Raw genomic sequence first — 72,089 nt, 5'->3', positions numbered from 1 at the left:
GCAGCTGCTGCCTGGCATTGCTTGCTACAGCCAAGTTTATTATCTACAAGGACTCCAAGGTCCTTCTCCATTATGGATTTGCCTAGTGCAGTCCCATTAAGGGTATACGGGGCTTGCATATTTTTACATCCCAGGTGCATGACCTTACATTTATCCACATTAAATCTCATCTGCCACTTACCTGCCCAGATTGCCAGTTGGTCAAGATCCTGCTGCAGGGATGTCCCATCCTGGATAGAATTGACTGGTCGGCAGAGTTTTGTGTCATCTGCAAACACTGATACATTACTCATAATACCCTCCCCCAAGTCATTTATGAACAAGTTAAACAAAAGTGGACCCAGTACAGAACCCTGAGGGACCCCACTGAGAACCTTATTCCAAGTAGAGAATGTACCATTAACAACCACCCTCTGTACCCGATCCTGTAGCCAGTTTTCAATCCATGTGCAAACGACTTCACTAAGACCAATAGACCTTAGTTTAGAAAGCAGTCCTTTGTGGGGAACGGTATCAAATGCTTTGGCAAAATCCAAATAGATTATATCTACTGCATCCCCACTGTCCAGCTTCTTACTTACCTCATCATAAAAAGCAATTAAATTGGTCTGACATGACCTGTCCTTCATAAAGCCATGCTGATTACTGCTCATAATGGCATTCTCCAGTACATAATTTTGTATGTGATCCCTTAACAAGCCTTCAAATAACTTGCCCACCACGGATGTCAAACTTACAGGCCTATAATTGCCAGGCTGAGATCTTACTCCCTTTTTAAATATAGGAATGACATTTGCCTTCTTCCAATCCCTAGGTACCATACCTGATGAAAGAGAGCCTGAGAATATCAGAAACAAGGGCCACTGTAATTCTGCCCCTAGCTCTCTCAGTACCCGAGGGTGTATTCCATCTGGCCCAGGTGCCTTGTTTACATTTATCGTGTGTAACCCTTTAAGCACCATATCCTGTGCCAACCACTGTGTAGTTGGAGCTGAGGCAACAGTGCAGCTCTTAGGTGGGACTTGGCCCACTGGCTCCTCTACTGTATACACAGAAGAAAAGAACTGGTTAAGCACATCTGCCTTTTCTGTATCCGCTGTAACCATATTGTTACTATAACTCAATGGGGCCACACCCTCAACCTGCATCTTTTTACTATTAATATACTGAAAAAACTTTTTGGGGTTAGTCTTGGCCTCGGCCGCGATGCGCTCCTCATTTTCTATCTTTGCCTTCCGGATTGCTGTTTTACAACACTTGTTACAGTGTTTATATTCACTAAACACAGCTACTGTCCCCTCTGACTTATATTTCTTAAAAGCTTTCCTTTTTCTCCCTATTAACTTCTTTACCTCAGAGTTAAGACACATAGGGTGATTCTTAACACTTCTACTTTTTAACACTTGTATGTCTCAATGTGCACATGTTAGGGGATGGGGTTCCCTTCCCAGCCTCCTGCCTCCTGAATACAATGAGTGCAAAAGTGCAAAAGAATTTGTTGTTTTTACCTGTTTTTTGCACTTTGAACCGTGCCCTGCATGAGGCCCTGGGTGTTCAATAACCTTTGATTTTGAGTCAATTTACAATACTAGAGTGCTAGAACTGCTAGCTGGCCCTACACTGAAAGATAGTCGCCAAATGTATAGGTCTTTACCTGATGTGCCCATCTCAGGTGGGCCAAACAATGGAATCACAGCAATGGGCGGGGTCACCCCAAAAAGACTTTTATAACTGTCCGATTGATATGTGGCCAATTTTCAGCCAGATGTCCATCAGACAGGCCTGTAGGCCTTATACACAAACAGATTAGCTGCCGACTTGGTATAAGGGGGTTAAACTGACTGCTTAAATCTGCCCCATGTATGGCCACAATTAGCTGATGGCATGAGACTTTAAACAGATAATTGTCGAGGTCACAGTAAATTAGCAGTTAATTGCTATAAGAACCCCTCATAACTGAGTGTAAAAGAGATTCAAATCCAACCAGGAAAGAGTTAATTAGGATGCTAGCTAAAGATCATTCTCCTGCCTAAACTCTGAATTAACCTCTTGCCCCCTGACAAAGGGCTTTGATTGCCAAAACATTTGGCTGACTTTCTCTACTCTGACTATAATGTTAATCCCATATCTTTTATTCAAGTATTTTTGCAGACTGCAGACTATATTGTATACCCGTGTTATTATTATTATTAATATTAGATATTTCAAAATATAAGCTTTGTGAATATATATATGCTCTTACAATTTTTTAAACTATTTTTTACATTGTAATAAAATATATTGTTTTTATTTCTATGAATATTTAATTACAGGTTAATAGAGATTAAGCATTAAAGAAGAAATTCAGCAATCAGCAACTTAACATAAACTTAATTTACATTCATTTTAAATTACAGGTATGGGATCCCTTATCCGTAAGCCCGTTATCCAGAAAGTTCCGAATTATGGAAATGCCATCTCCCATAGACTCCATTATAAGCAAATAATTCTAATTTAAAAAAAATGATTTCCTTTTTCTTTGTAATTATAAAAAAAGTACCTTGTACTTGATCCCAACTAGGATCTAATTAATCCTTAGTTGAGGCAAAACAAGCCTATTAGGTTTGTTCAATATTTAAATGATTTTTTGGAGTTATGGAGATCCAAATTACGGAAAGATCCCTTATCCGGAAAACCTGAGGTCTCAAGCATACCTGTATAAATGTATTTTTAATTGGTTTCTGAGATATTCTAGGCAGGCTATCAGCTCAACAGTTTTTGACCCAGAGTGTCAGCAATTAAAGCTAAAACTACATTGAGGTTTTGTATAATGGTGTCAGATTGACTGACTGCATCCTACAAGTCAAATGTAGTTGAGTGGATCCAAGTATAATGGGACTGCTAGAAAAATCTGATGTGTAAATTACATAGACTTTTTTCTCTCACTGAAATACACTGGGGCAGAAAACTTCAGCCACTTTCTATTCATTCCTATGAGATTTCAGAAGTGTATTTATCAATGGGTAAGAGCTAGAACTCCCCATTTGATAAAAATGCTTCTAAAAATTCCATGGGAATGAATACAACGTGGGTGAATTGTGGGTGAATTTGTATTTATTAAGCTCTAAACTAACATTTTGAAAAATCTGTCTCATTGTAGATGTGGTAACAAAACCATCTGACTTGCATTACACTGTTGCATTACAACATCAAAATCTCCCATGTAGTTTAGCTAAGGGCTAAACAAGTTAGGGCTACAAAGTGGTAGCTCTAGGGTTCCCTTCGTGTTCCACCCTAAAAAACTGGGCACAGATCACTCTCACCTTAAACACCAGAAATGCCACAAGTCAAATTGCAACCAATTTGTGATTAAATTGTTGGCAAATTGGCATAATGACAGTGGAATTCTGGGAAAAAACAATGCATTGTGGAAAAAAACATGGCACTTGTGTTCCAAATTGCACTTTGCTCACTGCACTTGTGGATGTAAATAAACCATAATGTATTTCAATTAAAGAAAAGTCTTTCAGACATCATCAGATTTTATCTTGTCAGATGCAGGCTCAGCATGCTGTGTTCCTTTCTGACAGATGTGCTGCATCAGATAGCAAAAGCTGCTATTAGGCCTGGATTTGTGGGCAGGCCACAAAGGCCCAGGCCCACTAGCCGCATCTGCACTAGAGATTTGAATTTCCCACCCGTCCTGTCCTCAGTGCAGTGGAGCTGATCAGTGTAAGAGGGGCTTCCGACTAGGTAAGGGATGAGGCGCAAGCACGCGGGGGGCAGGTTGCGAGCGTGTGGGGGTGAGAGGGTGGGGGAGCAGAGGTTTTGAGCGGCATTAGGCCCTGCCCGCTATTAGCAGTTTAAAAATGCAAAGATCCCAGAAACCGATCAAAACAGAAAATGAATATAAATTGCAAAAATGCTTAGAGAAGTACCATGAGTAAGTTTAAATTCAGTCATTTTTGGGGGTTTAGATCCCCTTTAAGGGAGAACTAAACCTAAAAATGAATATGGCTAAAAATGTCTTATTTTTGTATACCGAACTTATTGCACCAGACTAAAGTTTCAGTATCTCAATAGCAGCAATGATTCAGATAGTTATAACAGGAGTTCTATGTCTTGTCTGCGACGCTCACAAGCTCAGTGGGCTCTGAGTGGCTGTTAAGAAGCTAAGCATAAGGGTCTTTGCAAATTATCAAGCAGAAAATGAGGCTGGACTGCATAGAAACTGATGCTTCAGGTCTGATTATTAAATTCCGATGCCGACATAATTGCACTGGTTTCAGAGCTGACATGTTATGTGAATTCGAATGAATTACTAATCAGCCTTATACTGTTACATTTATATTCTGTATTTACTGTATATTGTCTCTCCTCAGGTAACCTCAGGTACCTCAGGTAACCGACAGCAGCACAAAACATGGGGGCATCTTTGGAGGCACAGATCTACACTGCTAAAGGGCTGTGGTTGCCTTGGGCAGGTACAGAAGTCCAAAACATAATGTACAACATTTCTAGCCTACTTCTTTAATTAAGCTTTAGTCCTCCTTTAAGCTCTAGAAACCAGATAGCAGTATAAATTCCAGGCCTGAGACAAAATGCAGATTGTCAAAAACCAGGTACTTACCATAACTATTATTGGCAACTAATATTTAAGGGTTTCAAAATGGACCACACAGGCAAGATATGTATTGATAATAAACAGGGCAAGCAAGATATGTACTAGTAGGAGACCAGATGTGCAGAAAGGGGTCCAAGTGGACTGGTGCAGGTGCATTGATGTCACTGTGATGATGTTATCAGTGCACCTGAACTGAAGGCACGCAAATTACAAAACATAAAAACAAAGTGGTAACATATATTACAATAACATCACTATCAGGTATCCTGTATCCTTTGCCAGCAATAGAAAATGACTTAGGAATCTAGTTTGCTTCACATTTATCTTACCTTCTCTCTAAATAAATAAACAAATATCTCTTCTGCAACACAATTCTTGTTTGATATACCCCATCCCTATAGAATTCAAACCTGAAAGCCAGGCTCCTTTGTTATCCTCTTACATTCACCATCTTGTATGTAGTATTATAATTTATACAGTGTACAGAGCCACACCACAAGGTCTTTACCCCAGCACACACAACATACAGACAAACAAAACTGGATCCTAGAATAAAATCATTCAATACACATTATCCATCTTCCCTTCTTTTAAACCTCTGTACCAGGCCATGAAGGCAAACAGCAGAAAAAACAGACTGAGTGTCAGTGACCTATTATTTAAGCAGTGCGTGACTTAAAGTACTGTATCATTTCATGTACAATAACCTCCTTTATTCCACAGATAGAAGCATTGTGGGGGCAAAGCTGTAATTAAATATTCGGAATATTTTAAAGATCTTTTAACACAGCAATCAAAGGGGAAAATAAGTATTCAGTGATATGACACGTTCCGAATTGTGATTCTGTACTGACTTTTTTGTCCTTTAGCATTTACCACATTAATGTTAAAAAAATGAGTTGAGTAAAATGTCTGAAAAAGAGGTGAATGAAAGTCATTATATGGCTAGTTTGCATACTGTAAGCTCTTATAGTTTCAGTGAGGATTCTGATTTGTATTGGCATGAAAATGCACTGATGTGTGTGGGTATCGTTATATTCTCCCACATTTTAGAGTTTTGTGGTGTGTAATTAAATTCAGGAAGGAGGATCCCATAAGCCTTTATACAGGTCAAGGGACTTTGAATTTACTCCTAATTTCAATTATAACTGATAGAAGGGCATATACTTATGTATATTGTGCTACTTCTGTACACAGCACTGTACATGTGGCTACCTTCTTTAAAAAAAAAAAAAATGAGGGAAGGATGAATATTTTTTGACTGTAGAGCCCCCTGTCACAGACTGCATGAGGCTAAGGACAAATACAAATTAATGCGAGAGGCACAGCCATGAACTATTATGGTATAACAGACTGGAACCAGGTGCATTGTGTTTTACATGACATTCATGACTTTAGCCCAGGGCCAAGAAAATAACTTAAAAGTCATATTGCAGATAACTCTTCATATTTCTGCAAAAGAAGGCACTACTGTTCTGTACTCCTGAGTGTTAGTGAGAGGCAAGGGTTCTCAGAGCCAAAATATAAAAAGGATGCACCCAAGATTCTCCTCACTTGCTAATGCAATTTACAAGAATAGGGAGCTGCAGGCTAAGTTCCCTAGAAAAGTATAGTCCTGTCATTATTCACCTTGCCTGTAAAGGTGTTGGAACTTAATGAGTAGGTAGATACTGTATACAGTATGATAAAATAATTAAATAAAATTAAATATGTAAATAACAGCTAAATAAAGAATGCACTCTCACTTACCTGTAAGAAAAGTAAGAAATCTACAGGTTCTCTCAGATATGAGAGCCCTAATATTCCATGCTGTGTAAAGGGTCTAATTGTAATGGAAAGACACATTACTGCTTTTGATAAAGCCATAGTGTCAGCCTTTTTTCTGTAGAGTGGAATATGCATAAGTCCTTGGTTTCTTCATTGCAGCCTAATCTTGGCCTCGGACTCCACTTTGCTTGCTCTGTAGCTTTCTAGAGAGCCATCTTTCTACAAAAGTCCTGCATTTCTACAGCTGCTATTGCTCCTATGGAAACAGTTTTGCTCTCATACATACCATATCACAGGTCAACTCTGTTGCTAATTTGATGGTGTTAAGTGTAAAAGTGGACATACTTAACACACTGGGTTCCACCTATACTTGGTATGCCTTACATATTGTTACTAAAAGGGGTTTATAGAATTAGTATTTTGTACAAACATACTTAAAGATGGTGCTCACACTGCAGCCAGTAAATAATTATTAAACTTGGAGGTGACTTGTAACAGTCTAAGCTTTACTTGGGGGTACATTATCCTATAAACTCTGCAGTGCACCAATGTTAATGACATCACAGCATACTTAATGTTACTAACACATAATGATGATTATAGTAATAATTGACTAAGAATTGTTTTAGAAGGAATATACTAAGCTGATAATAAAAATGCTCATATCTTCTCTCCGAGTCTGCTTTCTCATTTTTACAAGTGACAGCTGTGTTTAACAAATAAAGCATGTTAAATGAAAAAAACAGTCACATTTAATTATAATATTTCAAATTAAATGAAGTTTGCCATATGTGCATGGCACACTTGAAGTAACTTATTTATGAGTTTTCCCCCCAATGCTCATATATTCTTGCATACTTAGTTTCTAGTATTAACTATTTACAGTAAAGGAAAATGATGCTCTTCTCATATATGGAGTTGCTACAATGAGTTTGGTCCAGGTATATTTTCATCAGATAAAATGTGCTCAAATAGAATTTGTTTAAAAAAATATATCCCTTATCCCTAAATTGTACCAGTGTATGGGCAAATAAAGGCTTTTTGTGTTTTTAAGGCCATGGAATTTCCTGTGCCATCTTGAATAGAAGCCCATGTTATATTTCTTTTCCCATGCACTCAGATCTCCCCTGTACAATCTGTACACAATACTGGTGCAAGCTTTATAACAGTAAGCTTTATGTTTACTAAATATTTTTACAATTAAATTCTGCAGTAAATGTTTGTTTTGGTTCTAATCTTTAAATATAATGCATTTAGATCCCCTTTCCCTGCCTTTCTCTGATTTTCATAATGAACAGTTGGGGCTTTGGGACATTTTGATGAAATATTTTAATTGTGGGAAGAAAGAAACAATGCAGAACAACAGAAAATTACAATATGTGTTATTGGTCTTAAGCTGACCATTTATGGGCTGATATTAGGATGCTGAATGGGGCCCTTCATGCCCAGGTAAACTGCCAGACCATGATCTCACTGATTGAGGACTTCATCACTTTATTGATCCATTTTCCATAGGCCCCTGTTACAGGAACCTCATCCAATGAGTGGATTTGCTGGTGTATGGCTAGTTTAAGTGTTTTAACAGGGAATAAACCATAAATGGCTCTAAAGGCTAACTTTTCCTCCTCAAAAAAGAAAAGGAAACAAATGTTGTCTATAAATGTATATTATTTTTACTTTTTGTTCTTCTTTTCAGTTCTTTCTTTCTGTCACCTGTGGCATTTCTATGCTCAGGCAGGTCAACTTGAATAAAATAGGGCAGCAACTCAGAGATCTCCTCTTATGTTCAGTGCTGGAAAAAAAGCAGAAGGTAAAAAAACACATTTTAACTATGAAGATTCACTAGGGTCTTGTTGCAAAGCTTTATTAAAATAAGTGGGATACTTCATACAAAAGTTATAGCAGATGAAAGGTCTGATAGTGGGCCCCATAACTTGTTAGGCCCTGGCAAAAAAAACACTACTGGAATCTAGGGCTTTTTTTCTCTGACTTTAAAATCAGCTCACTCACCTCGTAGGTTTTAGGACAAACGTTTCTCTTAATCCCCCAGGATTTCTGTGTTGACGAGAGGTTAAGTGACTACCCTTATTGTAACCTGAGACTTATTCAGTGTTTTTTAGAGGAAATACATCAGTAATGTGTATAGCACCTTGCTTGCTAGACTATGGCTTTTAAAGCATAAAAATTTATTAAATAAGATATATCCTTATCACGTATTATTATTTTAATTTTTATTGTGAAAAAAATATTTCATAGGGGTTATGAACTTTCACTGTTATGTGGACTGTCAGGTTATATTGTCATATTTGACTGTCGTCATGGATGGTTAAACATCCATTTGCAAAGAAACCAGGAATGCCACACCTACAGCTTCAGAGAAAAGGCTTTTCTGAAACAGATTTTAAATCTGACAAACTATGATCTAACGGGCAAGCAATATGCCCAACCTGCTGCCTCTGGTGACTATACAGATAACTAAGCTGAGGTTACTGTAGCCCTAGACATTATGCTTGCCAATAAGACATCACAGTCACTCCAATCCCTATTATTAGAATCACTCCAATCCCTATTAATAGAATCTGTTATCACAACATCACCCAACAGGGCATTCCACAACTTTAATTCCCCTCACTGTGATGAGCCAACCCCCTTAGCTGCTTTAAAGGAAATGTAACACCAAGGGGCCCATTTACTTACTCACGAACCGGCCGAATGCGTCCGATTGCGTTTTTTTCGTAATGATCGGTATTTGGCGATTTTTTCGGAAAATTATTGCGACTTTTTCGTTCCAAATGTTGCGCAAAATCTGGCGATTTTTTCGTAGCGTTAAAACTTGCGCGAAAAGTCGCGCCTTTTTCGTAGCCATTCCGAAAGTTGCGCAAAAGCTGCATTCAAGCTTCAGTATGGTGACTTTTCTTGGGCCAGGTTGGAGTTGCAGGGTGCCATTGAGTCCTATGGGAGGCTTCCAAAATCATGCTAAGTCTGAAAGTTTCGCCCGCCGCTTACGAGCGCTCAATACGAAAAAGTCGCGACAAGATACGAGCGAATCGTAATGGCTATGAAAAACTCGCGTTTTTTCGCGAAAATCGTATTGGTAACGAAAAAGTCGCGACAATTTCCGAAAAGTCGTAAAGGCGCCGAAAAAAACGCAAAAAATAAGAAAAAGTCGCAAAATGTTTGTTTTCCAATCGGAATTTCGGAAAAAAGCTATTCTACCCTGCACCAATAACTGCCCTATCCTGCAACCCACTAAGTATTTTAAATGCTTTAATAGAAAATATCTCCTAAAACTTGGCTTCCTGTCAATTGAACTGCAGCGATATGGCAAAGGAAGGAGCTGCATCCACTATGCAAGGATCGATTGACTGAACCTAGCCTGACTCCTTCCTATACAGAAAGAAGGCTAGGCTCAATCAATCAATCATCGCATAGTGGATGCAGCTCCTTCCTTCGCCGTATTAATAATTGTTATTAAGAGAAGCAATATGTATGCTTTTGACAACGAGGTTGAGATTTTGGATGGTTTTCTCTTGAATGTGCCATAAACAGAGAAACTGCCTCAGGCTTTTGTCCAGGAAAGTAAAAAAAAAAACTAACTCCAAAAAAGTCCAGTGTGCCAGTAGGCTGAGAAAGAAAGGTGAGTCAGTAACATCTTTATAGATGCAAAGAAGAAATGGAAAGGAAAAATAAAATTTTTTCCCGATATTTTCATGAGATAGATACAAGGATAAATCTTAAATTGAAGTGATCCTTTAAATCCATGCTGTCCAACTGGTGGCCCACCTGTATTGCCCCCCCTACCTGTCTGGCTGCTGTGACTGTCCCATTGTCTTATATATATTGATAATGGGTGTGCAGAGGAATTTTTGTTGTTATCTATATGTATTTTGTGTTCACAACCTCATTGCACCACCGCCTAATGGTTTAAAAATTTAGTGGTTGAGCACAACTTTCCCTTTTTTACTATTATTATTAACATTTATTTATAAAGCGCCAACATTTTCTGCAGCGCTGTACAATGAGTACTATAGTTTATAAAGGGGCAGTGGCCAGCTCCATGTTGTAGCTCCCACCCTTCACAGCTACAGTCAGGTGAACCCAGTGGAGCAAATAAAAGGGCAACCACTTGGGGATTTTACTTGAAAGACAGCAAGTTGCAGGTAAAATGTAGTCCCTTTGTTAAATGTATATTGAAGCAGTAGGATTCTTAATGAATCGTATAAGTAAATGTAGGAGTGGCAGATGCAGATTTAGTAGCAGATTACTAAATCTTCTCTCAAAAAGGCATGGAAGTAAGTTTTATGGTAATGTCCCATTGGGAGATTAGTCGCCTGTGATAGATCATTGCTAATGCTGATGACTAAACTCTCTCTCCCTTTCTTCCTGCAATAAAAGGAATCACTGGTGGAAAAGCCTATGCATCGTTTTGGTTTTCCGAAGCTGTGCAAAGTTGCTGCAGGAGGAAATAGGCATAGTCCTTTCCACCAGTGATTCCCTTTGTGGCTGGTGGAAAGGCATTTCGGAGAGATTAATTGCCTGCAGTAGCAGAGATCTTTCGTGGCCAAATGATCTTTCCCTTAGCAGTTGCAAGAGTGGAAAAGGGATGCTGCTGTACAAATAAACCCCTTCATCCCCATCTACAGCCTATTATCTATTTAGACAAAGAGCAGCTCATCATTATACAAGCGGTACACATAAGGCTATTAGTTGCCCGTGACAAATCTCCTCTATCGCGGGCAACTAATCTCATCCAAATGCCTTACCACTGGAAAGGAAACTTCGAGGGACTATGGAAAGCCAAGCAATGTATATGTTTACTCACCTGCAATTTACATTATCGCCAGTTGGAAGGCTTTTGGAGTAGATTAGTCGCCCACAACAAAGGGGAGGATGAATAATCTTTTCGTGTGTCAGGGCCCCTACACTAATGTCTCACAAGGAGTATTAGTGGGCGACTTAGCGATGCATATGCCTTCCCACATTGTCAGTGGGAAGGTATTTTGGGAAGATTAGTTCCCGGCAGTAGAAGGGATTTAACACAGGCAACTCCATGCGGCATTAACAATGGCATAAACTGCACACACAGAGTTCGGCCTAAAAATTCCAATTTTATTCATTATAATAGCATACGCCGGTCAGTATTAACAGGCTGTAGATTTCAGCCCAAAAATGCTCTAGTGTGCTTTGGGTATATAATTCAACATCTGATATGTTAAAAAAAGCCACACCCAATGTCCCCAGAGATTTTGGTTTTGAGTAGATTTGGCTTTTATCAGATTCAAATTAAGAAAATTAATGATGATAAAAAATGATTATAAAAAGTTTGCATGCCGTTTCATTTTTGTAATCTTTTTATCTGCCTACTTCATTTTATTTTCTTTAGTTTGCCCTCCACCACAAGGTGTCACTGTGAATATGCCTCTAGGTTTACTGTCCCGGGTTTTACACCCATCATTAGAAGCCTCGGTGTGTTTAAAAAAAAAAAAAATTAAATAAAATCCCAATCTAATATATTTTATTCATTTCATTTAACCAAAAAAGCACAAATAAATGGGTTAGCAATTATGCAGTTACTGAAGAGAAATACCTATGTAGTTGTCTTATAACAGTGTTATTTGTGAAAAAAGTAGTGAGGAAGTCCCTTTTTTAGAACTTCTTCTAGAAATAGATGCGGTTGAATTGTACAAAGTTGATAAAACACACTATACTGCATATTCTGCAAATTGTCAGCACAAAAACAAAATAAAGGAAAATATTAAAGATGCCACATGGCTTTAGATATATGTCTCCATATCCCAAACAGAATTTTAATTTTATCTCATTCTCTGAATATTTCATTTAAACTCAATGTATTATTAAAACAGAAAAACACATTAGCTCTGTTTTATGACAGTCAATTTTAAAAGGAAGAAAGGACTCTTTGAATTGATAGTAAGTGATGATGCCAAATAAGTTTTAACTCATAACACAAGCAGCACAATTTGTTTAAACATTAAAATTTACACACATCATCCACTTCTGAGAAGTCTCATCTTACCCCAGTGCTCTGTGTAGACTATAAAATAATCTTTAATCTCATGGTTTTTCCAGATCTCTCTTTTTAACAATACTTTGTGACATAAAGAGTGTATTTTATACAAATTGTTTTACTTCATTATCTCTTATATTGGAATTGGAAAATTAGCATGGCAAAGATCCAGGGTGTTTAAATCAGTCAAATGTTATCTTTTTCTCTATATGGTTTAGCATCAGCTTTGGGAGCTGGAACATATTCTTATTTCTTTTCGTTTTAGATATTCACCTGAGTGCTGTGAAACCACAGCAATTATATATATATATATATATATTATTTTTTATTTTCCTACAATTATTAAGCAACTTCCCTTAACATCAAGGAAAGAATTACAGATTTTGAAGATGGCAAAGTAAAGAATAAGCATAAAGAAAGCATCTCTAGATCAGGAAGCAGATCCCCCCCCAACTCAAATAAAAGTATCTTCTATTCAGGGAACAGATGTGAGTGTCAATAGCACAAAAGGGTCATCAGCGAAGAATCATTTAGTCCACAGATCTTGCAAATATTGCAGACTTTAGCCAGCTATAAAACCTTAACATAAAGAGACTGCTCAAATTAACAGATCTTTTAATGCAGGAAGTGCAGTAATGTGGAACATTTAACACAGCCTTTGAAAAGATCTAGCATCATTGCATTCTTTTCTTTACCCCCAAACCTCCAAGGTTCCCACTATTCCGCTATTAAAATAAAAAACAAAATGTTTTCCTTAACCCCTTGGCCCTCAGAATAGATACAAGCTTGTATTCTACTGATCAGCTGTATTGTATCTTCAGGTAAAAAGAAAGTGATTGTTTGTAATTGCTCAGAAGCTTTTGTGTTAAGACAGTGAAAAAAAGGGAAATTTGAAATGTGCTATAGATTTTTACAGTCATTAAGAAAACACTCTCCATTTAGCTAATGCTAATCAATTATAATCAAGATAGAGGACACCCAGCAAAATTAAACACAGGGGCAGATAATTTAGATTGGAGGGAGAAGAAAATATCAGCAGACAGTACTCATATACAAAAATGTAACGAATTCAGAAAAGAACAAAAATCGGAATGTATATTTAATACAATTCATTTATTTTAGCTGTTCAAAGATAATTCTTTTAACTTCTATACATTGTCAGTTGCAAAAAAAAAAGACAGATTATTGGCCATAGTGTGTATGTGAATATGATAGGGACCTTAGATTGCAAGCTCCACTGGGGCAGTGCTGCATAAATGCATAGGCACCATATAAATAAAGGATAATGTGCTTGCAAGACAAGGAGTGATTTATATTCTATGTAAAGAATGATAATAAATACACCATACACACAGATACAAGTAAACACACACACATAATCTCATTACCTTCATTTTTTGCCTGTATTTGATAAATGGATAGATTAGGAGGTAAATGTATAATTATCCTCCTGTATTGCTTTCCTTTTTAGGGTGTTACTGAGCTCACTGTTATATATGCAAATATGTACTTGTTCTCATACTTTCCAGCCACAACTTCCTGTAGGCCTCCTGTAGTGTCAGATGGCTGCTTTGCCCCCAAATATTGATGCTTATTTATGCTTAGTTCACAGGACAAAATTGGAACTGTTTTTGATGTTTTGACTTAGCATATAATTGCTAGTGCTATGCCACTAAGCGTATTTTTTAGTGTGATTATAACACAATAGAAGAGCTATAGGATTGATAAGAAAGGCTGAGGAGTTTAGTTATAGTGAATACAAACAGGACTATGCATGCCTGAATTAATCCAGAAAATAGTTTTTCCTTTTCCTAAGATGTGTTCTTTTTATAAAAAAAAAATAGAGGCAGAGTTTTTTTTGTAATATTGGGACAGATTTAATTCCCTTAAGATTTTAAATAAGTCGTGTAATGAAATTAAGCATGAGGCAAATGCTTCTTATAAAACTGCATCAGACCTGTTATGTTAACTGTTGCGAATAAATACTGGTTTCATTTTAGCTTAACTCATAAACTCCTAGTCAGTGTGGGGAAGATACTTAATCAGACAACCCTGCCATTGCGTATTACTTCTCCTGCACACTGAGCTCCTCCTTATAGACTGTATCAAAGGTTATCAGCGGCATAAAAGAAAAGAGAGGAACTCATTATATAGTAAATAATGTATGTAAAATAAAAGTCTATTCTAAGTCACCGATGAGTTCCATGACCATATAAATGCAAGGCCGAAGGCCGAGTGTTTTTATATGGGTCGTCTAACTCCGAGATGACTTCTAATATCCTCATATTTTTTAACAGGGGTACATTAATATAATACACAAGACCCAGTTAATCATGTGAAAGAACATCACTAAGCAATTACAACGGATGACATCACCAAGCACCATTTATAAGGATATAATTTACAGCAGGGCTGTCCAACTGGCGACCCCCCTCTGTGTGGCCCCCCACCTGCCTGGCTGCTTTGATGGCTTACCTTTGTGTAAACTTTAAATGGTATCAGTACTGAGATTAATTTGCCCCCTGCATGGCTCACACCTCAGATTCAGGCTGTAATCACCCACATTGTTCACCTTTTCACGCCTCAGACATTCCCTCTGACACATCCAGCATTGTGTCTCTGTATGCTGCCTGTGTGTGCCATAGGGCAGGCATAGTGTGGCACACATAGGCAGGGGAGGGCAGGAATAGAATGGCACACATAGGCAGGGGAGGGCAGGCATAGTATGACACACATAGGCAGGGGAGGGCAAGCATAATATGGCACACATAGGCAGGGGAGGGCAGGCATAGTATAGCACACATAGGCAGGGGAGGGCAGGCAGAGTATGGCACACACAGGCAGGGTACGGCAAGCAGTACTCTGCCTGCTCTATGCCTCCCCTATGCTGCCTGTGTGTACCATACTCTGCCTTTCGTATGTTGCCTGTGTGTGCCATACTCTGCCTTTCCTATGCTGCCTGTGTGTGCCATACTCTGCCTGCCCTATGCTGCCCATGTGTGCCATACTCTGCCTTTTCTTTTGTTGCCTGTGGGTGCCTTACTCTCCCTGCCCTATGCTGCCTGTGGGAGGTGAACCTGGCAGGGGTTTGTTCTGGGAGTTTGTTAGCATTTGGAAATAGTCATTATATGGTCCCTAAGGTGTGTAATTATATGCTGGGGGTTGCTGTGCTATCCACAGAAGAGGAGGAGGCATATGGATTTAAGTGTATGTCTTAATATGACATAATATAATTCTTTCACATATGAATGAAGGGTGATATCCCTACAGTGAGCACCAACCATTGGGTTTTTGCTGTGTTGCTACCATTAATGTGGGGGTGGTCACCCAGTGATAACATGGGTGTAGTTTGAAGTGGGTGCGGTTTAAAAAAGGGGAGTGGTCACAACTGGCTTCCATTATCGGCCCTCCACCATGTAGGCCAGAAAAATTCCGGCCCTCGGTACCACAGAAGTTGGACAGCACTAAATTTACAGGATTTATTATAAAAATATAATTATGAAAACTTCTTGGCATGGAGATTCTGAGGAAAAGAGATGCAATAAAAAAAACTATATCTTGTCGCATTTTTGCTGAAAAATGTTTTATGCAAGCCACGTTTATTGTGGATATTGTCTTTTTAAGAAGATTTAATGTTATGTTTGGCATTCCTATATTCAATTCTCTGAGTCTTAACTAAATAGAACTATAGTTTGTTTGTTTTCTATTACTTCTAATCCCATACTGTATTAATGTTTTTTTTTTTTTTAACTAATTAGATATTCTTAGCTGCTTCAGTGGACACTTCTGCTTTGCAAACTAATAAAAACCATTAGTAAAGTATATGATATGTGTCATGCTGTCACAAATATGTTAATGTGTTCTGTAAGTAAATGCAAGTGCAAACACAACAGTTTTGCACACATGACATTAAGACAATTTTTTGTACTCTTGCAGCAGTTTGTCATCATTTTCACATTAAGTACCAAGATATAAAGTTCACCATCCCTAATCTGAGGTTTTGAAGCAGTTTATACGCCATTTGGATACACAGGAGACTCCGTAAACAGAATGTCATTAGGAAATGCCTGTGGAACACCCAGTGTGTCCTTAGCAAACAAAGTAGATAAACAAGGCATTTTTCACCCACATTCCCATAAGATTATAAAGCAGATGTTGCTGTGATACTAGTTGTTTTGGCAAATAACTTGTAAATCTAAACTCCATGTGATACTTCAAATCTTCTCTGTGCTTTCCATGATCTGGATGCAAGTGTAAAGAGATGTCATTAAAATGGGGAAACATAATGGTGTATAACTGGTATTTAATAAATCCTTACTCAACTGAATTCCAAAAGTAGTTCAAGGTTAGTAAGGCAAATTATACAAAACAGTAAGTGACATTATATAAAACACTGGTAAAGCAAAATCAGATATTTCTGGCAAGTTGGGCTTAGCAAGCAGAACAGGACTGTATTTAGCAGAAAGTATTTCTTATAGACAATATATGGTTGGGCTCCTGTTGAAATTAAAGAAGAATTTGTAGAGACAAACATTGGGGTTACATGTTACTGGAATAATACATTTGACTTAAAATACACAGTATTCCTTTGACTGTTACGATTGTAACAAGTGCAAAAACCCCTAAAAACTCAAGTCTAAAACATCACCATATTAAAATATTCAAATGTGTTTTCCATATTAATTGATATGCAATTTAAATAAATGTAAATAAATATGTAATATGTAAGTTTATTTCAATGATAAAAACACTCTCGAATTCACAAACTTGAAAACTGCTAAATAAGCCCATTGGCTGCCAAAATAATGGAGCAACAGTACAAAGAGTGGAGGGGTTATAGCAGGTATAATAGAGCAAGATACTCCACAGCAAGGTATGATGACAAAAATAACATTTTATATATTTGTTGCCAATTCTAGGATTCATTTTGTGATCTGCCCAAATTCAGACAATTTTTAGGATTCAGATTCAGCTAAACAGAATCCAAGCCTTTATGGCAGCCATACATGGGCCAACCATGTAACCCATTGTCAGACAGAGAGTACAAGGGGTCACACATGGTATGACAACCTTCTTATTGTTCTGCGGCTCCTCTTCACTTCCTCATCTGCTGCACCATGAACTGACCAACATAGAACATTGGCAGATTGCATTTTCTAACCTGTCCATTTACAGGACCATCGGATATCCATAGTACACAGGGTTCATAGTACATACAGTAGATATCAATCTTGCTCAGGGAGGTACTATTCAAATACCAATAGTCATACAAATAGGGTTACATGCTAGCCAGCTTTAAAGTTATGCATGTATATTTTTGTTTATAAAGTGTTATTTGTAAATTCAGAAATGTGTGACTGAATGCAACCATTTTTTTGTTCACAGCTGTTGCAGTTGCAATCTAAAAATGTTATGACACATGGAAGCAGATTTTTTTTTCACAGTACCAATATTCTTCTTGATCAATAGCATATTTTAAAAAAATTGAATTGGAAAAACTTACCACCCACCAACTTCTACAGAAGTTCACCAGGTTTTAGTTGCTGTTTTTGTTTTGAATATTTCAGATTTTTTAAGAATGATAAGTCTCAAAGTTTTGTGTTCAGAAAACTCAGATTCGAAAAAATTAGAGATTGCATTTTTGCTGTGATTTTCTCAAATTGCGGAAAAAAATAAATCTTTAATTTTTAATAGATCTGTCCCATAATAATCTAGGCAAATTATGCACTCATTCAGCCACCCATAGCAACCAATCAGATATTATCATATTTGTATTGGACTAGTAAAAACTAATGGTTGTTATGGGTTATTGAAATATTTTTTTTCCAAGTTACTATTTTCCCAGTTGTAAAAGAAAAGCATCAGGGCCAAATGCAAAACGGTTTATTTTGTGCCACACCATGTTTTGACCCTTCATCAGTTTGATGCCATGTTTTAGATATCTACATTGCTGCCCTTACCATATATACAGACAATAAGAGCCATGGATAATTTCAGTAATATGCAAGTCAATTACCCCTTCCAGCATAGATTTACATTAAATTGAAGAGGTTATTTTCACTTCAGAGTGATTCAAACCCTTCTGTTTACTCTAGACAGGGTAATTTGTGGAGGCCAATTTATGGCAAGACAGCAACTTAATTCATTAATCCAGATGTTTCTTCAGGAAGGTTCTAAACCTTGCATCAATGTTGACAAATGCAAAAACAAACACAATAAAGAAAAGAGCCCAAAGGCTGCAATAATGTGAATGCAGGTGGGATATGATTATACTTGTGATCTATGAGATATACTCCACCTGTCCATCCCTTAGGGACAAGCCAATAAGTGAGTGAGAAGGGTCTTTGTCAATAAATCTTCTGAGCTGCAGTGTCATTTATCAATCAGGACAAGTGACCACACAAGAAAGAAACTGCAGGGGAGCCATTAGGATGTGTCCCTTTCTCTGCACACAAATGAGCTACTTGTTGAAGGACAAGCAATGTGTTTGAGCAAGAGATGATCCAGCATGTGAACTTCTCACCTCCTCTGTGCCTCTGATGAAGGGACTGTACATCTCAGCCAGTACAATCAAGAACATGGTTATCAAAGCTTGAGCTAGCTGAAAATGTATTCTGTTTGCTGTTTCACAAGTATATTCTTGGTACCAGTGCTTGAATACTGTATACAGTGCTTAGTAGAAAAGTGCTTCATTTATATTCTTAAAAATCTATAATAGGCCTTTTAATATTTAAATATAAAAATGGATTTGTTGTCTAAAGGTGATTCCCCTTCCAGTTTCTCCGTTCAGTCTGCTGATATGCATTATGACTGCAGTTAATACAATAGATGCAGCACATATATAGCAACAAATCAGATCCTTGCTTGCATTTTGTAACTTGTCTAATAAAAACTAACTGCTATTGGTATCTGCACTGGGTCAGTTGAACATAAATCAACCCTATCATTCTGACAGAGAATACTAAACTGGTTGTTACTGGCATTTCCTACCATAAGAAGCCTAGTGAGTTCTCAAAGACCCACAATGACCACCAAAAAACAGTGTGTTTTCAGGGAACTTCCTAATAAAGGCACTTTTTTTCTTTAAAAAAAGACAAATGTTTAGTGGTAATATAGCCACCTCTTGTATTAGGGAAACTGGTATCAAAAGGGATCTAAATCCAAAAATGTAATTAACAAAAACTTACTCAGTGGCCCTCTGAGCACTTTAAAGCAATTTAAATTCATTTTCTATTTTTAGTGGTTTCTGAAACTAGGCTTTCAGCTCAATAGCTCTCTTTGAAGGTCAGACTTTCAGCGACCCTAACTGCCTATGTGCTTTATATGCACTTCCTGTATAGACGGTTGACCCAAGGGTATCTGAGAGAGCTATTAACAGCTTAAACTGCTAATATCTCAGACAGCACTGAAAATAGAAAATAATCGCAAATTGCAAAAGTACTCATAGAAGTACCCTTGCTAAGTTTACATCAAATACATTTTTGGTCTTCTTTAGGTGAGTTTCATGTATTCTGGTGCAAAACAGATGTCTTTAAAGAAAAAATCAGTGTCCAACCCAGGGAGAAGATTACAGGAGTAGATTACATGGATAGTGTTACTTTGAAGGTATTTGCTTTTAGTAGACAAAACATGGTGTGCTGAGGACTGTCACCAATGAGATTCAATTCAGTCTCATAATACTGACAATTATAATACAGGTTTGGGACCTGGGATTTCTGAATAAGGAATTGTTCCATAATTTGGATTTCCATACTTAAAGGAGAATGAAAATTACAATCACTGTTAGCAGAAAACTGGCTGGGGGTTCATGCGACTGAGCAATCCTCTTCCTTCCCTCGTCTGTCTTCGAAATCCCGGGAATCCCAGTGCATTTGCAGTAGAGTGAGAATCCTACTTTTTTGTTTAAGGTCAGCTATTTACTGTACTGCATATGTGCAAGTGGCGCAAAGAGAGAAGAAGAGGATCGCTTGGCTGCAGGGGTGCCTAACATTTTGACACTCCCCTCCTTTCAATCTGGTTAAAAATAATTTATGTGAACAAACCCAATAGGATTGATTGATTAATAATATCTTAATTGGGATCAAGTACAAGGTACGGTTTTATTATTACAGAGAAAAAGGAAATCCTTTTTAAAATCTAGAATTATTTGCTAACAATGGAGTCTATGGGAGATGGCCTTTCTGTACTTTGAAACTTTCTGCATAAGGGGTTTCTGGATAATGGATCCCATACTTGTACAATATTATCCTAGATATTTCCTATCCTAGATGTCAAGGATTCATCTGCATAACAGATTAGAATATGGCACTGTTCTGTTGAGTTCTAGTGAGTAGGTCACTGTTCTAGTGAGTAGGTCACTGTTCTAGTGAGTAGGTCAATTCATTGCAAATGGCAAGCCGCGCTTAACTGATATTTTTATTTTCAACAAAAAATTTCCCTGGATTTCACATGCTAACATGTGGAAATTTACCCTAGTGCAGTAGCCCATATCAACTAATCTATAACCAGGTACAATTAATCTAGTGCAGTTGGAATAATGAAATCAAAAATACGATTCATTTCTATAGGTCACTGCAGTGATGTAAATCTAATTACGTCTGTAAATGATGGCAACTGAGTTCTAGTTTCAGTGTATGTGCCTGCTGCAGTTTATGTGCCTGTGCTAGCAAAGGGTTCATTTTGTAAAGGAACATTTATATTAAATGTAATTTCCCTATAATAAATTCTTAAGCCTGAAGGCATAAATTGTTGTGTGAAATTTTCTATGAAGATGTTGGAGCTGCCATGTTGCAGTTTCTTAGGACTATGTATGTTACTAAAAGGATAATAATTGTGTGGCCAGGTTTTAATTTCCCTATAAAACTATATTAATTAAATGATGTAATTAATGCTATTTTTCTTTCAAATATATGTATCTCTGAATGCATCAGAAGCACTCCGAGGTAGTGTGCAATTAATGGAAAACAGCATTTTGTATTATTAGAATCCCTCAAAACATAAAAAAAATATTTCTATATAACTATATATATATATACATACATATATATATATATATATATATGAAGATGGTGGACTTGATTAGTGAGGTCCTAATTGATGTTGAATTTAAAGATATGCCTGCAAAACAGATTATTTTTTTAAATACTGTAGGGAAGAATGGAATGCAGGTTTTGGTGGAGATTAGGCCAAATTCTATCACTTTCTACAGTGAGATTTGAGATTTGACCAGATCCTTCATTTTCAGTGGAAACCAGTTCAAACTCTTACACTCATGTAATAAAAGGCACTAAGGGGCAGTAACCCATAGCAACCAATCAGCAGGAAGTATTTACTGGTCACCGCTATATAAGTAAACATCTTATTGGTTGCTATTGGTTACAGCTTCTGGGCAAGCTTAGTGCAATTCATTACATATGGGGATACTGTTATGTGACATTAAAGCCAATTAGTGTGCATTCGGCCAATTTTATTATATATTATATTTGTTTATATGATTTATTATGGTATTTAGCCAAACTCCAAAACTTTGAATTTGGTTGACCTTTATTATAAATTTTTCAATACCATAGACCTCAATTTAAATATACTATGATGGGGTCATAGCATAAGGTTTGCAGGCACCTGCATCTTCCAGCAACTGTAGGCAATTTTTGTTTGAAATTCCTGATTGGAGTTTATGAAAATGAACCTGCATTGATAGTAGCAACTAAGATGCATAAAAATATGTCATTTGCATGCTCCAATCACATGAAAATCTCATCCCACGGGGAATAAAATGGTCACAATAACCCCCTTGTCCTTGTAGGACAACTGCTTGCAAGTACTGGTGCTCTTTCTGAGAGACGCACAGTCGCCAATCCTTTTGGAAATCACTCTGCGTGCCATTGCTCTTACTGGGGTAACTCTGAAACAAGCATTTAGTCTTGTTGATGGATATGTATCCATCCATGGCTTTTAGTATGAACTGACTCCAAACCCTTTGTCATGTAAGGTTAATGCTCTGAAAAACATATTGATTTTTATGAGCTAAAATGTTGATTGAAAGGTGCAGTCCCCCTTAAATGCAAATTTAAATTCATTTCATTAAACATGCAGGTGAGAAATTATGAATCTGGAATACAGCAGAACCCTAATTTTATGTCCAGAGACATGCTATTTGTGAATTTGCATTGTTATGTTGCGGTCCCCTTCGGGCAAGCTGCGTATTTTCTTTAACATTTTCCTGAAAGTTAAGCCATTTTAACGTGGTCCTCTGGGAAATGTAAAATTGGGGTTCTACTGTACCTCAGATCTTTGTATATTTAACCAGAACATTTGAGGCATTTGCATATGAAGCGACAGGAGTTTATTTTGGCTGTCCATTTAAAGTGGATTTCTTGTAAGGTAATGGCACAATTGGCTGGCCACCCACCAGTGTTTTTCACAGTCAATTCAAATCCAGACATCTTAATGGAGATAATGCAACAGCTAAAAAATAAAAAGCCCACGCTGTACTGACTGTTTGCAAAAAGAAACTTTCAAAAATATTTTTGTTTTGGTCAATTTTGGCAACATTAAATCATTTATTTGTGTGCTCATTTGGTCATCTTATTTTCCCAGGTTTGAACAACTCCCTTATACTGTTTTGAAACAGGGTACTTTAGAACAAGAAAACCCTTCAGTGACAAAATTTTAACCTTGTTTATCCACCAGTCAGGTAATAAAAGTCTATTCTAAAAAATATTTAGTGGACACAATCACAGGTCCTATTACATGTATAACTTTTCTTATCAGTAACACCTAGTCATGGTAACTCATTGCCACCAGGACCTATTTGATCTCAGCAATTTCCCTAATATAAAATAGTGATAAAACACACAGATAGTTGGTATGTGGTACACGTTTTTTTTTCTGGTAGATATTACTTCTAGTTATTATATTTTTTATATGCCAAATTGTGCCTGTTGCACAAGCAGGAATATTTCACTAACTGGGTGGTTTCTCAAAGAAATATACGACCAGTTGTAAAAGAGGGAAAAACAAACTTAAAAATTGTGAAATATTCAAATTTAGTAAATATAAATAAGACACCCCATATTTCTGTTAGGTGTTTTGTTCAAACTGTGATGCCAGTTGTATGTGCATCAGACAGAATATTGCTCATGAGCTGGATAACTTGAAGGAACCATAAACATTTTAGCAGTGATAAGTCTAAAACAACTGGACTTGCCGAATAATCTTGAAAATGTTTTCCCTTTTACCCACTTCTTCAGTTCAACTCAAATGAGTGGTGAAATATGTAGGATTACTCAGTAAGTTCCATTGCTGTAGACTTACTAGATACTGGATATCATGACCTGGACAAATGAAAACCTTCTCCTTTAACACCTAGACATGTGCCGTACTCCATAAGCAACCTATACTTGGCCAAAGCCATGTATAAAAACTAACAAAATAGAGGGAGGCGGTATTCAGATCAGAAATTAATCAGCAGCTTATGGGCCCCGACATCTGGCCAAAAATCAGGCTGAGGTAGATTGGGCGGGTTTAATAATCCCCTGGGGGCAAAGAGAGAATTGGCTTATTGATGCAGTCATAGCTCTAACAGCCTGTATCTAATAGCCAAATGATCGGATCAATCCAATATTGCCCATCTCAAGGTGGGTATATCTGTGAAAGATCCTCTCATTTGGCAACCTCGTTAATTGAGCAGATCTTTCAGTGTATGGCCAGCTTTCGAGAATCTAGTTAATGGTTTTTAATGCTATTAGGGACACAAACATTCTTCTATTTTAAGCTTTACAAAAATGATTTGGTTTCATTTTCACGGTCTCATGTTTTCTAGCAGCACTTCAGTAAACTGTTACAATTAATACATTCACTGCCGACATTTCTCTCATGCTGCTGAGAAATGTATAAAGATCCATGACAGGGTGGAAAGTGAAATTAATTAAAACTTAAAGGTGATCTGCCCCTTTATTTCCTGGTTTATAAATTCAGTGTTTTTTTGCAAAATTTCCTTCCCTGCTTTGTTAAATTAGGTTTGTCCTACAATATTAAAATACAGTTAAATAAGGTTTCCTGTACAGAATAGCCAGAGCCCATATTGTTAGCAGAACATATAAAAACTCCACCTGTAAATGAGCTTTCATTTGGAATCATGTAATTAATTGTTAATCTATCTGTAGGGACTGTACTACAGTTGCAGAATCATACTGATGAATTTGGGAAATCATAATGTATACTGCTGTTCCTGAAATAAGGCTGTGTGCTTTCTATGCAATATATTGATGGAATCTAATCTGAAAGTTTGTCAGAAAGGTGTCGGCTGAAAGACATGGAGAGGGATTGATGCTTTGTGGGCAGAAACCTCTCTCAATATACAAGTAGGGGATCAGTTATCTGGAAACCAGTTATTCAAAAAGCTGGAAATTACAGGAAGGCCATCTCCCATAGACACCATTTAAATCAAATCATTCACAATCCTATTGGTTTTTTGTGTTTAAATTATTTTTAGTAGACTCTCCCATACCTGGACCACCACTTTCTACTTGTGTTTTGTTAGTTCTATGTGAGTGTTTTGTCGACTACTGGTCATTTTATGCCTTTATTTTTGGTTTTGTATAATCTTTATAACCAAGCGTATTTCCCATTTAAAAAGAATTTTAAAAGAATTGTTAATGGCACCTTATTTGGCGCTGCAGCATCCCAACTGGCAAGTGCCTTTGCTTAACAACACACACATCACTTGTTGGAAAAATGTTGTATTTGATTACTTGGATTAAAATTACAGTATTTTCTGCTATTTGTCAGTAAAACATTAATGGAAGTGGACTCCCAACTTTCATAAGAAAGCGCATAACTGTCCATTTCCCACGAATACAAAATGAAACACACCTCACTTTTTCTTCTATTCAAGAATAGAGAGCTTGATTTCCGTTTAACTCCTTTACTGCAAAAGGCATTCCCCAACGCAGAGCAAGGTGACATGCCACCTGTCCTTTTGCTAGCAAAAAGCATTAAGGAATCTATTTACATTTTCCCATGAAAGCAAATATTTCCTCACTTTATATTTATATATATTTATATATGTACAAGCATCTACATTTTTCTTTTTCCACAGAAGGTTGTTCAAGATGCTAGATTTAGCAGCAATTGTGAAATTCCAGCACATTTTCTAAACCAAATATATCTACAGGGCAAAGAAAAATGCAAGGTGTGAACTGCAACAAAATATATATCTTTTCCCAAATAATCTATGTGCTTGTCACTGTACACACAATTATAAACAGTGGAGACAAGTAAAAAGCACAAGACACCTACTAAATAAAGGGATGTTGGAAACAAACAAAAACAAAATAGATCACTCCAAAGTCCTGATAAAACCCCACCCCTCCAACGGTGTTTGCAAGTGAAGAAATTGTCTTCCCTTTAAATGTGCATTCATATACAGATAAAGAGTCCATTTCCCATGTTTCTTTATGCATTAACATAAGAGACCATGTTAAAACTAGAATATATAAAATAAGTTAATGCCAAAAATCAACTATCAAGACTTGCCATTGCCATAAATGTTACAGCTTGTATACACAACTCTAGTCTATTAGTATTTAGTTCCAAAATACAGAGACCAAAGTTAGCACTTGCATTTGTATGCAGAGCTAAGTTATTTCACTAATAAATACACTCACTTAAAACTCTAGAAGATGACCATGGTACAAAAATGCTTTAATGGTGCAGTTCACAGAAAAAAAATGCAACCTCCAGTTGCATCAAATGTTCTCGAGCATCGCTATGCTAATTTGTGGCAATTTCTTTGCTGTCTTCCACAAAGCGCATAAATCTGAAGGATGTGCCATTTTCACTGCTTGCTAATTTCTCCAGACCAGCTAGAGGTGCATTTGGTTCAGAGTTCTGGAGCTTTTCTAGGCTTCCAGTCAGGCCACTGATGGGGGAGCTCCCACCGTTTCCCAAGCTTCCAGCCATTGGAGTAATGCCACCATTCTGAATGACCGAAATCTCATTGGTCTTCATTGCCAATCCATTGGACAGCGCTGCTGCATACTGATTCCAAAAACTTGAAGGATCCGCATTGCCAGCCCTTGTACCTAAATCCTTCTGGAACATTTCAGGGAACTTAACAGGGTTTCCTCCAAGAAAAGCCATAGGTCCATCAACTGAAAGCCTTCTTCCTCTTCTTGCAGGTGTGCTGTTCCACATGTGAGTTCCCATATGAACCTGAGTTCAAAAAGATTAAAACAGGCATAGTGTAAATAATAAGATTTACAATTATTATAGTTAAACATTTTTCCATATTAATTTTGACAAATACATTTCCTTAAAAATTGCCATTGTAACATAAACAATAGTCATTCTTATTACTGGGGCAAATACAACATGCTATTGTTATTGGGAGTATGTTTACCATCATTTAAAATGCTCTATTGTTACATAGCTATAAACAGGATAGAAGGATCTCAAGTTATAGTGTCAATTTTTTACTGCATGAGCAAAGATCAAAATAAACAAAGGAAAAATTTGAAAACAAAGAAAGAAATAGAAAAAAGAAAGGATGAAACAAGTATGGTTCTCTGATTACTCAGAGGCTCTTTTGGAAAGGAGTGATCTTAGAGTAATTATTCATCTCACATTTCTGACAGCAATCTCGAGAGACATTCTCTGTCAACACCGTGTGTGTACACATGTAAGTGCTCAGCTACTGCAGAAAGACCTGAGTCAGACACACTCTAGCAGAATAAAAAAGATCCTGTTTACACAAGGAACTTTAAAAAAGTATGATAAAGTAGTGTGTATATATTAATATATATATATATATATATATATATATATATATATATATATATATATATATATATATATATATATATATATTTTAACCTAAAGCCATATGCTTAAATCTTCCATGCATTACAGTATTAACGAAGGCTCAGGAAGACTTAGCCTTCCCAAAATAAGGCTAACTGCCACATACAATTATAAAGCTCTGCTAAGGAGGGTTACTTATTTGTACCTGTTGTCTAAATGAAAATTGCACTTCCTTTACTGGAAGTCGCAGTACAAAAGCATCTGGAGAGATGAAGGTTGGCGATAACTGCTGCAGATAGATTGAAAGACTTTTTCTGGGCTAATTTGTCTTCCCAGATTAATTACATTTTTTACTGCAACCTAAATCATTTTTTATTGCTTTAGGTAATCCAATAAAAGATTTCTTTTATTTGAATTAAAAAAAAAAAAAAAAAATCAACATGCCAAATGAGCTATGAACATACAGATAAATATAATGTAAATATATGGGTTAAATTAGAAAGCTGGAGTAACTTAATATCTATAAAGATGAGGGTGCTTTAAATAAATCTAAATGCTTTTAATGTCCTGGGTTTAAAGATCTAATGCATACCAGATTGCTGGTTTCAAAACGCAACAGAGATAGAGGAGCGAGTCTGAAAGTCTTCACTGCCTTCCAAACCCACTAACTCATGTCGTACAGTAGTTAAACTGCCAGAGAGGATTCTGGGTAACAACATAACATACAAATAAGCACAACATGGTATTATGGCCTCCCTGGGGGTTTTTCTTGCTGCAGTAAATGAGCGTAACAGATAATAGATTAAAGGAAAAACTATTATATGTTTAAGAACCCTGTGCATTTTTAACATTAGCTTAAATACTTTTCTGTTCCTGAAAAACCCACTACATTAACTTCCTTTGCTACTGTGACGCAACTGGAATATATTAATATATATTGGCCAGGGCACCAAATTTCAAAGATTTCATTAGGGAAAAAACAAAAATCTAGCATGCAAAAAAAGAAAGAAGAAAAGAAAAGAAATATTGTATCACATCCATTTTCCATTTTTCACAGGTCAAATATGTGAAAAGCCTTGACTCCAGATGTCCTAAATGGTTCCAAGTAATGCCCTTGCCCTCCTCAGCCACAAAACCTGTTCTCATTGCAACATCCAGCATAAAAAGCAGCAGAGACCAGTGACCACAGCAGACAGCAGAAGTAGAAAGGCTGAATACGAAGGAACCCCAAAGCAAGTCTTGAATGCATACAGTGTATGTTGCTTTCAGAGACTGAGAATTAAGCCAAAATCAGTAAGCAGAGTGGGATTTTATTGGAGGGTCATTGTACCAAAGCAATGCCGAAGAATTTCAAGTCATAACTGTACTTAATTAAAAAAAAAAAAAAAATACAAGCATTGTGGTTACAGTAAAAAATGTTTATTTCATGTCAGAAATATGGTCACCTAAAAAATCAAGGCCATTAAAATATAAGCACACGTGCTTTTACTCCATATAAGTGGCAATAATACAAAGTAATTTAAAAAACAAAATACAGTTCTAAATAGGCAACCCTGAAATTTTGACCAAGTTCCCTTTGTAAAGGCTTTACAAGACAGCAGAGACAGCTCTGTGGCTAAGTCCCTGGAATCGGACTAAGGAGCCTAGTTTGTTTCCTATGACAATTTCTACCAAGCTCCTTGTGGCACCAAGCAAATCTTTTTATGCTAAGTGGGCCCAGCAACATTTCTGGGCCTAGAAATGCAGCTAACTTGAAGTTTCTAAAGAAAACACAGTAATTTTACAAATGAAGGGTAAAAAATATTTTTTGGTGTTATATGCCCTTTTAATATCTATGGGCCAGCAGTGGACTGCATGAATAAACCTGCCACAGGCAATTTAAACTGCAAAATGGTCTTAAACGTAAATCCTTAACAGTTAGGGGCAGATTTACTAATGCTAACTAACACTAACATTTCACAATTTTTTCTGTTGAATAAACTCATTTCCATGAATGTCTAATATTTACAGGCACTGGACCTGTTATCCAGAAAGCTTGGGACCTGGCGTTTTCCAGATAAGGGATCTTACCGTAATTGGGATCTCCTTACCTTATCCTGGGCGACTAATATCCCCAAATTGGCATCCCACCGGCGAAAATGTAAATCGCCAGTGGGGTGGCATACGCAGCGCCTCGCTTTCGTTGAGGAAACTTGGCGCCGCGTATGCCATCTCACCAGCGATTTACATTTTCGCTGGTGGGATGGCAATTCGGGGAGATTAGACTAATCTCCCCATGTACCAGAGCCCTAAGTCTACTAAAAAATTATTCAGACAGTAATTAAACCAACAAGATGGTTTTGCCTCCAATAAGGATTAATGATATTTTATTTACTTTTAGTAAAAGATACTGTTTTATTATTACAGAGAAAAGGAAAAATTATTTAAAAAATTGTTAATTATTTGATTAAATGGAGTCGATGAGAGTTTCTGGATATCGAGTTTCCAGAAAACAGGTTCCTGTACTAAAAAGTCTGAACTGAAAAAGCACATATGGGAAAAAGCCACCGAAAAATTGCAAAACCCCTACTTTTTCAAATTGTTGCACTAAAACCTCTACTTTTTTGAAATGTCACAATAAAACAGAATTAAAAATCTAAAAACCACTAAGGTTTTGTAGCAAAGAAGGATCCTCCAGGGAAGGGAAGGGACATCTACCATTGACTTCTACATGATCTTGCTAAGTTTTAGCTGTTAAATTGGATTTTTAGTTGTTTTGTCACACAGTAAATTTAAAAAAAAACCATTTCTGTGACTTTTACTGCTAGAAAAATCCAAATCGGAAAAAAAAAAAAATCGGAGATTTAGTAAATGGCCCCCTTAATGTAACAAGTGAGTCAGTAAAGCCTGATGAAGGGACTTCAATGCATAGGGACAGTTGGCCTAAAATCTTGAAACACTTAAATGGTTCATTAACAGTTAATGTAAACAATGTAGTAAATGGCATTATGACCAAATATGAAAAAAAGGCCAAGATTAATTAAAACTATTTTGCTAATAGTAAAATAATTGGAAAAGTAATATAAACACAAAAAAGTCACACACTTTTCTTTCATTGCCCATTTAAATAGGTATGCACCAAATCCACTATTGGGATCCAGTCGAACCCCAAATCCTCTGAATCCTAATTAGGTCATGGAGGGCATGGTGAAAAAACTTCAACATCTGTGTTTATGTGACAAAAAGTCATGTGATTTTAAGGATTCCAATTCAGTTCGGCCAGGCACATGGATTTGGCTAGATCTGAATCCTGCTCAAAAAGACTGAATCCTGAACTAAATTGTAGATTCCGTGCATCCCTACATTTAAATGCACTGTTTTATTGACAATGTGAGATTTTCTCCTCATGTAGTCATCTAAATGCAACCATAAGACTGCCATAAAGGCCCTTTTATTGAACAAGGCTAAAAACTTCAGCAGTGCGCAATGGCAGTGGCCTGTGCCATGTACCTATTGGTACTTCTCAGTAATTTGTGCACTAGCCAGGAGTGTGCAAAGGCAGGATCATGACACTACATGACTATTGCTCATTGCCTAACCTGACAAAGAAAAAAACTAACTTTACATCCAATAACTGGTGGGCTGTTAAAAGGTAAGAAGGATGCTTCTGATAATAAAAACAACTCCTTTTGTAATCATTAAAGAGAACCAAATTAAAAAGCAACAAAAAAAAATTCTGCCATTAATGCATTTATGAGAGGCTTTTCCTTTCACTTTACTGGTACAAAAGGTAGGAAACCTACAATTGAAATTAAGGGCAGAGAAAGTGCTAGATAACCCACTTAAAGTTGTCCCACGTTAACCAGACAAGCAGGGTTAGGCTTCCACAGCTGCTTTTGTACCATAAGCAAATTAAGTTCTCATAAGGGGTATGAAAAGACATACATACAGACTGCCAATGAATTGCACATATTGAACAGGAGATTAGTAGAACTGCGTTCCTGATGAAGATGCCCAGAATGAGGATACTATTGCATGCTGGAGGGTCAGCAGAAAATAGTTATATAGGAACACTGCAGATTTGGTAATAAACACTTTCAAGATCAGTTCTACTCTTTGGAACTCTAGTGGGGCTTTTGGATGAGACTTAAGGTGGCCATACACGCACCGATATTATCGTACGAAACCTCGTTTCGTACGATAATCGGTGCGTGTATGGCATGTCAGCGAGCCGACCGATATCGCAGGAAGCTGCTGATATCGGTCGACTCGCCGATCGGCCAGGTTAGAAAATTTTGATCGGGCGCCATAGAAGGCGCCTGACCAAAATTCTCCCTTCAGAGCTGAATCGGCAGAAGGAGGTAGAAATCCTATTGTTTCTACCTCCTTACCTGCCGATTCAACCGACGGTCGTACGAAACATCGTGAGATCGCCACGTGTATGGCCAGCTATATACATATCAACTCGGATATAAGCTTCCTCTGTATATAATATGCACAATCAGTTGAAGGTCAGATTTTACACAGGCTCTTGTATTCCATGCCAAATCGTAATTGCAATATGTTTTAAAGTGTAGGGGTGGTACTTGTCTATTTATAAGAAGAAGGTAAGAGCAGCCCTGTTGCCTAAACTGTTACCATGAGGCATTGCTCGTGAACCTGGATGAGTTCTGAGCTGGACCCAGAAGCCTGACCATCAGGCAATGAGTTTCCTGTTTGCAATTTAGCTCATAGCCAATGACCCCAGCACCAGTATGTCAGAGAGTAACGAGCCAGGAACTCATGTGTCAACTGCAGCCCCCACCCGCCAGACTGCCTCAAGCCCTGTAATGCAGCAATCACTTACTCCTTACCAGCGCAGAAAGCTGGCAATAGTAACACATCAGGTGGCAACAGTCACATATCATTAGCCTAAAGGCTGTATTTACCTTTCATACTGTAGCAAAAACATTCGATAAAAGTCCACTAATTGTGAGTAATAAGTCTTGTGTAAGCAAGTAAATAAAGGGGGAAATATATTTATTTAATTTTTTTTTTTCTTTTAAAGAGAAACTAAAAGCTAGGATTTCCCTATGGAGCTCATGAGTAAAGGTGGCCATACACAGGCAGATCCTAGCTGCTGATATCGGTCAGCTTATCTGCTCATCTATGGGCATAATTGACAGCCTGCCCGACAGACATCTGGCCTGAAATTGGGCAGGTTTGATTTCTCCGTATGATTGGGGACCGCATCGGCTCATTGATGCGGTCCCTGAATCGACAGCTCCTATACCCACCATTCTAATCTGATTGTTTGGCCCTAGGGCTAAACAATTGAATTAGCCAGATATTTGCCACCCGTAGGTGGGGATATCGGGAGAAGATCTTTACATGTATGGCCACCTTGTGGGGGATCAAACCTGCCCGATCAGAATGTCAGTCGGACAGGCCCATCGTTCGCGCCCATACACGGGCACAAATGCTGCCAAATCATTCTAAAGGACAGATATCGGCAGCTATAATCGGCCTGTGTATGGCCACCTTAAGTCTGTCTCTTGTGTATTTGCAAATAAAGTCTGCAACTGCCTATAGATATAAACTTCAGTTTAGAAATGAGACCCTCTTTTACTATTTTTTTTTGCAGAACAATGTGGGTGGAGCTGGACAGTCACTAGAGAGGGCTTCAATGGGTGTTGGAGAATTGTGCCAGTTGCCATGAAGCATATACTGCATAGGGACTGAAGCCATCTGCTATAGACTTCCATTGCAAAACCAGAAACAGACACAGTAGGCTGATGTATGCAGGAATCTTGCAAAAGGCCACTAACTATACGTTACAATTTAAAAAGAAATGGTACTGTTTTAATCTGGGTGTGCCCTTGAACATAGTTCAGGGGGACTGTGATCTCCAGTCAGCAACATATTGAGGCAGTTGGAAGTTGTAGTTCAGCAATAGTTATAGCATTCTGAATTCTCTAATTTCGCTGCATGAATCATATATACGGTATCAAGGAGAAAAGGGTTAATTTATTATATATAAATCAGCTGAGGTTGTGGAATAGCACAGCACAATTTATATGAACAATATCCTTTTTACAGGAGATGATCTTCTACTCTCTTTCTACTGTTAAGTTTACTTTAATATTCTATTTCCAAACTCTCCTAAAATTTCTCTGTCTGCAAAAACCTGCATACATTTTTTTATTTATAGCACTGGACTATTTAAGAATCCATGCAAAAATAAAACTTCTTAGCAACTCTGCCACGTTTGATTGAGGATTGCTCTTTTATGCACTATTTTCATCTTATGTATATACCCCTATCCATCACCCTGGCATACTCATTGCTCTCATGGGACATACGTTCAAGAAAAAGCCAGCAGAACTGATCCTCCGGCTCACAAAATTATCTCTCTGTTTTAAAAGCATGAGCCATGTTTTTGTAACTGGTCGAACCATTTTTGTTGAAATTCGGGGGTTTAGTAGCAGATAGCTTAAACTAAAGACCGAAGGGAGATGTGGCACATTATAAACTCACATTGGTACTCTAACAATGTCATTGCTACCGTGCCAATATTCATGCCCTGTCACACACATCTTACTAGTTCAATGCATTGGCACAAGTCTCCTGGTCTAGTGTCAGCAAAGCCAGTGACTTAATTTTTTAATGAAAATCTATAAAAATATTGAAGTAAAAAAGTTCTTAATTAGGGTTTTTTTTTCCCCCCTATTTGAGAAGACCGCTGGTGATGAAAGCATAGAATAGCAGATTCATTATTCTACAGATAATATTACAGTAGGTAGAATCCAATAACTTCTTAGAAAACAACAGATGTGAGCGCAAACCATGATCCCCTGTGGTGATTGGCAGATGCAACAAGCTTTATTTGTTTTGTGGGCCTATGAGCTTGCATTTCCTGCAGAACATCCAAAAGACAATCCCCACTGATAATTAAGGCACCTCTGCATTTTAAAAAAGCCTTTTAGTTTTATCAGTCTATAACAATGGAAAATGCTACAAACTGCAATTCTACCTTGGGTGTAAATCAATGAAGAAAATGCTAAAACAAAAATGATGTAATAAAGAACTAACAGTTTCTTACCTTAAGGTTGCCTTTTGTAGTAAATGCTCTTCCACATATAGTGCAGGCAAATGGTTTTTCACCAGTGTGAGTCCGCTCATGGATTTGTAAAGCACTGGAAGAAGAGAATGATTTCCCACATGCATTGCAGTAATGCTGCTTAGGAGTCCTTCTGGCCAAAGCAGGAAGCAGAACTGGCGATGTAGCAGAAGATGGCAGAGATCCTGATGAAACTATATTTGTAGGCTGTTCTTTAATGTCCTGAGAAGAGCCATGCATGAAACCATTAAATTCAGTCTTTATTATAGTTGCCAGTGGGTTAGTAGGTGTTGAGGGAACTGTTGGGGTTGGGGTCATACTGGAACTGGGTTCAAAGAGTTGTGATGGTAGATCCCTCATCTGGTGAGTGAGCATATGCTGTTTCAAATTGCCCTTTGTTGAAAAGCCACGATTGCAGACTGTGCAAATAAATGGTCTCTCTTTGGTATGGCTTCTATAATGAATGTCCAAGGCACTCTGACATGCAAAGGTTTTGCCACAAATATCACATATAGTGTTTTTATATTTACCCCGTTCTCGGAAAGGAAATAGCACACCTAAATGTTCATCTTTGATCACTTTATCTGTGTTGCTAGATGTCAAGTCCAAAGCCCCTCCATTAGCAGGTGTAGGGGACAGTCCACTGGTTGGGTCAAGAGACAGAGCTCGATGAATCTTCTCATCTGTGTTGGGTGATTTCAGATAGTCATTTGTGCTATTGGAAGGAGACAAAGCATGCATGGAGTAAGTCGATTCAGAGGCAGCAGGGCTTCCAGCACTTTGGCTTTCCATGTCACCACCAAGAGATGAGGAGTCATTGGTCATACCATCACCCTCAATAGACCCATTTTCAGTTGACTTTAGACTGGCTTGGAGCTGTTCAGCAAGTCCAGCATTAATTAATTTCATTTGATTCTCTAAAGCAGTGATACTTGAAACTTCAGGCGGCAGTGGGGAAGAAGAAAGGCTGTCTTGAGATGCATCAACAGATTTAGGGGTGTCTGGGACACTGCTGTCTGGACAATCTTCCATGTTTTCATCTGAGAAATTGTCTAGATCATCAATAGTTTTCTCATCAAAGGACCCAGTATCTGATTCCATGGAGTCAGGATAGCTTTCAGCAATAGGAGTATTAGGAATCTGCCCTCCCATATGCATCCTAATATGCTGTTGAAGTACAACAGCATTTGTAAATTTCTTTTGACAAATTGGGCATGAATGCTGAACTCTAAGAGGTGGCATGGCACGATGGACACTGTAATGAGTCTTTAAGTTACCTTTAGTTGTAAAAGCACGACCACAAATTTTGCATTTAAATGGTCGTTCTCCAGTATGTGTCCTATAATGCATTTTTAGAGCACTCTGGCAACTCAGGACTCTGCGACAAATAACACACTCATTTGGGTCACTTGACTTTTTGTCAATATTCTCTACAAGCTGTTGAAGTTTTGAAGTCTCTGATGCAGGTGCCACGTCCAAAAGTCCTCCAAATGGAAATTTTGCTTTAAATTGCTCTGACATTAGAGGCAAAAGTGGATTTGGAAATGAGGCCGAGATGCCAGAGCCAGTTGTGGGAGAGCAGGCAGAAGTATTAAGATTTTGGATGCAATCTGAATTTTGAGACTGCTGTTCCTCCTTGTCTAGAATGGGCATCGCAGCCTCAGCCTCATCTGGAAGATCACTAGTTTTTTTTAAAAGTGGCTCTGTAGCGGTCTCACTTTTTACTGAATCAGGTGGGCTGGCAGTGGGATGACTAATAGCTATAGGTTGTGGCTCTTCAGTTTTTATAAATGAAGTCAAGGTGGGAATTGTTGGTGGGAGAGGCATACCCACTGATGTTGTTAAGGTAGGTAAAACTGGTTTAGTGTCCAGCCAGTTTGTTACAGGTTTTTCTGGTGGGATAGACATCCCATATGGAATACCGGTGCTTGTAGGAATATTGTCTAAATGTTCCGGCACTGGATATGGATTCATCTGAATATGGGGATATTTCTCTTTGTGACGCTGAAAATGAACTTTAAGATTCCCTTTGGTGGAAAACCTGTTTCCACAAATGTTGCATTTAAATGGTCTCTCGCCGGTGTGAGAACGTAGATGGATCTGCAAGGCACTGTCACTGCCAAAAACCTTAGCACAGAATCTACACTTGTGTTTAAAGAATGCCTCATCAGATGTACTCTTAGTTTCAAAAGCAGTCACGCTGGGTGGCTTACTTTTCCTCAGTGAGTTTAAATCCTCTGCTGTTGTTCCTATGCTGGGCAATGTGCCAGGGAAAGGTGTGGTGTTAGGGGCAGGCTGAGGTAGTAGTGGATTGGATGCAGGACTTAATAAACTACTTATTGCAAAAGCTGGTGATGACGTTACAGGTGCTGGTGGGTTACTGACCTGTGAGCCACCGGTGCTTGAAGGTACTTTGTCTGAGGAGGGTGAAGTAACTGTGGATGCCAATGCATTCATATTTGGAGAGGAACTACTGATGGATGGAACTGTGTTAACAGGATTGCTCTGAGGTAGCTGTATGGGTGGTAGTTGCTTCATACCACTGATGCTCGCGGATTGGCTAGCAAGACTTTGTGCTAAGCCAGCTGCTGCAGCCAGCTGCTGGGACAAATGGGAACTCAGAGTAGTCAGTGGAGTGGCAGATACTCTTAAAGCCCCTTGAGGGCCACTAGCTGAAGTGGGCATGTCTGCACTCTGTGATGCCAACAGTAATATTTGGTGACGGATTTGTTCAATCAGATGCAACTGGTGAATCTGTTGTTGCTGTAAAGCCAAGAGCTGTTCCATGAGTGCAGGCACTGCCAGCTTATTGTTTGCTGCCCCCTTAGTTTTGGCTTCTTGGGAGAATTGTGCCACTGCCACTCTAGTGCTCTGAAGGTTCTCAATGATGACATTGCTGTTGATCATAGAGAAGTTGCCCAAGGCTGTCAGATCCCTTACTTGAGGTAGCGAAGTTGTGATAGCTGAGGTACCCAATGTGGGATTATTACTGCTTGAATCACCATTGTCCACTTTGTTAGAACCACTGCTGCTATTGTTAGTTTCCGAAAACTCCACCTCCATGGATTCTTCTTTGTCAGGCTTGCCGTGCTCACCATGCTCTGAAAGGTCACTGCAGTCTGCTTGATCTGAGTTATTAACTGTGTCATTCATGTGCTCATCAGGATTATCCGAGGGGGGAATAGGAGAGCTGGCTTCAGCGGGAGGTGGTGGATTTTCATTCACAATTAGAACCAATTGATTTTTAGTGCAGTTCTTCTTGTGCTGCAACAAATCTGATAGTTCAAAGAACTCTGCACAACATCTGCTACAGACATGCGCCTCCTTGTTCTTGGGCGTCCGATGGATTTGACCCCTCTCTGTGTTTCCTATAGGGGCGAGAAATTCAGACATACATTACATTTATTTTTATAACCAAACTTATTTTTCTATCTTTCTGCAGCTGCTGTCATTCATATAAAATGCAACTGAAGAAACGACACACAAAAAATAAATAAATAGAAAACATTGAGATCAGGTCAATTTTTTAGTAATAATTTAATCTAAAAAATTAGCGAGGAAACCATCAGTGCTGGTGTCTAACAATAATCATTTCCATTAGATGATCCATCAAAATATAAAATACTATGAACAGCAGACATTTGGCAATAATGAAATTCCATAGAAAATATTGATTTCCAATATTTCATGCTCCTTATTGTCTAGTTGCCCGCTAGGCGCAAATCAACAATTTAAAGCACTCATTAAACGTTCCAGTTCTTGTCATCCTTGTTCATTTTCAGTAGCCTCCAATATACTTGACAGCTTGCCCTGTCTACTTGGGAATCATTTAGATACCAATCAACCTATGCTGACACAACTAAAGAAAACTATACCAATCACACTAACTTAAACTGATCAAACTATATAAAAAAAGGTTTGAAAGGGAAAAAAACATGTGCACGATATACAAAGTTTAACTGACAACTAGCCTAGTGAAAGGAAAATAGTTTACTAGAATTCTTGGCAATAAAACCTAACTAAAATCTTTGCTCCTAATACAGTAGTATACTCCCACTAAATTCTATGGAGCATATTTAAAGTTGCAAAGATTATAGAAAATCAAAATGTAAATATATAAACATCCATACCCTGCACCACTGTATGAAGTATGCATATCAGAGTTTTGTATATGAATGGTTTAAAGTGATAGAATACAATTGTTGCATGCAGTCCCCTGTTCGCACTAGTTGCTCACATTTCTTATCACACCCAGGACCATTTGCAAATTAAACATAAAAAACCCCACTAACTGATCCTATTGAAAAACAGGATGGTTTCCTATTGTTCACTCAGCATGAAGACAGAAACTGCTGTTGTGCAAAATGGAGAGTGGTTATCTGCTGTGAAAACTCCTGTTTAATTCAGAGATTACCACCCTGTGTGTTTTACTGCATTTCTTACAACAAAAAAAATCACATAATGGGAGTTTCCGTGACTCCATAATCAATTTGTCCATGGACACAAAAGTGAAAGTCTAGTTTATGATTTATAGATAGAAATCACTTTCAGAAACAAACACACAGCTAAAAAATAACAAAATGAAATCAGAGTCTAGCATAAGGCATTATTCAGCATTCTAAAACTGTATTATTTTGCATTACGTCCAGATACACACTATTCCACTAAAATTATGATTGAAGTTTACACCGACTCTCCTAATTTCTAATATGTATTCCTGTATTTTACACACACATTTCCAAAACACATTTAATACACATGCAGTCAAATATTGCACCAATATCATTTAAGAATACTAATCAGTTAGCATACATATATGTCTATTGCATAATACTTCTATTAGTCTACCTTTATTAGAAAAAAACACCAAATTTTGTGTGCATGTATGTTTGTGTGTAAGAGAAAAGAAAAAAAAAAGTGTGTGTAGAGATAAATGATAGATTTATAGACAGACAGAAAACCCTGATAAATGAAACCCTATTGTGCCTGTTATACTAGAATTAAATTGTAAGCTTCAAAGAGACAGGAACCAACGTCAATGATTTTGCCATAAAGGGCTGTAAAATATGGGGTGCTATATAACCAAAGACGTGTATTTGTGCATATTATATAAATTCACACACATACACACAAGCACTTGCAATCTTTGGCTTTAACTTTGAAGGGAAAAAAGACTTTGGCACTGAAAACTTCTTTTTAAACAACATTGTAAAGAACATCCTAGGCAAGTTCTTGAAACGTAAAAGAGAGGATGCAGGTTTTGTGAAGGGACAGGGAATGCGTATGCATTGTAGAGGCTTTTTCTTTTCTCCCATAGAAATTCCGTTTCTAATATATTCAAGGGAAATGTTTGTTGCACATTTCCATATGTAATGGTTATGTCCCCATCTACTTTTACAGCCAATTATGAAGGAACAAAAAGCCATTCTGTTTGTGCACACATTTTGAACGAAATGCATTAAAACTATTATGTCAGCATGTTCTTTTAAGCTCTACATTCAGTGGAAAATACTTTTCAACCAGATCACATTTATCAAAACATAATGCCACTTTAAAAAACAGTTTTGCTTGGTCAGCTGTGCTTAGGCAAATAATAGCAGATTCTGAGCTAAACAGCTAACAGAGCGGCCAAAGCCTTCACTCCAATAAAGCAGGCACGATTGCCAAAATATAGCACTTTTTTGGATAGGAGACAACCAGCAGTTCTCCTGGATTTATATAGTTAGAAAGAAAACACATCCCCAGAAACCTTAAAATGCTGCCGTTATATTGGAATTGCTTTCTTATAAACAAAAAAATAAAAGCAAATCAATGCAAAAAAGAAAAGAAAAGAAAGACATCTATGTGAGCAAATCAAACTATTTTTAGCTAGTGTGGCCAAATGCAGCACAACTGTAAAGGAAACAAAATGCCAATATACATACTTTCATGATTAAACTTTAGTTTTATTTCTTCTGGTTCAGATTTCATTTCTTCAGATTCTCTGCTGATCCTTAGCTGTAGCAAATCCAGTGTACCTAAAATTAGAAATAGATGATGGGGTGTATTTGCAGAACCCAGAAGCAAAATGCTATTCTTGCTGGACTATTCATATTCACCAAAACTATACACAGTGACCCAAGATCTTTTAAAAATTTTCCTAACAACTCTGGAATCACATATCGGATAGAATCGTGTGTAGTAGAATTTACTAATTTATTTATCATTATTTGTTAATTTATACCATAAAACAGTTTTGTGTTTTCAAGATTCTGTAAGGTAATTTGAATTTTAAAGCCTTCTGTAAAATGTAATGTAAATTTCTTCCCAATAAAATTTCTGGGTGATATATAATTCAAAGTAGTAAGAAAAATACCTATTCTAATAAGTAATAAAATGCTTTATAAGTATAGGCAATTGCAATAATTGAAATACTGTGCATATAATACTGAGGGGAATAAATGCAAATATCGGGAACCAAGAGTTTAAATAGTTTTAAATTAAAAATATAATTGTCATGTTATATTAGTGAACACTAGGTGGGGATCCAGATGCAGATCTTTCAAGGGAAAAAAGTATAGGACAACTTCACTGTCACGCTAAAAAGAAAGACTCCTTGAGGCTACATCTACACTTTGGCTACATAAATATTGGCATTGAGACAAGAAACTAAATCCCAGTTGTTTTGGAGAGCACTGGTCTATGGGAAGTACTTGTCAATCCGCTGTGGGTTTGTGTTATTGGAGGGCAGGAAGGGGGAATGGGGTTAGTGGAGAAGTGGTGCTGATAAGGTGTAGTTAGTTTGTTAACTCCCTGCTAAGAAAGATCAGGAGAACTGGATCTGGGGTCAGGGAGAGAGAATCAAAAAACATATTGGGAATCTGAACTTTGTCACCTTTTCAAGAGATGAGGCCAAGAGAGGTTAAGAAAGCAGAACACTTAGATTGATGCACATCTCCAGGCATCAAATGAGCAGAAAGGCAGGCTTTCCTTCCTAATTTGGGATGTATGCTTGTGGATGGATGGGTATTGGGATGGATGGATACAGACAGACCCATAGATAGAGAGCAACAGACACACGCACATACAAATGTGCTCAGCAACAAAACTGAAATTTACTAGAAATTAACATATGCTTCACACATTTACTTTTCCCCCGTATATGAAACATAATTTTATATTACTTCATACTACCTAACAGCAAACAACAGATTAACAACTGGCAGTAATTAAAATGTTAAAACGTAGTTCATGTAGATAGATCAGCAGGAATCTAAATGATTGTCACCATAAAGTGACTCTGGTCCTTGCAAAAATAATACATCTAAAACTAGACGAAAAAAAAAAGTTCATATTTGAGAGATAGGTGATGTGTGTGAGAAGGGACTTTTTTTTCTAGATGAAGAAAGAGCACATATGCTGGATTGCCATTTACAAGCAGAGAAGCAGCTGAATGTTATATACCATGATAAGGAATTATCAGCCGGCTGCCTTGTGCAGTCTCTGACCGTGAGAAGACTTGTTGCTCATCAGGTGATACTTTATCAACCTCAGAAAAGTAAAATCATTATTCAACTGCAAATGGGATTGTTTTTGTGGGACAAAACAAATCCAGTGAGTGGATATGAACTAATACGAATTTGGAAAAGTTGCTGTGAGACCCTGACATCTAAAATAATGTTAACCATGCTCAACTATTCGCCTTTATTTAAATATATGTATATATATATTATCTATATGATACAGTAGAACCCCCATTTTATGTTTTTCATGGGGACCAGAAAAAATTATCTAAAATCCAGGAAAATATAAAATCAGGGAAATGTCTTATGCATTGTAAATTGGCGGGGCTACAAAAAAACAGTGTAAAATTCAGGAAAACTTGAAATCAGGGTATGTAAAATTGAGGTTTCACTGTATAATAATTTAATCTAATGTTGCAAATTTACTGTGCCTTGTATTACCAGCATAGTAATATTATTACAGCAGGATAATCCTGTAAAACTATTACGAACCATGTCCTGCAGGCAGCTTGCTCAAGACCTGGTGACTAACTTATGTTAAATGCTCGGTGATCTTTTCAGCCCTTCTAATCATTTACCCAGCGCCCTGGAACAATTGACGTTTTAACATTATATTTCACAAGTGAGAAATTTATGGAAAAAGTAACAATTTGTACTAATTTAGTTTTGTCTATTTAAATATCCGTTAAAAAATATAAAGAAGGGGGAAAAAAATCACAGCAGATTACAGTTCGTTTTTTTCCCCCTTTTTTACAGCCTATAATTTATCTATACAAAACACAGCAATTATGTAGCAAAAGGCAAGATCTTAGATAGAAAGAGATGGCTTTGATGTTGTTTTTTTTTTTTTTCTTGCCAATAAAAGTTTCTAAGGAAACAGAATACAAAGGATTTGCACCAAAAAAAAACTTGTTCCACCTAAAAAGACTTATATTATACATTCATATAACTACTTTGAAAGGAGCACAAATTCCTATATTTTATATATATATATATATATATATATATATATATATATATATATATATATACACTCACGTTTATACTGACCAACAAATTATAAAAGATCGGTTCTAAAAACTAATTTGTGGATGCTACTGTGTAAGGAGTTTAGGAGATCGGATTAATACACTCAATAATTATAGTATTTAGCATCAGAGGATTTTGGTGGGGGGGGGGGGGGGAGTACATATTTTTAGGCTTGAAAATATTCAAGTGATTAGATCTTCCATTCTGAATTGCAGGCTTTTGAGTACAAACTTCAGGCTTGTTTGGTAATGAATTTGCAGGGTGGGGTCTGATAAACACAAATATAAACCTTGGGATGGGGGGGAATTAGCATTCCTAAACAAAACTCAGGTTCAATTGAGAAAAATGTAAAGAAGATGGTGAATATTTTAAATTGAAGTCTGAAAGTTCCTAAGAACAATTTGGGGATAACTGGTTTAATGAGTAACCAAGCTAAGCAGGCAGTGGGTTAATCTTTTAGCTGCTAGATCATGAAATCTATTTTCTCCCAAACTACTCCTGAATAAGTAACTGTGCCACAAGCAGCATTGTCCCTATCCCTGGTTTGGCCATTTTTTTTTTGGGGGGGGGGGGGACATTCAGAGGGGTCACAAAGAGAAAAGAGATAAAGTAATGGAAAAGCTAAAAGTTATCTAAGACAGTCAAAAGGTGTTTCCTTCTGCTACCTGCAGAAAGGGGGTCTCCCTCACTGATTAAATAATATCTTATGCCTAGAAAGTAGAAGCAGATGAAAACATATTTATTAATAAAATATCCACCTCTGGGGACGGAGTTCACAGCTCATGTGGAGCTCATTGTTTGTTAGTGAATAGCTTGGGATATGTGGCCCTTTAATATCGCACCGTTTCACAATGGGACTTGCTGGGCAGGCTGCTACCCCTGGAGCTTGTTTAGGAAAAGGGGACAAATCACCGCTCAAAGGGGGGCTTCTGTAATAGAGCAGCAACTGTCACACAACAAAGGTAACGAAATCAAGTCGCACTTAGGCGAACTGCACCTCTCAAAGCCGTAGAAAAATCGGCTCTGAATTTTGATGCCCATAGAAGCATCTTCAGACGGCCAATGGCAGTGTTTTAGTAGCGACTAAAGCACTAAAATAAAACAGTGCAGGACCCGATCAAGACCACCTCGTCCCTCCACCCCAAGAGAAAGTGTGTATCCTCCGCTCCTAAACTCGGTGTCCCAGCGCTCAGAATAAACTCTGTACAGTAGCCTATCGATATTGCTGCGAGGCGCTGTTTGTACATCAAAAACTCTGTTAATATAAGTAACTTTGCCTCTCATCATTGGCTTTTTCACATGAATTACGGAAATGTAAAATAACATTAAAAATGTTAATAAGGAGATGCCCATGACGCCCCGGAGCAGCGCTAGGGTCCCTCTTGGCACCCACAGGGAGACGCAGGCATTACGAGTGCATCTCTAGTCAACAAAGCCCTGTAACAAACTGAGAGGCTGCGATCCCAAACTTTCCGAGAGGTGCCACTTTCTAGGGGATTGTACCAGGTGCCCGCAGAGACAAACCGGGCAGGTCAGAGTGCCCCCACAAAACTACTTGGTGCTGATGTTTAGCTAGCGTGCGACAAATCGCAGGTTCAATCAGAATTAGAAGGGTTAAAGTTGCTGTCGGGAAGCTCTGGAGGACTTGGGAACAAGTGAAGATGATGGAGCTAACACTGCCTAAAGGACTCAAAAGAAAGGAACTGTTTGCGGAATAAGGGCTGATCCGAAGCCTGAAGGAAGATAAGAGATGGAGGTGCCATGCCACTTACCATGACTTCCAGGCAAGGCCAGGCCGGGGTCCGATTGGAAATGCTGGGGTTTCGCCTGCTTCCTCCGAGACATGCTGGCTCACACATCAGCTGGGGCAGAAGACAAATAATTTACTCCCAAAATGTGCTCCCAATTGCGGGCAGGGAGCCCCAGCCAGCGCGCATGTGTCCTGCCATAATTATGATGATCAATAATGCATTGCGATTAATCATAGGAGTGGGGTTAGTAATGGGGAGGGGGGCTGGCACATGGCCAGCTCTATTCAAACCAACTCGCCCTAATCAATGAGCTTGTGATTCGCCAGAGGCCCCTGTCTCTCTCAGCTGCCACCCAATGATAAGGGGGCCGGCTCACGGGGAGGGAGGGAGGAGGCAGGGGCTTGTGTTTGGATACAAGGTTAACCCTCTTAGCAACAACTCGCTAGCGCTGCGACTACAGGAATGTTTCAGGGGCGATCTGTGACTGCACAGGGTGTGAGGGGTACCCAACTATCCATTCCACCTTGCTACCCAGGAGTTTGTTGTAGATCTCAAGCTCTGCGAGCAAGCAATACATCATTGTGGTCACTGGAGTGCGAGAGATGAGTAGGGGATGAGCTACCTATTCGCCAAACGATAAGCGATCTATACAGCTGCCTTCAATATCGCACCGAAATAGACAAGAACCGATCCCTGGGCTGCACATCCTCATCCCGACCTGCCCACCTTGCCAGTGCGATCTGTCGCACCCGGCTAGTTAAATCATTTATTTTGTACGCTTTTACTTTCGCTCGTCTGCCTTGCTGAACTCCGGGATGCTGAATTTTGTAGTTCAGCAACAGCTGGAGGAGCAAGGGGTGCAACCCCAGTGATCTATCCCCATCAGTGGCAGGTAGGCAATAGGCATAGTGCTGTTACCCATGAGCTCCATTAGTAATTCAAGTGAAAAGCTCAATATCATGTTACTGCTAGCAGGATTCTTTTCGCCCAATGTTACTCCACAGTAGATAAAGCCGACTTTCTGTCTTTTAAATCCCAGGGAATGAAACGTCTGAGCATCCACCAACTATCGCAAACTGGAGTTTCAGACTTATGGACTTATAATGCATCCTGCAGAGGAAATTTACCTTTATGTATCCAAAAACCCCCTATGTCCCAGGGTGTAATGGTCTCCAGGTTATAATCTCCCGCCCCGGTCACTTTCCCTCTTCTTGCCTGATAACCTCATTTCTTGTCACAAGAAGTCTTTGAAACTCTGGAGTTTTTCCAGCATGAAAGTTGTTGCAAGTAGCAGACCTGCCCACTTGCCTTTGATTGGTTACTGTGCCTGTCTTTTAGGGAAAGGCTACTATGTTAAGAATAGATGAGAGGGCGGGGCCAGGTAGCATGAGGAAAGAAAGCGGCAGGCTCAGTTCTTCAAGTAACAGCATAGAGGGAGCGCTGGGGTGGCAGGTTCTGGTGGAAACTAAGCCGTCTCTTTTCAAAAAAACAACCAACCAAAAAAAAGCACAAATCAGATGAACTAGGAGGCTGCTTCTGTACCAACTTTCTCTTTTTCTTGGCCAAAATCCCTAAATACTGTACCACAGGAATCCTATTATTCTGAGTAGATCCCTTTGTGGCCACTACTGACCCCCTAGTACCTCAGCTCGGCAGGAAGGCTGTTGCTCATTGAGTTGACTGATGAAAAACAACCGCAATACAACTGTGCGGTGTCTTTTGCAATATTTTACTTGTTCTGCCAATAAAATATATCTAGTACTAGATTGCATTTAACTGTTTGTCTTCCATGTAAACATCACATTTATGTATGTGTGGTATATCCCAGCTAATAATGTGGGTTTAGAATGGGCAAGGTTCTTGTTTTTCAACATGTATTATTTTCATTTGGTATTTGTCGTTTTATCACAAATACAGCTATCTACCAGTACTGGGGGGACCATCTTTCTGACAGAACGTTTAACTCTGTTGGGGGCTGAGTTTGAAGGATGGACATAATAATGTTTCAATAGGTGATACTGAACAAGTCATTATTTTTCACTGAATATTTAAAAGCATCCTTTGGCAGAGATTGATCTCCGAAGCTTACAGGCACCCAGTGCTTAGCTGCTGCACACACTATATTTGTGTGCCTCTATGTATGTGCACAACATATAATATAGTAAGATATAATTAGAGCAGCATGAAACTAAATGGTATAAATAGTATAGTGTGTGTTCCTTTAGACTAAGCTAATTATATTTGGAGGAAAAAAGTTTGTAAAGTGAAAGACTGTCATATAACATGTTCTTACTGTAAGTACACCTCATTAGTTATAGGAATGTTTATATAGTGCAAGTAGGAATCTACCTTTCTCATGATATATAAATCTCACTGCAGACACACTCATACACACACACACCCAAATGCACAAAACACTGGTGGAGTTGGAATCAAGATGCATCATTTATAAATGGCTGCTGCCCTTTAAACATTAAATCAGGAGTACAACACTCCTACATTTAGGTATGTTACTATCTTCTTTTTAAAAATGTGTAAATTGCAAAGTTTTAATTTTAAGAATGAAGGCAGGAAAAAAACAAAGTATTTTTTAATGCCAGGTTATGTGTTACGTAATGTAATTTTCTATACATCCTTCAATATCTGTCTTTATTTTTGCAGCAATGGGTCAGCTCATCTGACAATAATACGTCTCTTCATCCCCTCAGTGCCGAAGTGTTTTCACTTTGTTTTGCTTATGTGTGGAGGGATGACTGGCGCAGGGAGAGGGAGGTGTTGTCTGAAACCAAAAGGAGAATAGGTCCTTATTGTTGCTGATAGAAATCCATCAATTATACCTAATAGCTTGTCTCTGAATTAAAATGTTAGCAAATCCTAATGTAATGATGTGAAACACGCAGGTCATTTTCCTATTTTATTTTCCTACCTCCAACTGATAACAGGTTTTTGATTTTTCACAGAGGTTTCTATTCAGTGCTACAAAGTGGCTATACTGTACATTGTAAAATAAAGAAAATAAAGATATTTATTTTTATATATAAAATATACATATACACACACACCCACATATATATATATATATATATATATATATATATATATATATATGTATATCTTTATTTATAAAGCACTACTTAAGTACGCAGTGGTGTACAGTAGACTAGATTAATATAACATGGGGTTATAACAAGAAATACAGTTGCAATAATTTATAAATTAAAGAGACAAGAGGATAGAGGTCCCTGCCCTGTAGAGCTTACAGTCTAAATATATATATATATATATATATATATATGTATACCTTCATTTATCTTCCTTTATTTTATATACAATTCAATACAATTCATACACATTGTTGTATTGATAGAATTTGCCATATTCTTAACCTATACATTTTAACGCATTGCCTCTAAATAATAACACACCTATTCTATTTGTGCGAGCATTCTGTTTTTTAATATAGTACTATTTTTATCCTGCCTGTATCACTTCCAACAAGGGATTTATACAGCTCTCAGTACAATTTTAACCCCTTTCTGAATAACAGAGTGTGAGGCTGGATACGATCCACCCCCTTTTGAGCTAGCACTTTCCATATACTTGTTATACTTTTCTCCTCATTTTAGATTTATTTCCTAAAAATCAATACAAAGAGTAGGAGCCCAAAATTTAATCCCTCTCCATTATTTCTGACAGCAGATAATTGATCAGAGGTCAAACAAATGTGTATAATTGAATCACAAATAATATGGGGTTGCTCAAGGCAAAAACCTTAAACACAAGCAAACTGCTGGAGAATCAAAAAAGAATGCCCTGCTTTTTATTTAATGTCCTTTGTTATACACTGGATGTCAATTGTAGGATGATGGCTGCTTTTCACACCTAGATCTGCCCTATTAGGTTCCCCTGAATGTACACTACCAGAATAATTATTAGAAGATTTACAGTCATCAGTGCCTGAAAGCTGCAAGGGAATATCATGATATCTTTCAGCTGTTACCTGCATGTCTATGGCCAGCATAGTGCAACATAAACAACACTTAAAGTTTTTTTATGTTGCTTGATCATAAATGGAAAATATCAAGCTCTATTAGAATATAATGTAGTTATCAGTACTTTTGATTACCATAAAATGACTACTTAGCATTAATAGAATGGTGACAATTTTCAAAGCAAGCAAAAAAATAATGAAAAGGGAACCTCTAGAAGGCAAATAACACAGAATGGGGAAACATGTTTAAAAAATAAAAAAATAAACAAACAGAATACTGCTTTGCAGGTAAAAAATGAAAAAGTTACATGATTGAGAATCTTCGGCTTTTTCATCCAGTATTTTTTTTTGTTTTTGCAAACATCTTTACTTTTTCTGAAAAATCATCCTAGTGTCGAGAGGAAAGTTGTGGCAAATGTATGTGAATAAAGCATTCACTTTTTCAGGTTGATACCATCATCCCCCTCGTAAGAGTCAATAAACCAGGTGTGAGAAATTAGATGAGCCTCCTGAGAAGAAAACGTTGTCCAACCTCCTCCTGCAGCGATGACAAAACTTGAGTCCAGCAGCCTGAAACCATTTACAAGTTGGTTGCTTGTTGTGTATTCATTGCAATAAATTTCACACTGTCCTAGAACATTTTCAGTGCTCGTGGCTGAAGTCAGTGTGGGCAGCAATCTTTTCTATACTGTAGTTTTAAATATGAAATTACTGTTACATGGATACATTGATATTGTCTATTTTGTTTAGCTCCCAATAGACTGGGGCACAACAGTACAATGAAGGCCTTGCAATAGTGATTAAAACAGCAGGCATGGGACTCCTTTAGGAAGCTTATGGTGCTCTCCTTCACATTACACCATGATATACTGAAGTTCTATTGATACATCTAGTACATCTATTGATGTACTAATATTCCGATTTCCCTGTTTTTAAGTAAATGTTGTTGGTGCTCAAAGTCACATTGGATTCTCTGTGTAATATAAAAGTCAGCCCTGATCAGCAGGAAGCCACAAATCCTGGTTTCTTTGCTTCCAACACATGTGCAAGATTTGTTATTTTGACTTCCTGATAGACACTGAGACACCCTGGTTGCATTGTGGTAGAAAAACAATAGTCTGTGGCTGAAGCAAATGGAAATGTTGTGGAATGAATAACGAGCATGCTAACAGAGCTCTCTTTCAGTAATTTCCAAATGTAAACATTCTTACTCCAAAATGTGCTACCATCACCATTGGTTATGATAATTACAGGTGTCACACATACTAGAAACTGAACTTCTTATTATGGGAAAGCATTTATACCTTGATTAGCTTCATAGGCCCCAAGGGTATAGTTCTAAATCTAGCAGGGGTGTTCAACAAATCACTCACAATATTCATAGTTTTAGTTATTTGCTGCCATGTTATAAAACAGAAAACATATCTGTTCTTAATTCCAAGACACTATGAAACAAGATGTCCCATTGTATAGGAAAAAAATAGTAATTTAAGACATTGATGACTACATTTTATTCTATACACTGAAAGAAAAAGTATAGGATTGTTTTACTAGACATATCAAACTTTAAAATGCTATAGCGTCATAATAAAAGTATATATGTCTAATTTGCATTTTTTTCTGTAGAATTAGTGATTTGTAATGTTTGCTTCATGATAAAAATACATCTTTAAACTATTTTTAAGACAATTAAGAGCTCTGTACAAGAATGGGATCCATTATTCAGAATCCTTAAAAACTGTCAATGCCACTGTTTTGCTTGATTTGCTGTTCTTCTATAATAATTAAACAATGGATAATAGATTGTAACTTGATTAAGGTGAGCAGTTACAACATTTAAGTATCCTCTTGTCTTGAATGATTAATACCATAAGGAACCAAATTATGTGAGTATATCCTAATTTCTACATATTTTACATATGCCACTTTCCACTGACAGATCTGAAATAATACTGTGCAGAAACAAATCCACTATTATTTTTGCCACTGACAATGTTTTTTTTTTTCAAGCCCCACCTCTATACTCAGTGTATAATTCATTCTAAGGAGCAGCATTACAATATAAGTGATCTACTGTCATGTAATGAAATATTTATAGGTGTAGCCTGCAATCATTTGCATAAAGCTGGGTTGGGTTACATATATTGAAGGACATTTACATAGTGTTAACCTGAGAAGGTAGCACAAATATGCAGTTATTGTGTTTGCATTTTAATTAGCAAACAAAAGGTTGGTCCAGAAGATATTCATTGTGGAATATCCTTTTGTGAGCCAAATGTTTCTACTGTTTGCAAAGAGATAGCTACATGCTGAGCTATTCTACAGGTGACACTTTATTGTTAAAAAACTGAGGGCCCACTAATTAAAGAGGCAAAAAAACATGTTTTTACCAAAATTTTTCAAAGCATTAATTTCTCCACTATCTGATTCTGGATGCAAGGATTTGTACTTTTGCCTTTCATGCCACTTACTAGTGAACTGTGAGTAGGTGCTAAGTACAGGGTTTTCTTGTGTTTGATACTCTAACATAAGCACAGGATGGGCACAGTGGTGCAGCACATCACTGGCGAGAGCACAAATTGGCACAGGTGCTAAGTAAATACCTTTTACACCCATTAATGCACCTAGCACTCACAATAAGGTATTCACTTTACAGAGTTTTACACTATCAAGTCAGTGCTTTTGGGTTACGTTTTAACATTTTTTTTAATATCCCTGATTATTATTATTATATTCTTCACTACTGTTCAAAAAATCATAACAAACAAATGTATTTTTTGTACCAAGAAAGGGCTTGTTTTAATTTTTTTTGTTTGCCATTTAAAATTTTTTCACAACTTACATTAACATTTATAAATTTACATTTTAAGACTTTGGTTTCAACAAACTCTCACCTAAGGCTAATTGTTAAGTAAAAATCTCCTCAGCTGAATCAACAGACAAAAGAAATATAATTTCATTTTTTTTTAAAATAAATTCAGCAGATTTCCTCCTTTAGTTTTTCAGACATAAATGCCTTTGGCCAAGATTAAATATATCACAAGTGTATGGTAGTTTTTACACAGTGGCTCAGTTTGCTTTTAGGGTTAGTGCAGACACACCGTCCGGCCTTGCTTGGTTAACTTTATTTAGCAGGAAACATCTCAGACTTTAACAAGTTATAATTATCACTACTGTGCGACAAATGCAAGTTCTGAGTCTTTTTTTGCCTTTGCAAATTGATAGCATATTAAAGTTAAAGGGTGGTGTAATGCAGTAGATGTAAATCAGACTGGACTGGGAAAAAACTTTAAAGCATATTCAGCTGGGAATGCTTGTTTAGCAGGATATAAGAGAATGAGCAACCCCCCTCCACCAAAACATGCACAAGTACACATTAAGTTTGGTGCCTGCATATGGTTTACAAATAGATAGTTATCCCTTTATGCACGCAATCAACTGAAATTAATTTTGTTTCTTCCCCAAGTACAGACCTCATTAGATCTACAGAGTCACAAGAGTGCCGTCTATTTTACCCTTCTAAGAAGTTAGTAAAAAACTGCAGGTCATTAAATTTGATTTTTAAATGTGGAAGAGACAGTAGATGGGCAGATGGTAGAGATACCTGTGCTCCTTTTTGGAAAAGGAATTGGATTCATGTTTCCCCATACAACTTGTACACTAAAGACGAAGAAATGGAACTGCAGTTAATAGTCTAAAACTTATGTTTAACCTGCATTAAAATTGAATTCTATTAGCATAGATTGTTTCAGTGTTGTGTTATTTAATAGGCTGTTTCATAAAATGGGAATCTGTGAGTGATCTACAGGACACATTCACACTGAATAAAACAGCAGCTGTGAAAAGCAAAAGGGGCCAATCTAATTTAGAAAATAGAGATAAATATGTTAAACTTGAGGAGTGGAATCAGACTTAGCTGTCTACCAGATAAATTAATGATATTGAAAGGTCATATTTAAAAAAAAACGTTTCTAGATGGACATGTATTGAAATATAAATGTTATTTTGTATATGTCAGCCATCCTCCTTTCACTCCTCACTTACTGTTAGAACGTACAGTATTAAAGTATCTGACACAGTAAGGCACGTGATTCCTTTCAATATATTCAATGGATTCATGTTCTGAGGGTTTGGTGTATGTAAACAATGTCTGCTGCATCTGTTAAAGGGACACTGTAGAAAACAAAAGGGTTTATTTACGATGGAAGGCAATCTACCATGTTTTTACAATTTGCATCCTGCGTTCCATGCTAGATGAATTGCCCTTTTGGAACACATAAACCTGCAGCCGCCCCAGGAATAAAATACTGCCTGCATTTGGCAGTGCTTTAATTAAGACGGGTGGGCAGGAGGAGGCACAAAGGCCAATGGACAAGCTGCACATCAGGGCCCTGCCCCATAGCCCTATGGAGGGTGGTATGGACAGGGCTTCTTTGCTTCTGGCCCTACACCTTGCACTGGATTTCTGGTAAACATTGCAACCAAACACTGGAAAAAAACTATCTCAATAAAATCACTAGAAACTTTCATTTACAAAATTATGTATATATTATGAAAATGTGAAACAGATAATTCAACAAATCCATGCTCTATTAAAAGGTAAAGAAATCAGCAAATTAAAAATGATTTGTTACTTGTATATACTTTAAGGTTAACTGCTAGATCTTACCCACAATAAAGGAAACATAATCATAAGTAATAGAGCTAGTATTCAAAAGACATAGGCATCAAATTGGTATGTGATTGGCAGAAAACCTTTGCATTCTAGAATCTTAGCATTCTAGGTACCATACACCTCAATTTTCTTCCAAATCAGGCACATCAAGTATAGCTCCCTGTTTGGTAAATTTACCAGTACTATGGCTTACATTAAATTATGGATAATAACGCAGTACTTGTGTTATTGTGATGTCTTCATGTAAACTGTAAGAAAATAATTTTTTTATGGTCAGCTATAGAATATAGTTTGTTAAAAAGTTAAAATGTTCTGAATGACTGTATTCAGTACTATATACTATAGAATGTTATGCTAGCATTTTGCATTTTGTTAGAGGTTAACAATGTATGCTATCTTAATCATTCAATAACAATAGAAAAACTCCCAGAACTGAAGTACAATTAAAATAAAAATTAGTCATACCCCCCTCCAGTATAAACAAGTGTACATAGATATATAACAATAAAATGGACCTGTGCAAGTGAGGTAGGAGTAGTGCTAGTACCAAGATGTAGGTTGTTGTAGAAGGGCACAGATGCTGTCAGAGTGAGGTATATGGGATGAGAAAGTAGTGGAGAGAATGACTTTGTAAAGGATTTGTAACAGATTTTAGTGAGTAAAAGAGTTGGTAAAGCACTTCAAAAGTACTGAAGAACTGTATTGGTGATTCAGTAAGTAATGGCGAACCAAATGAGAAAGTCATAAATGTAGATTGAAAAATATGGGCTGTGATATTTGGTAGCCTCTATGTGGATTAATAGCCTCCAGGAGGTTCTGTGTGATAGTACACATAGTTGATGCAACTAAACCTATTCTTTAAGCTAGGAATAAAAAATAAGCACCTGCTTTGAGGCCACTGGGAGCAACATTCAAGGGGTTGGCGAGCAACATGTTGCTTGAGAGCCACTGGTTAGGGATCACTTTTCTATATGATACTTTAGCCTCACTGGTAGTCCTCCTTCTGCGCCAAGTGTTCATAACCTTGTTATTGCAGCAGTCACTTGCTACTAATCTTCCCATAGTTTGTGTAAATGCATGCGTTCAAAAAAATAGTTTTGTTTTTTTACAAGACTGAAGCATCTTTTACGGCTAAAATGGGAACTTTAATGTAAAGTGAACAAGTTATGAAACACGTGAGATCCAAGTAGCTGACACTGTACAGTGCTTAATAATGTCTGAAAGCTATGATAGAAGAAATAATGGTGACCTGACCAAATGCTTAACACGCCCCCCCTTCCCCCCCGTGGCTGTTGATTAGGTCACCTCTTATATCATGATACACGTTTCTAGCTTACCTTATAAAACAACTTTAGATACAATGTGTAGTTGCATTCATATTATATATAGTGCTATGCAAAAGTATTCAACCCTTTAACCAAGTTTCTTAGTTTACTAAATATCAAATCCAACCTCATGTTTGGGAACAATTGTTTTCATGCTGAAAAATATATTTTTGCCAGCGCTCCAACAAAATGCTGTTGAAAAGCAACAGGATACAACCATACTTGCATGGTGTTTCAGAGCTGTTGTCAGTGTTATAATGTTTCTGTACATATTGCTTTGATGGTATAATGCTCTGTCTTATCTGGCAGAGCAAAAGACTATTCTTACTTCATTACTGGCCGTCTTGCTTTTTGACAAACTCCAGGTGTGCTTTCACATGGTTCTATAAGGACTTGTATTATAATTTATCATCACCATATTATACTGGCAGATCCATACCGTTACAAAAATATAGTAGGGGGTTGCATTATGCTATTTCTGATGTTTTTCATCAGGGACTCTTTGACACTTGAACTATACAAGCCTCATATAACTAAAACACTTTGTAAAGGACTAAATACATTTGCAAAGAGCAAAGGTTGTTTTTTAAGTATTGGAATTACATGTATTTTACTCCATATTTTATTATGGATTGGTCTCATTTACAAATATGCTTCACATTACAACATTTGTCTTTATCTTGATTGTTTCTTTTCTTTCAGGCCATCTCTTAGGTAGAAAGGTAAAAAAATGTGCAGTTTGTCCAGACCTGTGGATTGCCAAATTAATTGAATGTATAATTATGATAATGCCATCCCATTCTGTTTTTTATTGGCTGGTGTACCAAGAGTCTTTGAGATTTTCTATTTTGTTCAGCAACAGCATGTGATCTTTCAGAATACTCACTGGTGCCTCAACACAGACTGACATTCATCTAATTCAGTGGCAAATGACTGTATTGAATGACCTAGTTGCTGTATGTCAGGTGTTTGTATCTAAGAACACCTCATCCTGGCCCATAGTGAAATTAGCTTTCTTGAAATTGTAGTGTCTAGGTTGATATATATCAAATAAGACTGTGTTATGGTCACTTTTCCTGGGGTTTCCGTTTCAATTTGAAAGTGTAAAAGGCTATCTGTTTGATATCACAAATTCAAAAGATCCAAATTTCTGGTTGAAGCTACTACTAAAATATGAAATGTTAATGCAGGAATAGTACATTTCCACATTTCTGTGTATATTTAATCCTGGTGTACTTAATCAATGCTCTCCTTAACTGAGCTAGCACTAACTTTTTAAAACTATGCTTAGCAATGTTTTGGAAAATTTTGACAAAGGGGGTTGAATCCTGAAAAATTTCAAATAAATCTGCCCCATAATCTATTTTTTCAGCCATTCATTCCTTTTAACTGTTGCTTTTTTTCAAGTGATAGTTTCTCACATAAGTTCATGACAAAACTTACATTCTAATTTACTTTATACAGCATACACACTAAGGTCAATTTAATCAGGAGCTATTTAAATTAAAAACATACAAGACAATGTTCATATTTGCCCTGTTTAGATTGAGAAATGACAAAAAATAAATAAACTTGCATTATTAAAACAATAGGCAAAAGGTCATGGGGCATGTCCTAACTATTCATACCTAGAATGTATAAAGAATATGAAATTATGTAAAAGGCAATGGCAGAATGCCATTTTTCCAGAATGGAAACCCTGTGCTTCTCCAACTTGAGCTGCTATTGTAGCCTACTCAGAATACCCCAGTGAACTAAGGGTCATTTGCTTTGCATTAAAGGGACTTTTAAATGTGCTTCTGCCACAGAAGAATGTGTTAACAGTGAGGCATTAAAATTGTGTTAGGGTCACATACAAATTCTGAGATTGTATATGACAACTGTAAAACAGAAAATAGGGCAATAAAAATATTGGGTCATTGCCCTTTGACAGGTAAGCAACATAATATTAGATACCAAACCAGGGCCAGTGTCCTTTGGAACATACCATAATAATAACTCCTACTCTTGTTTAACAAGCACACCAAAAATATGTATATAATGTCATCAGAAAAGATCATAAAGCTTCAACTCTGTCGTGGTAGTGAAAGGGTCAATTTGGCTCTTTAGCATCAATGTCCACCTTGAGAAATGATTCTGCTGTGGGCGACTGTTCTCAAGACATTGTATTGATCTAATGCTTTCTCAGCCTCCCTGGAGCTAGAGAGAGGACGGATAAAATGGATGGAACGAGTGTGCCACATCAGGAGCCATTCAGCAATATATCTCTCACAATTACTATAGAGCAGCGAGCAGCGTGTGTACGTGAATAAATATTTCTGATATTCAACAGATGAAACAGGTTTAAATCATGTGTTCTGCCAAAATACGCTGCTTAGAGATAATATTGTTATATTTATCATGGATTTATGTTTATGCCCTAAAACAAAAATCCTTAGCATATTTCATTTTATAATGGATTAAGCTTTACCATGAATAACCACGTCAGTGACGGATAACAACAGGTATATATATTAGCAAAGCTTTCACACTCTGAATGAGCACAATATATGTGTTTCAGTGGTTATTAGGAATTCAGACATTTGCACTCCTTACATAGGGCCTTGTCACTTCTGTTGCTTGCTAAAAAAAAAAAAAAAAAAAAATTAAATATACAATCCAACCAGGGCACTATATGATAGGAGTTTTTATGTTCTACCTTTGCCCACTTTGGTTTTCTCCAGTTTGTACAGACCTTAGGGTGTCTATTTAAATACAATGGGGCACATTTACTAATGCACAAACGCTCCGAGCGTATTCTCGCCGATTTTTGTGAGCAAAAAATTCGGAAAGGCTCTACCGCTGTTTACAATGGTTTGGTATGAAAATTTTGTGACTTTCGGATCGCCAATACGATATTATCGTGACTAATACGATTTTTTCGTAAGCATTTTCGGGATATTTTCGATCTTCAGAAATTTTCGTTTCCAATCCGAATTTTTCCCATTCGGCATTCGGATTCGTGGATTAGTAAATGTGCCCCAATGTGTGTAGCCTTGATAAGAAAATTAGATTGTAAAGTATAATTTAGCAGGGAGTGAGTAAAAGTTTTCTGCAAAACATGTCAGCTCTAAAATAAAATTAAGAACTAAAAAATAAAGCACAAATAAAAGAAAATCAATAGCAGGTTCCGGTAGAGGGACTAATATAGTTAAGCACAGAGCCAGGGACAAAAAAGGCAAAAAGGAGATTCCCAAAGGAATAGCTTGCATGCAAAACACTCTATGTATTAAGTTCTATCAGATTCTGAAAACATTTACCTCTGGATGCCATAGCTCACTCATTTATGTAAGGTCAGGGTGCAAAGTGGTGCTATTGTTCTGCTTAAGAATGTATTTATTTTTCTGGAAATGGATACCTATTATTTCCGACAACACAGGTGTACCATTGAAGTCTTTTCTTACTTTTATAGGACTATTGTTATTGCTAAAAAACAAACAATCAAAAAATAATAGTTTTTTTCAGTCTGTATTAATTCACAGTTAATGGAAACTTACAGTGGACAGTGTGCCACCCACCCCCCACTAGGCAGTCTTAACACTAAGGGGGAGATTTACGAATCCACGAACACTCCGAGCATTTGATCGGCATATTTTCGGCGACTTTTTTGTACCTGAGCGACTTTTTCATATTTTTTGCAACTTTTTCGTACAAAAAAATTTGTGCGACAAATTCGTATTGTCATGCTGAGTACGAAAGTTTTGGATTCATTCAAGCTTCGGTATCGTGACTTTCCTTGGGCCAGGTTGGAGCTGCACAGTGCCATTGATTCCTATGGGAGGCTTCCAAAATCATGCACAGAAGGATCAAAGTCGGAAAGGTTTTCCTGCATTTTACGATCGTTCGGATACAAAATTTTTGTGATTTCGGATCGCCAATAAGATATTATCATGACTAATACGATTTTATTGTAAGCATATTCGTGATATTTGCGATCTTAAGAAATTATCGTATCCAATCTGAATTTATCCCTTTCCGGATTTGAACTAGCGTTTTCATGAATGTGCCCCTAAGTGTTTACATTCTCCTACATTCAACAGTACCTATAGGAGCCCAATATGGTGTAAACCTGTTTAATGGCCTAGAGGTGAGCCTCTATACATGTTGCTGCTGTTTGTACAGTGTGTGTACGGAGCCCTTTGGAGAATAAGTCTGTGTTCTCAAAAATGATCTATGGAAAAATTCCAACTATAATGAAATTAACTACTTCTTTTGTTTACCCAGTAACACTTCAAGATTGAAGGGGTCTGCTACAGTTTGAAGGCTCTGATGTATATATTTTTTCATTCATTTGGGAATTATGGTAATATGGTTAGTAACAGATATCAGAATATTATAAATGATATGGAATATATTACCTTCTTCCAAAAAAGAAGTCTTCTTGCACAAAACGTGACTTTCCATAATGTGGAGCACAATATCACAAGGCTAAATTAAATAAGGATATATAGTAGATAAGTTGAGATCAAGTATAAGCCTTAATAAATATATTTAATAAAATGCTATGAAACTGTGTGCTATTTGAGCTTTCTGGATAAGGGGTTTCTGAATATTAATGATAATAATGACTAGGGCTTTTAAAGTGCCAACATATTCTGAAATCCAAGTTCATAACAATTCTGTAAAAATTATATTGATTGGATAAAGGGATTCTTTCCCTTTTATTTTATTTACTGAGTCTTTTATTGAATGCTAAATAATTATTTATAACCCATCCCATAACCTGTTAACATTTCTTTCTCTATATCCCTTTTTATATGCTAAGTCTAAACTGGCACCTTTTTTGTTTTTTTGAGTAATTAAAAAAATGATGCCTAGTTGCTTGTGTATGTTTACTGTGTTTACAACTGACTTTTCAGCCAACACCAGGTAAACACATCTTTTTTTTTAGAGACAAGAATTATCTCCTTGAATTTACAATGCATAACAAACAATTGCATAACAAAGGGGAGAAAGGGAGGAAATTCATTCAAAAGGTTACAAAAGAACAGCTTCTTTTATTGTGTGAGAAGGAGTTTGAACATGCCTTTTAAGATAGGTACTTGATATTGTTGCTATTCATAAGGCCCAACTGCAACTCGCATAGTATCAAATTTGGCATGTTATGCAGGAGTGCGATCTATTAGTCGGAAATCTTTGCAAGCAATTCAGTCAACTATAATTCTGCCTTAATATAAAGGATTTGAAATATATAAATATACATACACCCTTTCTTTTTCCCTTTTTTAGTTTTCCCTTCATTGCAGGTATCCTATCCCTTGCATGCTTCGTAACTTAATGGCACAGTAAACAAAATATTATATCAGACTTTGTTTGTTAAAGGATTTTGGCAGCACACATTCTACTTTTAGCTAATTCTGATTCAGCCTGAGAATATTTTAAGAATATGTTTGCAGATGTGGTGTCTCATACATTCATTCTTAAACTAAAAGGCTGCCTCCTTTGTTCTTTGGCAGGGGGAGCATCTGAATATAACTTGCGAGCGTCTTGTCATGTCTTAAAGGTGATTTCTCTTCCTGCCAGGAAAAAAAAGGAATTGATCAAAACACAGCTGCATAGAAGATCTCGGGTCTTTAAAAGGTGCCACAGTGCTTGGGTGTATTTGCCTGTGCTTGAACATAAAGGGTTATAATTAAATGAGACAGATATCATATGGATGCAAAGTTGACATAGATGGAAAGGACTGCTTAAAAATAAAGTTCTGGTTTGTTAGCCCAGTTCAGTAGTTGCGTAAATGTAAATGGTATATTACTATGGCATTTATCTAACTGTATTTGAACACTTGTGAAAACACTTGTTTTTCAATATAGAATATGCAGCTTTGTTTATTCGTGCACACATGTTTTTACGGTTTTATTAATGGATGCAAAAAGTGGGTAGACTCTGGTAATAATAGAAAAAAGAAAATGGAACAGTATAAAATGCAAAAAGTGGGTAGACTCTGGTTATAATAGAAAAAAGAAAAAACACCAGTAAAAATGACTAAAGTTTGTGCATGCAGATGGGTCAAATGGAGCCTGTGTTATTCAGCACTAAATGACAAGGAACTGTATGGATTCTCTGGGTCTCATTTACTAACATAGGTTCTAAATTGTAACACATATTTTGTTAATAATATCTCAGTATATTCTGTTGAGCTGTAAAATAGTAGGGGGTATACATCAAACAAATAGATTACATACAAAAACTGATAACCAATACAAAATGTAAAGAGGGCCATGTTTTGCAGATTTAAGATGCTTATCCAGCTACTTTGTTTTAGTCTGATAATGCCCACTTCAAGGTGGGCACATTCTTAGTGGCCTTGCCAAATGAGGTGATGTCTTTTAAAAGGAGATTATAGCAGCCAGCCAGCAATTAGTTTGCTGAAAATTAGAAAAATAAACAAAGATCTGGTTGCAATTTTGCACCTATGTTATCTAATTAGCCAAGACTTACTTATTAAAACTAGACAAATTTGCACCTCAGCAGTAACCCAAAACAACCAATCAATGTTTCGCTTTTTCAGCCAGCTGCAGGTAGGACAATGAAAGCAAACATCTGATTGGTTTCCATGAGTTAAGGTGGCCATACACGAGCAGATCCGCTCGCTTGGCGATGTCGCCAAGCGAGCGGATCTTCCCCCGATATCCCCACCTACGGGTGGGCGATATCGGGGAGCATTTAGGTTAAAAAAAAAATAATGTGGGCGGCAATGGAGCAGTCGGATCGGGGACTGCATCAACGAGCCGATGCGGTCCCCGATCCGACCAGATTTTCTAACCTGGCCGATCGAGATCTGGCCAATTTCAGGCCAGATCTCGGTCGGCCAGGCCGCTCTGCTCTCCCCATACACGGGCCGATTAGCTGCCGAATTGGTCCAAGGGACCGATATCGGCAGCTATAGTCGGCCCGTGTATGGCCACCTTTACTGCCCAGGTGCCAATTTGCCAAGTGCTTATAAATAAATTCTCTCTTTTGTGCCATTAGTATCCTTCTCTGCTCATAGTTGCCCTTTTGATGGGATTTTGCCTTATTTTAAGTTCTATGCTAGAATGTCAGAACTGCGTTCTGCTCTACTAACTATAAACTTCTGCTCTATTTCATATAACCTATTGGTAAGACTACTCCATAAAAGACATACTGCAGCATCAGCTTTCTGTGGACTGTTATGGCCTTTTCATCACTTTCTCCCTATAGTCCTACCTATCCTTCTCCACTAGCAATGCAACTGTAAATTTAAAGATATTTAAATCAAGATTACCCAACTCACAGCACTTTGGTTATTGCTAAACTACAACTCCCAGAATCCTAGCTTTAGCATAGCCTGATGTGTATGCTGAAAATGTCAAACAGTTGGCACACAATATAGGTATATTACGATCGTGCGAATATGTGCTGCTGTGACACAGCTTACAAATTTTTCATTTAAAGCTACATAAATAATTTATTTAGCTCATTTCCACTTAATACACAGCCCTTGTACTGTTATGTGGTTTTACCCCACTTGCAGTTTCTGTCTGTTTGTTGTGTGGCTCGTTCGGCCTGCGTTTAAATGGTTACATATGACAGGAGTTGAGCAATGCCTATGAACGGAAGGTGTTTATCATACCAGATTGGGCACACTTCCTCTCCTTTGATAACAAACAATCCAAACACACACTTGTATGTCCATTAAATGTAATTAGCTTTATGATTAGACAAATTCCGTATGAAAAAATGTTTATTTCACATTATCATTTCCTATGCAGTCTACTGTCTAGGCCCTTTTTTGGTGACATCAATAACTATATCCAGCTGTTTGCACAGATCATCATCAACACATTTTTTTCTTCAGATAACTTTTCTTGCTTCTCAATGAAAAATAATAAGTAATGAGTAAAGATTATTCACATATGTTGGATACCTTATATCGTAAAGGGTAAATAAACTCCCTTAAAGTAATTGCTTTTTTTGAGGCTAGAACATTTCCCTCTCTCTACATATTTCTATTTAGGCATGAGTGAGAGCTGCCATATGTCACCACATTTTAAATTACTCTATGTAATTTTTTATTATAAAACTAGACCAACACAACAGCATTTAAATACTGTTTGTTGCAACAGTACAACAACAAAACTCATATACTGTACTGTAATCTGAGATAGGCAGGCTTAGAGTTTAAAGAATGTCCTGAATTAAATGCAAGTTCCTAGGTTCAGGCAATCCTCCATTTACTATTTCATGTCACTCTTAACTGCTAAATTATTTCCTTGATGGTAATATACCGAGATGGTAGATCACCTCCTCGCTACTGTATTTCTTAAGAAATGATGCTTCTTAAATAATTTTTCCTTATATATATTTATTGCAATGTATAACCTCCTGAGGTACTACAGGTATGGGACCTGTAATCCACAAAACTCCAGACCTGGGGTTTTCCGGATAAGGGGTCTTTCCTTAATTTAGATCCCCTTTTTTAAGTTTACTAAAAATAATGTAAACATTAAAAAACCCAATAAAATAGTTTTGCCTCCAATAACAACTAAACAATAAACACAAATTTGAATTATTTGATTAAACTTGAGTCTATGGGACATGGTCTTCCCAGATATATGAGCTTTTTGGATAATTGGTTTTTGAATAAGGGATCCTATACTGTATTTTAAAAAGGTAGCCCTGTGTAAATACATTAATACACACATACCTGGTGTTATCTAACTAAATACATGGAGAGAGACCAAAAAAATCACATGATAAAAATAATAATAATAATAAAAAAAAGTATACTATTTGAGTATTTATAATAACTGTGGCAGTCCACGCAACCAAGATTTCCTTTTTATTATTCTATCACTTGATATGTTATTGGTAACTTAATAATGGTTGCTATAGGTTTTTACACTTGATCACCACCCAGCCACCATCAAAAATGCCTGCAGAGAATATGGTCTTTGTGCCAGTAGGTCTTAACAACCTCTTTTACCCGTGAGCAACATTTCAATATAAAAAAGCTGGGGAGTAACGCAAGCATGAAAAAAGTTCCTAGGGGGGCCCAGTAAAGGCTGTGATTGTTTTTTTGGTAGCCCAGTGTAGACTGGCGACTACAGGAGGCTCTGTTTAGCAGTACCCATGGTCTTTATGCCTACAATCTTGCCTAGAAGTGAGAGATTAAAAAATAAGCACCTACTTTAAAGAAACAGTAACACCAAAAAATGAAAGTGTATAAAAGTAACTAAAATATAATGTGCTGCTGCCCTGCACTGGTAAAAGTTGTGTGTTTACTTCAGAAAGTCTACTATAATTTATATAAATAAGCTGCTGTGTAGCCATGGAGGCAGCCATTCAAAGGAGAAAAGGCACAGGCACATAGCAGTTAACAGATAAAACACTATTGTATCCTACAGAACTTAACTGTTATCTGCTATGTAACCTGTGCCTTTTCTCCTTTTTTCCAGCTTGAATGGCTGCCCCCGTGGCTACACAGCAGCTTATTATATAAATTATAGTAGTGTTACTGTAGCAAACACACCAGTTTTACCAGTGCAGGGCAACAGTGCATTATATTTTTATTACTTTAAAGCTTTTTCATTTTTTAGTGTTACTGTTCCTTTAAGGCTACTGAGATAAACATCTAAGAGTTTGGTGAGCAACATGTTGCTTTTGAGCCACTGGTTGGGGATCACTGATAGATAGATAGATAGATAGATAGATAGATAGATAGATAGATAGATAGTAGATAGATAGATAATGTAAATATACTGTAAACACTTGAGAACATATCCATGAATATTTGTTTAATTAATTCAATTATTCATAGGTCATGATTTATGTAAGTCAACAGAACACATACACCTCTAGAAGTACCAATGCATAATTCCATAGCATGAAATTGTAAGATTAACTAGATCTACTGAATGTATCTGGTGTGGAGCTTTAATTTCCAATCCATCACAGCTGTAATGTAGCATGAGTTTATAAACACTTCTTTGCTTTACCTTTGCTCACAGCATTTAAAATGATTCATTAGTGTGCATAAACGCAGTTCATAGGTGCTTATTTAATTGTATTACACTATGATATTTTGACATATTCTACCCTCCTCTATACCTCCCATTCATTGTACAGTTGGAAGCTGTTAAATATCTCCCTCTTACAGGTTCACAAGTGATATGGAAGCATAAATACATTTTTAAGAGCAGATGAATTTGAATATTCCTGGAGCAGATGGCTGTGTAATTACAGTTCAGATTCCTGCCACATAATTAAATAGTACCTGTGTGCTTTAAATGCATGGTTGGTACATGCTATTTTGGTTTCTGTAAACTATTTTGTTAGCAAGGAATCTTATTTTATCTTACAAAAGCATTAACCATGTTGTTTCCATTTCGACAGTTTATTTAATGGCCTTTCAGAAAGAGTTCACGTTTACTAGTAAATATGTATTTTGTTTTGTATATGGTATAATAGTATTCTAGATTCATTTTACAGTGAAAGTGAGCTTAATTATAGATATTTATTATGTTACAATATTTTGCATAAAATATTTGTTACGTAACTCCAAGAACTACGTTATGCCTTCTGAAAGATTTATGAAATTGGTGGCAGGTAAAATGATAATCATTATATGCCATATTATAAAAAATCTGTATTAACATTCAGAACACCCTCAGTATTAAGGTTCAAAATACTGGATACCATAAGTGGAAGGCATAAAAATATAAGCTAGTGCGTACATTGTGTGGGAGACGTTAGACGTGGAACATGGGGCAGATATTGGCTGTGAATTTACTAGGGTAATAAAAAGCGACATTTACTTTGCTTTGCTTTGGTTTTCTAACTATTGAAATCTAATTGCTGATTGGTTGCCCTGGGCAACATCACCACTAGCGCTTCACTCCACTTTTTACAAAGCATGATAAATATACCCCTTAGATGCCTCATGTGTCCCTACAGGACCCACTTGTTCCATTTAGCAGTTAGTGGGTAGGACTGAGCAGTGAGTGGGTAGGGCTGAATAGTGAGTGGGTAGTGCTGAGCAGCATGGCTTTATGGTATCACTATATAATAACACTGTCTGCAGTGTAAAGTCACTAAACAATATTTATTTACATTTTATAGAAAACATGATTCTTGTATTGCTCACATGAATGTTTTTTTTATAGGGCCACTATACCTCCAAATTTTCTTGCTGAAATTTTCTTTTTGCTATAGTATTTTAGAGGTGCCCTTGCTATGGCCTTGTTTATTATCCAGTCCATTGCCTCAAAGCTCTTACAGCAAACTTTATCTGACATATTTTAGGGGATTACAATTCAATAAGGGACTAGGAAAAGTGCTGAAGTAGCTTTTAGGCATACTGAAACATAATGGCAGCTAACGCTGGACCTTTGAAATGACTGTAATGTACATAGTTGCCGATCTGCGTGTTAATTCCCACTAGTCCCCAAAGCAAAAGTCCCCCATGTAAACTTATTTTTATTCTTTAATTTTATTCAGGTTGATGCAGTTTATGGATATGAATGTATAGATTGGTTTGTATAGATATGTTTTTTAAATGTGCTCTGGTGTTTGCATGGAAAGGGTTGAACTCGATGGACTTTTTTCAACCCAAATTAATATGTGAAACCATTGAGTATATTATAAAAATTAAGCTGAGTTTAAATTTTTAACTTTTTACATATAATATATGGCTTTGAAGAAAAGCGTTATGAAGTTTCATAAGGCCTGTATTCTATCTATAAATAAATATTATATTGTTGCAATAAATGGTAAACTAAATCACTGTGTCCAAGTTTTGTAGAGACCACACTATTACATATGGGGAGTGTGCTGCATCTACTAATTACTTCTGTTTCAACTCTGAGAGCTATTTCAGGAAATAAGATGCGGACGACAAAAGTCATGTTGCTTGTGGATGAAATCAAAGCTGAACCAGAGCGCCGTAACAAGCCTGTATAACGTTACTGGATTCAGAAACACATCCCTGCTTTTACTGCTGGGCCACATCGTTCTGTAATTTTATTTTAGCGTACAACATGAATATTTTGTTTGAAGTATGGATTATTTCAGTCAGAAAGGCTTAGGTTATTATTTAATAGCAAATGTGTGATAATTGAGAACTGTACTGCTGCTTTCTACCAGGCAAGCACATTAAACAAACCGCATTTATTGTAATGTAATAAAACCTGCCTTTACCCTCAAACAATTCCATTTGGTTTTCAGATGTAGATGCAAAAACGTATATTTTCAGAACCTACCGCCCTATAAAATTTCTGCTGTCATCGTAACTCAGCGTTACATAATAGCAGAATGTTTGTTTGCAAGGTTTTTAACATTAAACACTTTGATATATTCAATAGCCCAGAGCTGATACAAAATACACAATTTCACCACAAAAATACATTGATCTACGCCTTTCTACCTGCGACGCTTTCCTCCGAGCCTCTACATGCGCGTTGCATTGATCAACGCGACACTTTTATACGCGCCTTTCTTTGTTTACTCCGCATTTTTACTGAGCCCGGGAACTGAGTCAGCCCACTGGAAAGCACCCCACGGCACGGCACTGGTCCACGGACCGGCGGTTGGGGACCCCTGGTTTAAATGACGAGTTAGTAGAAATAGTGAAAATAGTGAAGGCGTAAGTGGAGATTTATAAATATTTTGAAAGAATTTATAAAGACTGGGGCAGCATCAATGTTCTCAGTCATCCTATGGCCCACTACTTAAACTAGTTACTTACCCTTTCCCAATGTCCCCAAATAAATTGACACATGGATGGAATTGGATGGAATTGTAAAGACCACAGCTTTATTTAAAAAAAAAAGTATTTGCATAGCATGTAAATCTTTAACCAATAACAGCAACAGAGGAATGCTTGCCACCACACAGAACACACCACCGGAGTGAAAGGGCCCCCCTGCCATGCCAGCCACCAGGTGCAGCTGCACTGTGGTGGGCAACTGGTAGCCAGTGAGCCTCACTCTGTACCAATGCCTCCTGGGCCCAATACCCAGGAATGTACTGACCCATACTCCACTAGGCAGGGGAACCTGGGCCCCTTACCACCTGGCAAACATTCCCTACCGCTAGCGCCCACTACTGTGACTGAAATAACAAGTGTGCGGTATGTTGTCCTTTGTGCTAATGCATGCGATGGGAAACAGAACTCCCTGCACCCTTTTATAACTTCTCCAAAACCACTCCTCTCATGCCCCCCCTGCTACTGCCCAGATTTTCCTAGTCCTCCCTGCCTTCCTAGCCCAGTCAAGGCTCTCCTTCCATTAACCCTTTGGTGTCTGGGGGGCATCATTAGAGGCTCTTAAATGGAAAGCCAACTATTGGTAGCCTCCTCAAATAAAAAGTCACCATTCACCTCTGAGTTGAGAGACTGCATAAAAATGTGGTTTTAGAAAAAAAAAAATCTAAAAAAAGTAAGAAGAATAATAGAAAAATAACCCCCCTCCCCTCAAAAAAAATTACAAATGGAGAGCACTTGCAATACAGGTATAGGACTTGTTATCCAGAATGCTTGGGGCCAACGGTATTCCGGATAAGGGGTCTTTCCGTAATTTGCTTCTCTATACTTCTGATTTCTCAAAATTTTTTAGAAGTGTATTTATCAATGGGTGAAAGTTAGAACTCTTTTGATAAATATGCTTCTAAAATTCACATTTTGAGAAATCTGCCCCATGTCTACTAAAATATCAATAAAACATTAATTTAACCCAATAAGGTTGTTTTGCCTCCAATAAGGATTAAATATATCTTAGTTAGGATCACATACAAGGTACTTGTATTTTATTACAATTGTTTTATTACTACAGAGACAAAGGGAATCTATTTTAAATATCTGAATTATTTGATTAAAACAGAGTCTATGGGAGAAATGCTTTCCATAATTCAGAGCTTTCTGGATAATGGATCCCATACCTGTACTTCTTTGGTCAGATAATATTCATTTTTGCAGAAAGAAATCCCTTAAATAGGCTTCAAAATACAGCAAAGAGAAAAAATGAGAAGCTCACCTTAAAAAGTGAAGGTAGTTCATTGAAGTAGGAAGTAAGATGCTGTTGCTATTTATGGCACTAGTCTCCATTTTGTTTTATCTGGAAAGGTGGACTGTCAAGCACTTTCTTTGTGTATTTGCCCACTACACTGTTGCGTAACTTCAGGAACAGGAATAGACAAACTCTGTAGGTTGCTTTACACACATGGAACCCCATAATTTCCGATTATGCATGAAGCATAACACAAAGGCAAGACAACCAGCAAACTTGCCTTGCATACTGCAACCTTTAGTAAAGCCTCCCTTACAATAAATATTTTTTCAGTGCAGCACTGACTCAATAGTCCATATGCTAAAGTCTCCATATTAGTGGATCTTTTCCTGATTTGGAATTTCAAGTGGTGGAGCAAATCAGGCTGATGCAGTTGCTTGGCTTTCGGGACATCTATTTTATTACAATGTATTAAACTGTGTTCACAGTTTAAGAAAAATTTAGGTTTATTTCATGTTCGGCAAACGCAAAGAAAAATTGTAAAAAATGTTTTAGTAAATCACATGAAAGCCAACACAAAAAAAAACATGTAAAAGCAAAAGAGAAACTATATCAGTCCCAAACTCAGTTTTGATTAAGTAGTCAAATATTTGTGTAAAAATACTCAAATCCACATGTGACAATCATATTTAACTACATTTTTATTAATGAATTCAGCCAAGAATAACACTTTATTCACCAGTGTGAATATTTTTCAAAACTTCCTCAGGTGTTACTCCTTTTCTCAGGTAGCTTAACCTTTATAACCTAAAGCAAAATTGTGTGTCTGCATGTTACTCAGACCCTCCTCTTTGGTACCCAGATGAAATTACAGTGATTTTATTTCAGGGTTCTTCCTTGGAGACTGTCACAGTACATGACAGTATGTACTTATATATCACTTACTCATCAGTGCAAGTGACCAACAGTTTGTAGTGCCAATTAGGTAGCTGAGCACTAACTGAGCAAGCTTAATTTGCACAATTATCTATATAACAACTTGCTTGCTTTGTGCCTTCTATTTGTCTCCATTTCATCCCTCTGTCTCTTTGAACATATGATGGAAGCCATGTTTTTTGTCGTAACTCATAAAATTGGTTATAATCCAGCCAATGATTGGATAATAGTCCCAGGAGAAACACCCTCCAAACCACATAAAAAGTCAGGAAAGTAACTCCGTGGAGACAAAATAAAGTTCTAATGTTCTGAGTTATCATTAAAATACCATTCCATTTCTGTAATGTATCATGTTTTTGATATCCCATCACTGATGCTGAATGTAATTTCTTCCAGCAGGCTGTGAATGCCACTCTCTTTTGCTCTTTCTTTTACCCTCATCTTGAACAGACAAATATGTGCAACCAATTTGCAGTAATCATTACAGGACTTTTTCTTGTCCTGTAAGATGCATAGATTTTCTATTATTAATAATACTAAGAGGTTTGTTTAATAGACCTGTCTGTATGAGATAATTCAATGCTCAATACTTTTCCCAGCAATGCTTAACAGAACAATAAGCTGCATACTTTTCAATTTGTTCGTTTATGATAATCCCCTATTAGAAATATTTTCAGAAGCATTAAATTTGACTGAAAAAATTAAAACTCCTAAAATGTTCATTACAGTTTTGGGAAAATTAGCTAAGAGTCTGCATTTCAAAGGGATGGCTTTCTCTTGCCATTAAAACAGGTGCAAAAAACAACCAATGTGTAGTACATAGTCACTTATGGTAAGTAACAGCAGTGAATATATCACAGGCACCTAGCAGCATTCCTTGCAGAATTGCCCCCAACCTTAGGGGTACTCAGGAACACAAGACCTTTTGTGAACTAGGAGTGAAGGAGTAGAAGGAAGCAGTAAGCCAAGGTCATGATTGGAGACTGTGACTTTGTGAGGATCAGATCAAGGACAGGCAGCAAACAAGAATATTCAATACAAGCCACAGGCAAGGCAGACTGCAGATAAGATAAAGGTCAGGTACAGGTTAAAGCTGGCCATACATGTGGCGATCTAACGATGTTTCGTGCGACCATCGGTCGCACGAAACATCGTCAGATCCGCCACACACAGTCAGGGCTGAAACAGCAGATAAGGAGGTAGAAACAATAGGATTTCTACCTCCTTCTGCCGATTCAGCCCTGACGGCAGATTTTGGTCAGGCGCCTTCTATGGCGCCCGATCAAAATTTTCTAACCTGGCCGATCGGCGAGTCGTCCGATATCAGCAGCTTCCTACGAGGTTTTGTACGATAGTATTGGTACGTGTATGGCCAGCTTAAGATGAAAAACCAGGAATTCTATAAGATGTCATAGCAAAAAAAAAATTGATAAGCAGGGACCTACAAATAGATGCCTGCAGTAAGCAACTCTGCCCATATAATTATGTTTTGGTGCCAATTACATCATAAAATGTCTGGCATGATGTCATGATATTAGTAAATGATGATGTCAAAATATAACAAGTCAACACGGAATGTCTTTTTAGATTTTTGCAAATGCATTATGTTTGCTTATGCTAGTTTGCCTTCATGATTTCTGGCTAATGAACTGGTGAATGACTTTGCAGCAGCCATTCACTATGAATGTGTAGTATGACATCTGCCAGCCCACTCATTGTATGAACAGGAACCAGGAGTTGGCCTGCTTGGTCGTTACTGGGGTTGAAATCAGGACCAAGGAGGAAGAAGAGTCTAGGCAAGTTAGAATAGTCCAATGTATGGTATCCAAGGGGTTAAGAGTCTCTTAGTTAAAGTTCAGGATTAGGTCGAGGTGGTCAAAAGAGTAGAGTAGTCAAAACCAGAAAGAAGAGTAAGGAACCGAGAAATTAATCAAAATAGCAATTTTAGATGCACCCAGGAGCTTGCAAACAAAGTCCAGTATTCGGGCATTGAACCCAGGCCCTAGGCATCTGTTTGTTTTGAATTTTTGTGCCAAATGCTGCATGATGACATGATGCATCTATGCAATGACATCACCACGCTGGTCCTGCCATGGGAGCCACTATTTTTGATGTGGCACTGCAGAGTGCCACTAGGCGCTCCTTACACCTGGCTACACAGCACAAATACAGTCTTGGGAACAATAGTGGTAACAGATTGCATATTGACACAGGTATATGAAAATTTTCATTCATCCAGGTCATGATATACAGCAATGGGTTAATTGCTAAACCTATATCTTAACACCACTTACTTCAAGAAAGCTGTGCAATGGGTTCACCTCCATCTTCCAATGTAGCCAACCTTTAGGGGCATATTTATTAAAGTGTGTAAGCTACATTATTGGTAATGTTGCCCATAGCAACCAATCAGATCTTTGCTGTTTGTTTAATAACTTGTAGGTGAATGTTCAAAGCTAATTGCTGGTTGCTATAGCCAACAACACTGGTAATGTTGGCTTACACACTATAATAAATATGCCCCAGGATGTAAGAAAAAAAATACAGTTTTGAACACTTTCAAAGAACAGTCATTGTTTAAGATATGTGGAGGACACCT

At 37.3% G+C, this 72,089-nt stretch overlaps 1 protein-coding gene and 1 long non-coding RNA gene across 5 annotated transcripts; one reads left to right on the top strand and one right to left on the bottom strand.

Annotated features, from left to right (window-relative positions):
* Window positions 1-25,125: 25,125 nt before the first annotated feature.
* Window positions 25,126-46,766, bottom strand: sall1 (spalt-like transcription factor 1). Of its 4 annotated transcripts, none has more exons than XM_012960358.3 (5): window positions 45,691-46,766; window positions 44,585-44,674; window positions 40,206-40,298; window positions 34,264-37,649; window positions 25,126-26,615 (listed from the first exon to the last, which is right to left on the bottom strand). In XM_012960358.3, the coding sequence occupies exons 2-5, from the start codon at window positions 44,655-44,657 to the stop codon at window positions 26,175-26,177; spliced, it is 3,993 nt and encodes a 1,330-aa protein (XP_012815812.2). In that variant the 5' UTR covers window positions 44,658-44,674; window positions 45,691-46,766; the 3' UTR covers window positions 25,126-26,174.
* Window positions 44,668-46,327, top strand: LOC116410390. The gene is made up of 2 exons (XR_004222349.1): window positions 44,668-45,455; window positions 45,603-46,327. It is a non-coding gene; the product is annotated as an uncharacterized LOC116410390 (long non-coding RNA).
* Window positions 46,767-72,089: the final 25,323 nt, after the last annotated feature.

This window comes from Xenopus tropicalis, chromosome 4 (assembly GCF_000004195.4).
Source record: "Xenopus tropicalis strain Nigerian chromosome 4, UCB_Xtro_10.0, whole genome shotgun sequence".
NCBI classification, from domain to species: Eukaryota; Metazoa; Chordata; class Amphibia; order Anura; family Pipidae; genus Xenopus; species Xenopus tropicalis.
Note: the sequence above shows the minus strand (reverse complement) of the source record. Positions and strands in the feature narration are given on the sequence as shown.

What these genes read in the sequence shown, in the direction of transcription:
- sall1 (XM_012960358.3), bottom strand. Translation starts at nt 44,657, where the DNA reads ATGTCTCGGAGGAAGCAGGCGAAACCCCAGCATTTCCAATCGGACCCC. An exon ending in ACTAAAGTTTAATCATGAAA is followed by an intron (nt 37,650 to 40,205) that starts GTATGTATATTG and finishes TCGCCCCTATAG; the next exon opens with GAAACACAGAGAGGGGTCAA. An exon ending in CTACAAAAGGCAACCTTAAG is followed by an intron (nt 26,616 to 34,263) that starts GTAAGAAACTGT and finishes TTTTGAACTCAG; the next exon opens with GTTCATATGGGAACTCACAT.